At 35.4% G+C, this 60,751-nt stretch overlaps 1 protein-coding gene across 1 annotated transcript; it reads right to left on the reverse strand.

Annotated features, from left to right (window-relative positions):
• Positions 1-1,497: 1,497 nt before the first annotated feature.
• LOC148619330 (putative chitinase 10) lies at positions 1,498-51,825 on the reverse strand. The gene is made up of 27 exons (XM_088579094.1): positions 51,760-51,825; positions 50,591-50,755; positions 36,329-36,380; positions 35,667-35,858; positions 34,350-34,606; positions 33,441-33,565; positions 33,035-33,158; positions 28,553-28,735; positions 26,223-26,342; positions 25,523-25,838; positions 24,939-25,127; positions 24,121-24,377; positions 23,611-23,735; positions 22,890-23,013; positions 22,490-22,669; positions 22,206-22,325; positions 21,033-21,345; positions 11,627-11,806; positions 10,529-10,785; positions 9,699-9,823; positions 9,263-9,386; positions 8,139-8,321; positions 7,657-7,776; positions 6,506-6,935; positions 4,050-4,232; positions 2,132-2,282; positions 1,498-1,554 (listed from the first exon to the last, which is right to left on the reverse strand). The coding sequence occupies exons 2-26, from the start codon at positions 50,591-50,593 to the stop codon at positions 2,134-2,136; spliced, it is 4,431 nt and encodes a 1,476-aa protein (XP_088435220.1). The 5' UTR covers positions 50,594-50,755; positions 51,760-51,825; the 3' UTR covers positions 1,498-1,554; positions 2,132-2,133.
• Positions 51,826-60,751: the final 8,926 nt, after the last annotated feature.

Genomic DNA, 60,751 nt, shown 5'->3' on the forward strand with positions numbered 1-60,751 from the left:
TTCGTAAAATGATTCAAAAGAATCAATACTTTTATTAGCAAACATAAATGACTGGTTGCAATATCATATGAATTGTGTAGATATCAAATTCCATATCTTAGCTAGGCTTTTTCTTTTTGAAAATATCTTTATGTTAAATGATTTATATAGCAATATGATATTTTATAATAAAAATGTATAGTTGTATTTTGTGCTGAATGTTACTAACTCCTCAACTTATATTGTATTTATATAATTAACCACAAACAAGAAGCTCACATGAACATGAATCGCTCACCTGTTTAAATTTTGCCTTTCAAGGGCAATAAATTAAACAAGGAGTGGTCCAACAATTTTGACTCAAGAAAATTTTGGTAAGACTTATCATAAGGATCACTTCAGCAATTGAAAGGTTTTTCTATCTATTATAGTTTTCAAGATATTGGCTGAAAACTTAAAAAAACCGAGATTTTTCATCTTTCAAGGGCAATTTCTCTTACGGGTAGTCTTATGACAACGTTGATTTATTGGAGACTTTTGTAGGCCTTGTAATAAGGATCATTTCAGCAACTGATACAATTTGACAAAACCTAAGGGTTTTGGAGATATAATATGCGAAAAACTTCTGTCTGACCCCTATGTACTATTTCAAATAACGACTGCTATGTTTTTTGACGGATCAAAAATCTCCACATTAGTTCTATGCAGGATACCCCAAGGAACATTCATACTAAGTTTGGTTCCAATTGGTTAAGTAGTGTCAGAGGAGAAAATGTTTGAAAGAAGTAACAATAAAAATAGCAAAAAACGTCGAAAAAGGACTCCAACATAGATTAATACATGTAGATTAAAATGAAAATATCACCACAGATAGATATTATCATTCTGGACACTTTTACCCTTTCAGAATTTGACTAAAATTCAGGGTTTTTAAGATATATGCGAAAAACTACTTTCTGGTTCCTACGTTCCATTTTTAGTAACGGCGACAATGTTTTACGATGGATCATAAATTCCCCCAACAGTTCTATGCAGGGTACTCCAAGAAACATTCATACCAAGTTTGGTTTCAATTGCTCAGGTAGTGTCAGAGGAGAAGAGTTTTGAAAAATTAACGACGACGGCAGACGCCAAGTGATGAAAATAGCTTGGAGGGAGGTGTTGACCTTCGAGGAATAAACGTTTGGAAAGCTAGTGTGAAAAATTTAGAATAAAGGGATGCACATTAACATACAGTAGTCTTACTTTCTTCCAAAAACTAAATGTATATTTTTTAATTAATGTCTTGCTTTAAGCATATCCAATCCATCTTGAAATTGGAGTTTTTAATTTCCATTACAACTTCGTGTTTGTTTGCATTAATGTTTACTTTATTGTCAGGGATTTTTCAATAGAAGGATTGTATTGAGTATAGAATACTAGATTGTGTCTTTTTGTACAATTCAATCGTCAAAAAGTGTGTATGTGCACTTAACAACCGAAATTCAATAAGAAACAATACTACTTTCTCAATAGCTCTAAATATATATTTATTTTAAAATAATTCTTGAACTGTTCTGCATTTCTTTTGGTGACCTAAAAAATAAAAAATGGAGTTTAGCAACTTAATAAATTATATAAAATTAGCGTAGTAAAATTGATAAAATATTGAAAAGACATGGGTTAGAATAATAATGAATGAACATAATTATATTCAAGGAATTCACGTATCTGCATTAATTATTAAATCAATAAAACGATGTTATTCACAGTACAAACACTTCGGGTTTTAAAATCTTTTAACTAATCCGGAGTAAAACCTAGCAGTCTATTTAACTATTGTAATTCTACATTGTTATATTGTTTTTATGTTGTTTGATATTTCTGTCATAGTTTACTTTGCTTTGTCTGTGTATTTAGCCTCTACATACTTAAAAATTATTATAATTATTTTTGTAATTGGTATTTGCTTTATATTGTAGGCTAGGATTAAATTCGAAATAAAAAGCGGAGACAAATAGGACAAGCAATTGGCCAGTCATAGATCATTGACAAAGAAATGATGAAATATAAAAAGTCTCGACTGAACCACCTTTATCAATCCATATTAATTCATTCTAGTTCAAATAAATGAACGACTGCTCTCTAATGATATTGATGGCGTAACCGCTACCTTTAAGTCCAGATACAATTGTTGAAACTGCTATCAAATTTGGTTCCTACACGGCATTCATGCCTATAGGCTTTACCATTCCAGCACTGATAGTATACCCTATTATCACACTTGTCAGCACGAAATTCTCCATCCACACAATTGTCTGGTTCTTGAAGTAAATTGCATAGAACATTATACACGTATACCCTAACAACGAGGTAAATCATAATTTTAAACATTTGATTATCGTGTCATTATTTTGGTAGAATGGTGAAAGAATAGGGGTCAAATAAAATACATTAAAAGAAAATAAATGTAAAAAATACTTTTGTATATTTCTCTGTTTTGGTAGGCATTTCTACAGGCGATAAGTACAAATATTCCTTACAAAAACTCTCTTTGCGACTCAGTTTTATATGCATGAGAAGTTGGTTTCTACAATTAATAGTATGCAATATGTATTGCCTCTTCGATAATTTTCCACTGATTTTTTTCATATGTATTTTATCCATTTTTTTTTGTATGTTTATCACTGCATAGATCTTTTTAAGCATTATGATAAATATAAAAAAATGCGTAAGCACAATTTTGTTGTATAAAAAGTCATTTCCGTAGACCTTTGTCTATCAGTTTTGGCTAATATCTTTTAATCTTTAAGGAACGAAATGATCGCGGGGGTCTGGCCATGTCCGTCAAAATTCTTACCACAAGTAGCTTAAAAATTTTCACAAAGTCTTTTACAGTGACTTTCCTACAACCATGACACTCTTTTGTTACCAATCTGTTGAACAATGCAAAGGATTGACAAAGATATTGGGACATTTAAACTGACCAGTTGCTTTTGAAAGAGTTGATGAATACTCACATATTGATCTTTTCATAGCTAGCCCCTGGTTATTTAAATCTGAAGCAGCTACCTGGGCTATTCTATTTTTCATTGGTGAGGGGGGTTCAAATTTAATAAATTATATATATTTTTAATAATGTAAAAAAAAATATCATTGAAATCTGTAGAGAAACTCTGATCGTTTGTGTTTATAAAAATAGGTAAAATATCAGACAACGAAACCTTACACAAATTATCATCGATACTAGCTGATGGTGAAATTTAGGAATTATAGTTCTGAAATCTTTTAAGAAAGAAATAGCCAAACAAGTATTGTCAGCTATTACAGTATATGGTTTTCCACGTTCTATGATTTAAGAAACACTTATTTTATTGCGAAAGGTCGTCGATAAGGTGCTTTTTTGTAAAAATGGAAGTTTTAGTAAAAAATAAAATAGAATGTGTTGGCAGCACAGACCTTATGAAGCTTATTAGAACTATATATGTATATAGTGAACATAGCACAACCAACAAAGTCGTACCAGGTTTTCAGTGTAGAAGTGTTTTTAGTAAGAGCCTGGTCTCGATTTCACAAAAAGTCGTAAGTGTAAAGTTGATCATAAGTAATGACGTCATAAACTAAAACAGCATTGTGACGTCATGATTTACAATCAATTTCACTTACGACTTTTTGTGAAACCGACGCCTGAAGAGCTTGACCGTGGAGTATTTTTGGTTTGTATGATTGTTTTTTCCCTTATTATCATGATATAATAACTTTGTTACACTAACTATTATTATCATGACCTTGGCTCCCTTGATTACTTTTTCAATAATAGTTCTGTCGAAATTTTTTATAGGAGAGCTCGTGTTTTTCAATCTACAAAATATATAATTGATTCATATCGGTTTTACGGTACAATTCGGTGAAATTTCCAAGTTACAACGAATGTTTCATTAAAATTCCCAAAATGTAGCATTCACTTGTTATTTGTATGCCAAGAGCCTAAGTACGGAACTACCCGGCCATTTCCGCTGTGGAGTTCCGATTGCCTAAGCTCTCTGCAAAAGCTAATAAAAGTAGATTTTATGTATTTTAGGAAAGCTTACCACAATTGACCCTCTTTTCATTATTGTTGACGTTATAATCCCAATTACAGATGTCAAGATAAGAGTCCCAGATCAGAGGTGACTGACATTCCTTTTTATATGCTACACCATTCCAACACTGATAGAATACAGCAGGTTCACAAGAATCTCCGTAATATTCTCCATCAGGACAAACGTCGGGAGCTGTAAAAACAAGATTCTTGGTGAAATATTTTTACAAACTTTATCTTTTGAATTTTTTAAAAAGTCTCATTTAAGGAGGTAGACCTAGTGTTAGGGGCATAACTCTTGAAATCAGTGATATGTTTGTATCATATTCAATTTCACCAAATCCTTTCAAGCTCTCATTTGAACAGAATGAAATAAATCCAAGAGTAATCAAGGGAGCCAAGAGGTGGTTATGTTGCTACAAGACTGAACTACATTTAATCACTACAGAACATTTTTCTGTTGTCATCATGCACTCGTGGATCGTAACGGTGTATCCATCTGTACCAAGAAAACTGATTTGTTCAACGTGTCATAGTTTTCCTTTCCTCTATCTTTTACCCCGGACTTGACTCTTTATGAGCAACTCGGCGGGTGTTTCTAGAAAAGCAGAGGACGCTTACACTACCGGTGCACCTGGTCCATGCTCCCAGTTTTCATAACGTATGAGTTGTGATATGAAAACTTTATACACAGGTGCCGAAGGGATGTTGCCACAGCCGAAAGGAAAGTTGACAATTCGGAATGAAAAGTCATCACGTTTGTTGTATAGATTGGTCAGTAGTTTTCCTTTACCATCGACCTTTAAGTGTAAGTCAAGATATGAGGCTGACTTCACAGTGTCTGTAGAATCCTTTATTTCGGGTTCTTTAGGGTAGATGCGATGTGCCAAATTCCCGAACCTGGGTTTGTTTAACGACAATACGTCATTTATATACCAGAAACCGAGATCAAAGGATCTAGCTAAAGGATTTCCTTTTTTGGATCAGATCAGCTATAAAGTCAGCCTCATAAGAGTGAATGAATAGGCCAGCATCAGAGGAGGACAATTTGTTCCCATTGGAATGCCGACCGTTTATTGAAAAAACGCGTCAACCACACTTGATAAATATGTTGTCGATCAAAAACTTCAGCATTTTGAAAACATCTTATTCGGTATATTAGGAAGATAATTTGGAATTATTTTTCAAAAAGTATGAGGAATATATACCAAGAACTACAGATGTACTGTCTTTTTGGGAGTAACAATGATGTTTAATGTGTTAGAGTCAGGATTTTAACGAGTCTGGGGAATAGAAGTATAAAGAGTCGAAAAATCATAGGTTTTAATGCTGTTGTATTCTGATAATAATCTTGAATTGATGGTTTCCCAGATCTTTCGATTTTTTCAGGATCCGCATTTAATAAATACCACTATGGGAGTAACGAGTGTCGTGGTAGGACTGGAGACCCCCTTTGACAGCTGTGTGTATGGAAGTTTAAAGTTTTGAAAGGTTTGATGGTACATTTTGTAGATCCAGCTATGTAGCGTTGTTTGTATGGATTCTTGTGAAGTTTAAAAATCCAGTACATTGACGGTAGATCACAATAATCATCCCTGGTAGAGAGACCAAAAGAGGATAGCACAGATTTATGGTTTTCCACTTTCTCTTCTTTAAAGAGTGCACTGGTAGTATAAGTCTTATTATTGCTATTATTTTCTACGTCTTATAATAATTATTGGATTTAATACGTTTTGCTGACAAAAATAATGTTGTTTTTGGCTTTTTCTACTGGTTCGACAACATATTTGTAATGTATAGTAGATATTAGTTACTTTAATGCTTACGTAAGATTGATGTAAAATGCTGAAAACATACGTTCCGATGATTTGTAAGAGTTGTGTCCCTTACCTTAGATCAACCTCCTTAAAATAGGTTATTTCTTTATATAAAACTGCATAATAGCTCTTGCATTGCATTCTCTTAAATTAAGAAAACCACTTCATCGCATAGCCAAGCACAAAAAAATCCTACTGAACGATGAAAGCATTTTAATTTTAAATCTGTTTAGAGTGTTAACTAATCAAATATATTATTTTGGTTAAAGCATTTTTGAAAATTAGAAATTTTTAACCAAATGTCAATTTTACGGGGCCATTCCCTCACAAATACAAGTTCATGCTGTAAAATTATCATTAGTAAAAAAAAAGAAAGAAAAACTGTACAAGTGAAGCATATACAGTCCTTTAAAACAGATGTCCGCTTATGTTCGTTTTTTTTAAGGGAGTGGGTTTTTTTTTTTTTTTTTTTTTTTGGGGGGGGGCAACGTTTAATGTAGAGGTCTTGTTAAAATAAATACACATTGTTTCTAATTATCAGACTTAAGGACCAAACATATAACCTTTAAACATAGCCGGTAGGGCTAAACTTTAAAACTTGACATGACTTCGGACAATTACAAAATTACTTGAAACAATGGGTACTTACGACCACATTGCCCTGGAGATTTGGTTGTAGGCGCTTCTGTCGGCTTAGTTGTTGGGGCAGCGGTAGGTGCATCTGTCGACTTAGTTGTTGGGGCAGCGGTAGGTGCATCTGTCGACTTAGTTGTTGGGGCAGCGGTAGGTGCATCAGTCGGCATAGCAGTTGGGGCGGCGGTAGACGCTTCAGTCGACTTAGTAGATGGAGTAGCAGTAGATGTAGCCTGTGTCGGTTTGGTTGTTGGTGCTTGTGTTGGCTTGGTTGTAGTTTCTTGTGTAGGATGGGATGTTGGTATATCAGTGTTGTCATCAGGTAAAAGCCTCAGGAGTGTTGTCATCAATGGGTTTACTCCATTACCACAATTGTTAGTGAAGTCATCTAAATCCATCGCCCATACCATGGAACCACCCAAACCAATTTGTTTCACATAGTTAGCCTGTGAAAAGATTATATTAGTTTTTGAATTTTGTACATAAATGTATCATAGAAATCGTAAATATTAGTTGTAATGTTTTCAATCGCCATAACATTACTGTAATAAATGGTATTTTAAGTACTATGCTAAATAAAATTCAGACACGGCCAATGGTAAAGTTATTCATGGCGTAGAAAAACCCACCACACAAACAAGGCTCTTTGAGTCTACATATGCTATATTTTTACAAAACAACAATCCTTTCTGTATCCAGATCTTTACTTTTGAGAAAACCATACATTTATCTCCCACTAAATCAAGAACAGCAACTTTTTCAAGGTGTCAGTTTCAAGTATACTTTTTATCTCAAAAGCGCAACCACCAAGTGAAAAACTATGATTTATTATGTGAGCAGTAACTGTTTCTGAACAAGAAATACAACTGAATTTGATGGGTTTCTGACGTGCATGAATTACCTTCTGTCGGTTTGTATAAAGACTGCTATTTTTAAACAGTAATATTCCATTCATTTACTATAATCACCATCCAAGTAATTCTGAGCTCAATAAAAGGTGATACGTTTGTAATATGTGAACCACTGTAGGATTTTACATTTGAAATTCAACTGTTTTGCCGTGTTTGTCATTTACTACAAAACTGTCATTCAAATATGAATGAACATATAATACGAAAAGGCTAAAGATTTACTTTACATCTATCTAATACGTTAGTATTATCATACCTTAACTTCGATACTCTGGACGTCATCATACCCTACCCATTGATCACCTTTGTAGGCATAGGGTACTTTGTGTTCGTCATTCCATACCCGTGTCCATCCATTTTCTAGGTTTTTACAAATCTGTAATTATTATCGCCTTTTACTTCATTGAACATAAGAGTTTGGAAAGATACACAACAAGGTATCAAAAATCATACTTTAATGTCCCCTTTCCTACTTTTGAACTTGTTTTGTTATCCAGATTTCAGAATTACTGCCAACTAATGTACTTATGTTATTAAAACTATTTTTATCATGGTAATGAACCAATATTATGAAAATGCTCTTTTATACTGTATGTCTACAATGTTCTGGGATTAATATAAAATACTAAAGCACACAAGAACTCTGATTCATGCATTCTAAAACAACATGACATATCTTAATCATGAAAATTTGTTGTTGATACTTCGTGGGTATAAAATCTTGATTTTTTTACTCACCTCACTGTATGCAAGGAAGCCCTGTTCTCTCGTGCCAGCCCCAGCTACACCAGCGTCTTTGGCTACACTCCCAAGCTCAGGGGAAGATGAACCCATAGTAAACGACCGACCATATAGTCCCAGTCCCATCATCAATTTATCTTTTGGTGTTCCCCCATTCAACCATAACTGCACAGCATAGTTCTTTTAAAGAGATGTCATGGATATTTATATGTTTAATAAGCTAGTGCTATATACAGAAGTCCGTATTAAAAAAAAACAGCTTATGCAGTTATTATCTTATTTCTTTGATTGAATGTTGTTACTACCATCAGGATAATATTATTTTAAACATGATTAAACAAAGCAAAAACTGAACGAAATTCTACAAGGCTCTCCTGTGTGATATTTGTACAGTACAATAAAAATATTTCACATAACATTATTATTAAAAAAAATATCCTTACTAAACTAAAATTGTCATCACATTCCTGTTTGTTGAATTTGGCGTTGTTATGGTTTTGTAAGGTCAAATGGAAAGTGTGTTCTGTGCACATAGAATATTATAGAAGCCGGGTTCCATTTTGGATTTGCAATGTCCGTCGTATTTGGATTTGAGACCAGTAAGGCCAGTATGTTAAGCCTTATTATTTTATTATTTTAGAAGACTCGCCACTTTCTTAAAAATGCTTCTAAACATATAAATATTAAGGAAACGCACAATTAATTTGCATTCCGTTCCAATCTTTTAGTTTTTAGTGGAATCCGAGTTGCTCATTTACTTTAGTTCCTTTTGTACGTATCATTTTAGTAATTTTATGTTCTTTTATGTTGTGTTTGTCTGTTTCCCATGTCTGGTCTTTGTCTCTGGATTACATTATTTTGATTTCCACTAGAATCTTGGTTACTTGATTACTATTTTAAACTCAGAACTGAATTTAACTTATAGTATAAGCCAATTTTATTGTATAGATTGACATATGTACTTGTGCATGTCGTTATATTGTCCCAATGGTCACAATTACTTAAAGTGTAACAAAAGAAATTTAAAATTTTTAACGCAAACTTTATATTGTCTTGTTTTATAAAGATAATTTTTAGTAATTAATCTAGAGATTTTCTCTCATAATTTAATGACTAAGTACCTGGTTTAAAGTGGCTTGTTCCCCAGTTTCGTCACTACGTGCATAAAGTGGACTATTGTGCCCTAGAGTTTTCTCCCAGCTTCCATGTAAGTCATAGGACATTAAATTAATGAAGTCCAATTCCCTTCAGAAAAAAAGATAATAAGTAGAATTATTTCAATATCATTTGTATGTATACAACGAATCACGTTTTTAATTACTTCTTCGTAAATAATTATTTTCTCGTGAGGGTTAAAACATTTATTTGTGAACAATCCAGTTCATTTCAAAATCAAGAAATCGTCTTTTGATAAAACCAGACTGTGTTGATAGTGGAGAAAATATCACTAATAGGGCATATAAGGGCAGTGATATAGCCAAGCACTAAACTTTTATTTGAAACGAGGCTAATATCGAAAGCCACTATGGTATTTCATTCAAATAAGTATTGACTTACTGTGAAATAAGACCAATTTCATAAGCTGTGGTGACAGTTCCCTCCCCAGCAGCCACTGCAGCAGTCAGTAAAAGACGGTCTTGTCCTGACTGTTGTGCTTCATCTTCAAAAGCTCGTCTTAGAATCTATAGTAGTAAAATAACGATATTTTTTTTTAGGAATTAATGCTTTTAACCAGACATGAATTCCAGTAGATATAATAAAAAAAATAGAATATATGTATCTAGAAAATGGACAAGTTTACAAGACATTATTGGGGTGTGGACAATGAAAATCTAATATCGGCTGGTATGCACATATCGTAGATTTGACTACCTCAAATTGAGTTTACTTTTCAGATACATGTCAGAGTTTTCAATGTCACTATCGTATGTATCTTTTGAAATAACAATTTATAATAACTTCTGTACATGCGTAAGTTGTGGAATTGGTTCAATGGAATTTACGACTGTACCTAACGAGATTTGAGTTTGGGTTACCACTGCAGTCACACCGAAAATCAGAAGTATATTTCAGAGAAATGTGTACCGTTTTTTTTCAACAACAAAAGAAAAAGTAACCAAATGACATACATTGGAGGACGGACGGTAAGCGTTATGATGTTAGTCCGGTGAATGGACAGATGTGGAGGACTGATGATATTGCGTGAATGGGGAATTAATAGAAGCATACAAAATATATTAAAAGCTGAGCGACCGAGATAAAGCTGTATCCGTGTGATGCAATTTTGTATAATTATTATTATAATTTGTCATTTTCGAATATTCCCCCTAATATATTGAAAGATTGCAAAAAGGGAATGGTTATCGGTTTCTATCAGCACTACCTACCTTACATAGTTCTGTAAACCGTTGTTTGTCTTCAGGTGGACTCCCTCTATTGGCCGGGTACTCCCAATCAAGGTCGAGGCCATCAAAGTTGATCCTTCTCAGATACGTTATAACATTTTGTGCAAACATTTCAATATCAACTGCATTGTCCACTAGTTCCGTGAATGGCCCAGATCCATGTGTCCAACCACCAATAGCTAACAATATCTTCAATTTTGGATTGACCTTTTTCAAATTAGCAGTTTCTTCATATTTTCCTATTGTTATAAAAACAAACCCACATAACATAGTTCTCATTTGCTTTTGTTAATTTGTATGTATGCTTTTAGTTGCTTTATGTTCTTTGTTGTGTATGTCTGTTTTCTATGTCTGGTCTTTGTCCCTGGATTACATTCTTTTGATTACCGCTATAACCTTGGTTCCGTCGATTACTCCTTCTCTCAACGAACAATTACGAAGGTAAGTTTATACAACTGAAAAGTGGAGATCGTCTGCGTTTATTACGTGTTTTGTAATTTCTACTTTTAATCAAACGTCATGTATAAAAATAAACACAACAAAAACCAATCGACATTAAATTCTTTTTCAAATGATTCTATCAAGTTTCAGATGCAAAACTCGTGATTTTTTTCATTTTCAAAAGAAGTTTATTTATGTCTCCTAATATACATTTAAAAAATTCAGAAAATAGTCACGTTAAAGGTTTAAATGAACTTTCGTCGTTTTTTGTGTTATAAAAAGTCCTACATACACTCCAATCTGTACTTTCATCGTTTTTTTTGTGATATAAAAGTCCTACCTTCGCTCCAATCTGTATTTTCATCGTTTTGTGACATAAAAGTCCTACCTTCGATCCAATCTGTACTTTCATCGCTTTCGTGACATTAAAGTCCTACCTTCGCTCCAATCTGTACTTTCATCGTTTTTTTTTGTGATATAAAAGTCCTACCTTCGCTCCAATCTGTATTTTCATCGTTTTGTGACATAAAAGTCCTACCTTCGATCCAATCTGTACTTTCATCGCTTTCGTGACATTAAAGTCCTACCTTCGCTCCAATCTGTACTTTCATCGTTTTTTTTGTGATATAAAAGTCTTACCTTCGCTCCAATCTGTACTTTCATCGTTCCATTCATATGGTTCTATCTTATTACCGACAACCTTACCAAAGGAATACATGATATGAGTGCAAAGGAAAGGATCGATGTTGCTTGGAAAAAACTTGTATGGTTCTGGTCTGTATTGGGCCCAGTTTGTGTGGTAACATACTCTCTTGTAGGCTTGGCTGCTTCCTGTAATTTCAATGTAAAATCGCAGATTCTATTTTTCTTGCTTATCTTTTAGTCAAACGCTTCCGGAAATTTATGTTTTATATTTAATCTATTATTCGCTTCATTGTGTAAATAGATAGGTTCATGTTTAAATCATGTACTTCGATTTCGACGTGTTTGTTGTAATTTTTTTTAAAAATAAATATTGCACTGAATCGCAGAATAAACTGAACAATTAATCAATAATACATTGTGGAAATAATGTTGGGAAAAAATGAAATTGAAAATGGTAATTAATATAATTGCAGATAATACGTATCATAAAGACAAAATATTTTAAATAACAACTTATTTTAGAATAAGAGCACGGATTATCATAATTTATAGTGTAATTTCCTTTGAAAATACTTGATGACTCACCAGCTGAGAGTAGAATCAATAAAATCAAACAATCATTCCATAATACGAGCATCTGAAATAAATACCTACTTATTAGATAATATATCTTTACATGTAAATGTAACATGAAATATCGCAAATGTAAAAACTGGCTAAATGAAGAAAAGAAAAACAACTTCATAACTGATTTAAATGTAATTTGTTCAATTTGATTTTTTATTCAAAACATTTCACTAATTAGAGTTTATCACTATGACAACGCTATTGTTTTTTTTTCATGTTAAAGTAGCCAAGATATGAAATTATGAAACTTTGGTATAGCCAGAAGACACCGATGATATCTCAGTACAAGTACAAATATGTTTAGATTTACATTTTTTGTTAGTAATTAATAAATGTTCTGTACTGGAGAATTACCTTTAGTTTTAACCTTAAAAATGCATTTACAACAACATATGGCTAACTTTCTGATTTTCCGTTCACATTAAATCTTTTGATATAATGAAACGCACTGCTGCTTGGATATTGCAGAGCTTAGCCTTTCAGTTGCAGGAATCACATACGTACTTTCAGAGCCATTGTCTGAATGCATCAAACTCACGTGAAAACCTCAAATTTTCAAATTATTTTATATCTACTAAAATGTCTATATGACATATCAACATCAATATTAGATAAACAAAAAATTTAGGAACCCGTCGCCATAGAAATCAACAAGTAATATTTACCATATCTACTTAAAGGTAATTTTTGATGTTTTCAAGGGGCTCCTTATAATGGAAACCATTAATGCTTATATGAATTTATGTTTTGATATTTTGAAAGTTTGACAACCCCATTATAATAATACAGCCAGTTTATATATGTAGTTTATCCATATATTAGGGTGGTCAGGTATTAAAATGAAAGCTGCTTTTGTTTTCCACGTTTTCATACCAGGAACCAGGAGGCATCCTTTCAGTAAAACTATGCAATATTTGACATTTGTGTTTCCCAATTTTGTCTGATTTATTTGGTCCTTACAAAGAATAGCTCTTAAATCATAAAACAACGAAAAATTGAAAAAGCAAAAAAAATAAAAATAAATAAATAAATAAAAATAAAATAAAATAAAATAAAAACAAAACAAAACAAAAGAATATTATTTGCTTAATTTTGAATATAGTTTTGCAAACACTGGGTATAAAAAGTAGTTTCCCTTTAAAATATAAATATGTATACTAAAATTTTACTATAAAATCAAATGAAAAAAAAATAAAACTTACCATGGTTCTGGTGCGATCTGATCCGTTGGACCTTTAGATATTGTATAAAAATATTTATTGAAAGTCAGTCCTTAAATAAGAAGCAGAAGATGATATAATAAAAATATATATCGTATAGCATCTTTTAATCAAATTTAACAAGGTCCTGGTCGGCCTGGGGTGAATTGACTATTCTAACTAATTTGTTTAGCCATGTAAAAGTCTGGTCTATAGTATTTAAAATCATTTTAAAAGCCCACTTAACAGAGACTAACATTATGAAAATAAACACCTAGGATAAAATAACAAACTACACAGAAAAAACGACCAAAAATACTCCGAAGATGCTAGAAGGTACCTTAAGATTACGTAATACTTAGAATGTGGAATTTTCGTACTTTAATTAAGTACACGACATGAAATAATAGATACTTCTCATAATTCGATCAATTATAAGATTTGAAAGACTTGTTATTTTTATACGATATCCCCGTAAATGAATAAAAGACAGAACACAATAACAAGTGACTAGTCCTCATATTAATAGAATGAATGTATACGTACAACTATCTATACTAAACAAATCATATATTATTTACCAATATTTGCAGTATCACAAAATTCAAACGAATAAAACACTGAGATTCTATTCCTTTTAGTGCATATAGAAATCTAGATGCAAGATTTTGCTTCCTATATTTTGGTACATTTTTTTTTGTTTTGTTTTGAGTTTTTCTTCTTGTATAGGAATTAATACGGATTTTGATATTTTTCTGTGTATTTTGTTCTAATGTTGTTGATCGAAAGGTACACCTTGTTCCAAATTTTCAATATTTATATGTTCTTCGGGCAATACCAGTCTGCGTCCATACTTGTTATTTAACGAAAATATTGGACTTAATATTACGTGCAATTAACGATAATACAAAGTAAATGAGAGAATTCTAAAAGTTCATTTCTCTTCAACCTGCGGCCCGACAAAACAAGCCCCTGTGAACTAAACAGTTAGATGAAAAACCAAACGTTAAAATACGTATATCGATTAAATGCTCTAGAGAGCTTGTGTTTGTAGTTACATATGGACAGACTGCAGATTAAGCGTCTGTCTGTTCTTCTCTCGGTCTAACGGAATACAGCTAATGAGTAAATGATGATAATTGCAATTGTTGTTCCGTGTACAAACACCGTTAAAAATCTCTGATCATTGTCTTGAACTGTTTTAACGATGTTAATAGATATTAATTGGTATGACGAAGAGAGTGTACTACAAAAAAAAACTTGGGGTCACTACTGTTATTTTTTTTTTATTATTTTGTTTTGATTTGTTTTTTTCGTTGTGTGTGTGGGGGTGGGGGGGGGGTACATAAAGCTAGTGATTTAGCTTTCGCGTGCTGTTTAGTTGCACAATGATCAAGATCAATTTGAAGGGTACATTGATTCTGTGGTGTGGGTCGGACGTTCTCAGAGAGTAATCAAGGTTATAGCGGTAATCAAAAGAATGTAATCCAGGGACAAAGTCCAGACATGGAAAACAGACATACACAACAAAGATCATAAAGTAACTAAAACCATACATACAAAGTAACAAAAGTAAATGAGCAACTCGGACTGCACTAAAAACTGGGAGCATGGACCAGGTGCACCGGTAGGGTAAGCGTCCTCTGCCTTTCTAGAAACACCCGCTGAATTGCTCATAAAAAGTCAAGTCCAGGGTAGACAAACGAGGGAAGGAAAACTATGACCCGTTGAATAAATCAGTTTTCATGGTGCTGATGGATACACCATAACGATCGACGAGTTCATGATAACGACCAGTCCTCAGTCTCCTTTTCAATAGATTTTGCCCCTAACGGAGGCCGTAAGGCCGAATATTTGAACCCATAACCATTTAAAGTACTTCCACCGCGAAAGAGATCTGACAGATGAATTTTAAATGTATCAAATTGATTATTTTGTATAAATACACTGCCCTTTTTGCAGCTTAATTCAAATTAAATATTTTCCATAACTGATTGTCAAAGAAAAATTCAAATACATATATAGAAGTTGTAACTATATCTTATCAATGCCTTTGATATTCATGAATGGATTCCACGTGATTACGTTTATACCTAAAAATAGGTTGTCAAGATTACACATTGAGAAACAAAATAAAAACGATGAAACGAAACAAACAAACAAATGGAAACAAACATTAAATGGAATTTTGAATCATCAGTAGTGTGTGGATGTGTGTCTTTAGTAGTGGTGAAAGCGCTGGTATCTTTGTAAATAATTAATTTCTTCGCAAATACAAAAAAAATATTAGTTACATTCCTTAAATAGAACACCTGGTACAGCCGAAATGGTAGAGACTTCAAATTTGAGTTCAAGCCAGTTCTTTATGTGCTTTATGTACTTTCGTCTAGTTAACTACTTGAGTTTAATGTCAAATTGAACGTTTCAAAAATGTTTACGATACTGTAAGTCTGTAATGGTCTGCCCAAAATGGTGTGATAAGTATACCTCTCTACACTGTTTACGTGTTTAATATAATACTTGATGAATCAAAGCGATGGTGTTTTTTTATTATTAAAGCAGTTGGCAATTCACACACACAATAATCTTGTCATGGTTCCTATTTTTCATGTAGGAGAAGATAAGATACATATTTAAGTATGTTGTTTTGTGTAGAGTTGACAAAGGCAGATTAAGGTCCGGCGCGCTGGGCGTGTGACCTTCCATTTTATCGGAATTAATAAAAATAGTCACTGAAATATGACAGTGCGCGCCATCCTCTTTTCCAATTCATGTGTCCGCCCTTGGCTGTTGACTTCAATGTCATTCAAAATGATGTTCAATCATTAGGTGGCATCGGTTGCTCAAAATTGCCATGAAAGCTTTCTAGAAAAACCATGTTGGTGTAAATTTCTGCAACTATTTAACCAAGATTTAGCTCTGGAATGGTGTTAAGAGTGTTTGACTACGAACAAGGCCACCACATATTCGATTTTTCAGGCCCCTGGTTTGCTATTTTTGATTATAATGGTAATCACATAAACCATGAAACCATACGAGCTGGCATATTCGTTTCTTAATAAGTACTTTTACAGGCAATTGAAAAGTAAAATAAGTAAAGATAATCAAAGGAACCAAGGTTATAGCGATAATCAATAGAATGTAATCCAGGGACAAAGACCAGACATGGAAAACAGACACACACAACAAAGAACATAAAGTAACTAAAATCATACATACAAAGTAACAAAAGCAAAAGAGCAACTCGGACTCCACTAAACACTGGGAGCATGGACAAGGTGCACCGGTAAGGTAAGCGTCCTCTGTTCTTCTCTCATAAAAAGTCAAGTCCGGGGTAGACAAACGAGGAAAGGAAAATTATGACCCGTTGAATAAATCAGTTTTCATGGTGCAAATGGATACACCATAACGATCCACGAGTTCATGATGACAACTATAAAACTTCTGTAGTGATGACTTCAATCTTGTAGCAACATAACCCTGTTCCAGAAGCCTATTTGTTAGAGTTCTAGCGCGATACAAAAAGTCTGCGTAGTTTCGGCAAGCTGTGGCATAACGTACGAGTTGTGATATGAACACTCCATACGCAGGTACTGAAGGGATGATGCCACAGATGAAAGGAAAGTTGACAATTCTGAATGAAAAGTCTTCACGTTTGTCGTAAAGTTTAGTCAATAGTTTTCCTTTACCATCGATTTCTAAGTGTAGGTCAAGATATGAGGCTGACTTCACAGTGTCTGTAGTATCCTTTATCTCAAGTTAGTTCTTTGGTGTAGACAAATCAGATTCCTTTAAGCAATATATGCCTTTCATGTATACATTTCAAAGGTACATGGTACAGCACCACAATTGTAAGCACCGACGTAAGAAAAGCGAAAGGTTCATGTGCAAGACCAAGTAAAATTAATAATTTGAAAATTTAACCGATTTTGTTACCAATTGTAAAAAGAATCAATACTAAATAACCAATTTTTCAACTTTATGTGAAATGGAGTGATAGCAGATGCAGTAAGTCATTTCAGGTCTTAATTAGAAAAACATTTACGATTTCTGAATATCAAATTTTAACCGCTTCATTTTGAATATACCTTTACGAAATGTACTTAAAATGAACTATGTCTGAAATATTTTTGTCATAATATAAATATATAAATGTGTTGTCTGCTAATGATACAAAAAGCATCAAACTAATAGTTTTACTTATATACTTATAGAATAAATAATTCAAAAAGGAGTCTACAGATATTTACAATATAAGTTCCTGTATCTCTTTATCAGCCTAGTGAGATTGTAGTACTTCAAAGTGTTTTGACATTCGAGTGATATATCGCTGGCGTGGATTTCATAAAAAAGTCGTAAGTGTAAAGTTGATTGTAAGTAATAACGTCACAACCTAAAATAGCATTGTGAAATCGACGCCTGTGGACCTTTTCACAAAAAAATCGTAAGAGGAAAATTAGTCGTAAGTTATGACGTAACAATACTTTTATTTACTATGACGTCATAACTTACTACTAATTTAACACGTACGATTTTTTGTGAAAAGGACCACTGAAGCCTATGGTTTAAAAAGCTAGTGAAAAACAGAATGCACATCAACACATAATTGACTAAATTTCTTCCAAAAACTGTATTAGTATATTTTTTTTTATTTCTTTAATAACTGACTTCAATAAAACCCACACTACTTTTACAATAAGCACTGAAACATATATATATATATATATATATATACATCAAATTAGTTCTCAATATGTTCTGCATTTCTTTGATGACCTAAAACAAAAAATAAAAATGGATGAAATCAGTAAATAACGTAAAATTAGCATTCATAGATAGACAAAACATTGAAATTACATAGGACAGAATGATTATGATTGAATATATATGTAAGGAATTCATGTAATTACTTAATAGATAATCTCTAAAACATTGCAATTGACAGTGAAAATAATTCCGGATTTTAAATACACCTAGCTATCTATCTAACTCCTGTAATTTGGTATTTTTTTCTACGTATACTTTGCTATGTCTATACATTTTTCCTCTTCATACTTGAAAAAACATTGATGCTCTTGAATTTATTTCATTGTTTAATATCTAGTTTTTGGACAATAGCCATTTTGGTATCTATTTGAGGCTAGTGAAAATGAAATTAAAACCAGGTCATGCAATTTGTCATTCATATCACTGACAAAAACCAAATGAAAAAAATATAAAAAAAAGTCGTGACACAAATACGACCTAAATTACCGTTTTTTTATTATAGCGCAAAAGAAAGGATTGCTCCCTTATGAATATCGGCTTTACCTTTAAGTCCAGACACAATTGTTAATACTGCTATCAAATTTAGTACCGACAGCACATTCATGCCTGTAGGCTTTACCATTCCAGCATTGATAGTACACCCTAACATAACACTTGTCAGCATGAAATTCTCCATCCACACAATTGTCTGGTTCTGTAAGTAGAATACATACAACATTAACTATACCATATCTAGGAGGTAAATCAAAATTTGAAACAATTGTTTTTTTTTGTAGATTTTTTGTACTGTTCTTATATCACAAATATTGATTGGTGAATAAATAGTAAGCATAAAATAAAACACAGTCCAGCAAATCAAAGTTAAATACTGTTGTATATTTCTCAAGAAAAAAGTTCCTCACCTAAAGCCGTCTTTGTTAGATCTTTTTGGATCATAAAAAAATCTAACAAAATATGTATGCACTATTTTCAGTGACCTTGTTTTATCAGTTTTGTCTGATTGGTATTAATTTCTAGTGTTTTAGAATGAAGTTATGAAGAAAAGATCTGAGAATTTCCCTTCATATTTTGACAACAAATAGCTTCAATTAAAAAACACATTTTAAATGTTCGAAATTTTCAGTGACAAACTGACTTCGGAAATTTCCAAAGAAACATTTTTTCAACGATTAAACTTTCTTTGATTTAAGACAGGCATAATATGGTTAATAATGGTAGAAATTAAACTTTTTGCATTTAACACGGGAACGAATCATATTAATTACGTAATAGCTGTTATCCATGAGTCGTAACAAGTATCCAAGTATCTATTATAGAGAAAAGGATTTTAGTTCAAACTGGACTGTTATATTTTTTATTTACTTTTTGTTTGCTTTGTTTTGATGTGTTCAGTATTTTTATTCATTACTTAGATTCAATCATCTTTCATAGCACAGTTTGTATTTCATTAGAAATCATGTTTTAAACCCGATTGTCGGCCAAGTATACAATCGATTCGTGACGTTTTAAAATTAGATGACTGTATTGTGGTGGAAGATTTGGACGCGTCGGTCAGGGATGTGACGTAACAAATAGTGACAAATTTGACAACTAATTTTAGTCTCGTAAAAGGTAATGTCTACTTACACCTGCTTTTAAAACCTACTTTCTCAGATTTTTGGGTTGTAGAGATACCAGGCAAAAAATGCCGACTGACAAAGCTTTCTGCAAAATACGTAACAGAAAGCTTACAAGGTGGTGTAGATTTTAGGTATTTTAGGACATCTTACCACAATTTACTCTCTTTTCATTATCGTTGACAAGATGATCCCAGTTACAGATGTTTAGGTAAGAGTCCCATATTAGAGGTGACTGGCATTCCTTTTTATATGGCATTCCATTCCAACACTGATAGAATACAGCAGGGTCACAAGCGTCTCCGAAATATTTGTTACCAGGGCAATCGTCTGGAGCTTAATGAAAAATATTCATGGATGAATTATTTTACTTAACATTATGAAATTAAGCTTTTCCGAAAGCAAAAAATCTCATTAAAAATGGTTCTTTGCTGAATTAGTTATGTCTTCTTCTGATCAATTACAATTTGTAGAAACCGCTTATTGATATCGGAAACACTGCCCTTTAATAAAGACACACACATCAAGTACTTTGCTCTTTAAGTTCAGAAAACCACCACATTGTTCCGTGTTTTGCCAAGAGTAAAAATTCCTATCAAAAAGAGGATATCTTTCAAATCATATTTTGTATTACGCTTTTTCAGTGAAGTAATTATTTTGATTAAAGTATTAAGGAAAATCACACAAACTGATATAAGTGTAATCTCTAGACAGCCATCACTCTCACACGTTATACAGATCCCTCTTAGGCTAATGTAAAATTGATCAAGCGAAACAGTTATATTTGTAGTCCCTTTGAAATTTTCAAACTCGAGGGAACTATGGTGAAGAAATCATCAAAGAAAAAAATGAAGCATGGAATTGGTGCACTGGTAGGGTAAATGTCCAGAACATTTTTCTGTTTGTAATGGGTTCGTACCGCTTGTCTATATTTTATGTCTCTCTTGTTCAATTTACATTCTTGAACGTGTTTATACCCATATATTTCCCTCTTTGATATTCCCGAGTGTCATTGTCACATCGGTATTTGTACTTTTAATTTTTCCTGGGCGAACATTTAAAATCTACAGATCTACTGAAATGAAACGACATGATTTTAAATATGCTGGTAAGGCTAAATCTTAAAAAAAATGGACATGATTTTGGAGAAAAAAACTCAAATGACTTGGGTCCATTTCAACTTACGACCACATTTTCCAGAGGGTTTGGTTGTAGGCGCATCTGTTGGCCTAGCTGTTTGAGCGGTGGTAGTTGGCGCTTGTGTAGACTTAGCTGTTGTAGCAGCAGTTGATGGGGCCTGTGTCGGCTTTGTTGTCGTGGGAGCTTTCGTTGGTTTAGAGGTCGTTTTGGCAATAGTTGAAGGAGCAGTATTTCCATCTGACAGCATTGATTTTATCTTAGACAACAGTGGATTTTTACCATATCCACATGAGTCTTTGAAATCATCAAGAGTCATGGCCCAAACCATTGCACCACCTAATCCATGTGCTTTTATGTACTTAACCTGCAAGAAAAATGTGTTAAACCTCTTACTTAATTCATGAATGAATTCACTGTTTCTTCTAAAGAATGGCTGTTGCTCCGAACCCATACCTGTATTTTTTTCCATAATGAGGCCTGGTTATAGGAACTGATTTTCACCAAGTAAACCTGATACGCACAGTCAGAGGACCACAAGGGAAGACATAACCTTAATTTAAGGAATCGTAATTGCTAAAATATTTATCCCATCAACAATATCTTTTGCTCAACAGTGTGTCTAGATTGCCAAATCAGTGATAAACCATTTGGCAGTAAGTTTTTTTAAAGCTAAGCACTGGTGAGATGTTGTTGTTTACAAGTACAATCTTAGCGCTGCTTCAATGTTGTGTTGGTCACTACATAACTCAAACTCAATTATATGTTGTTTTTAATATCACAATTTCGAACCAAAAGATAATGCAATGTGATTAGATGTTGTACTCTCATGAATGAAATAGGATTCAACATATTCTTTTAGACCTTGTAATTGTAATTAGTTGAACGAATATTTTTCTCACAAGACTAAATTCATCACTTCAAAATATCATGAATTATATGGTGTGACATCATATGAGCAAGTCAGCGGATGTTTCCAGAAAAATCAGAGGATGCACATTCTACCGGTGTACCTAGTCCATATTTGTAGTTGTTAAAGGAGTCCGTGTTGCTTATTTATTCATTATTTTTAGTATGCATTCGTTTAAATAGTGTTACTGATTACGATTTTTCTATTATCTTGGCCAAGACTTTGTCCTTGGATAATGGATATCATGTTCCTCGTTCTAATCATGGTACCATTGCTTTGTTCTTTCATGCTAACCATATCTATTAGTATAGTATTACCTTAACACCAATGCTCTGAACATCATCATATCCAACCCACTGGTCGTCTTTGTAGGCGTAAGGAACTTTGTGTTCATCATTCCAAACTCTTGTCCATCCATTGGCAAGTTTTTTGCATACCTTCAAATAAAATATCAAATTGTTCTTTTCTAGTATAAGTAATCAATTATATGGAACAATTACCATATGTAACACCTGGGTAAACCTGCAGGTCAGTAATAATTTTTTTTTCACAAATTATGCTTAATACACACATAAATATGTTTAGAAAATGAACCACTTACCTCATAAAAAGACAAAAATCCTGCTTCTCCTGTATAATCTCCGGCAGTTCCAGCGCCACTTGAGACACTGCCCAAAGCATGTGAAGAACCCATCTTGAAAGATCTTCCATATAATGCTAACCCCATTATCAACTTTTCAGGTGGGACACCTCCTTTCAGCCATAATCGGACAGCGTAATCCTAATATAAGACATACAATTAATATGGAAGAAAATAAGAAAAATATAAGCATGCATATTATGAAACTAATTACCACACCTTTTTAAAGTATGAAGCATCAATTTACACGTCTGATTATGCCTAACGAACGACAAAAATGTTTTTGATATTTTTTATCAAAATTATTTGTCATTTATGGTAATTTGTATTTAATAATTTTAAATGAAAGTTCAAATCCTACCTGATTTAATGTTCTTTGTATGCCAATCTCATCATCCCTTGGATATAGAGGACTATTGTGTCCCAGAAATTGTTCCCAACTCCCATGAAGGTCATATGACATCAAGTTGATAAAGTCAAGCTCCCTGAAGACAGATTACAAAGGGCTGTATAAATGAAACGCTTTAATTTTTTCAGCGACCAACTTTTAGCGAAACATTTTGAGTCATAATTTATTACTAGATTTGATTTAAGACTGTAATGACATAAACGCTTCATTTTTTGACTGCATGCTTTTAGTTACAGGTTTTTTTCTGCAATAAATTGTCACAGCCACTTGGCAGGACTTTTGTTTTATTCGTGAGCCATATCGTTGGATTCTATTTCAAAAGGCGAGAACCATCTAATTCCTGTCTGACGATTGTTTGTATTTTAACACGATTATCATGGATTGATTTCAAAATTTTTGTCATTGTTTTTTTCTGTACGTATCACATCCACTTGATATTTTTACATTAACAATTTTTTTTTTAAATAAGTGTAACATATCATGGGATTTGTTTTTTGACTCGACGTACAATTCCTGTTTGAAAACTTCACATTTTGACCATATCTTGTTTGTGGGGTGGGGAGTATTTGTATCCTTTATCGAGTTTAGTTTCATAGTGTGTGCGGAAATGCGTTACTTCTCAGTTTAACGCGTTTATCTCAATTACGCGTAATTTTATCGCCATAATACTTACTGTGCAATGAGGTTAATTTCGTATGCACTTTTGACAGTAGTTTCCCCAGCTGCTACTGCGGCCGTCAGTAATAATCGACTTTTGTCTGCAGGTCGGGATTCATCTTCAAAGGCCCGTCTTAAAATCTAAAACGTGAACCAATTTACGTAAGTTTTAATGTGATTCTTGTTTATTTCACCGAACATTATTCAGAAAGAATCACGAGGAGCAAATATCAATCAGAAACGCGGATCTTTGAATATCATTCACGTGAGACATAATTTTGCTTTGATTAATTCTATAACACAAACTTTAAAGAACATAAGTTTCTAGCATGTGAATATTCATGTTTTTGTTATGTTTTATACATTTTTGGTTAATTTAATGCCTCTTGTAGCTGAATGTTTCGCTTACCTACAGCATATAATTCTGTAAATCATTGTAAAACAATATGTGTTTATAGTTTTCCTAATAACTGACTTGTTGAAAAAGTGATGCGTTGTCGGTTTCTCTCACACACTCCCTACCTACCTTACATAGTTCTGTAAACCGTTGTTTGTCTTCGGGGGGACTTCCTCTATTGGCGGGATATTCCCAATCAAGATCGAGACCATCAAAATCGATTCTTCTAAGATAGGTTATAGCATTTCGTGCAAATAGTTCAACATCAGCTGTATTGTCCACTAGTTCTGTAAATGGCCAAGAACCATGTGTCCAACCACCAATAGCTAGCAATACTTTCAAATCAGGATTGGTCTTTTTCAAATCAGCCAACCTCTCGTATAATCCTACAATGAGTGTTTACTTCTATTGAATGATACCTATTTTGTATAAACTGACTTTATAAATAACAAAAATTGAATTTCTTAATTGATTGTTACATGAAGTCTGCATATTATTTGATATCGTGGTAACTTGATTATGACGTTATTATCTGGTCGCAGTTACATTTGCGGTCCCTTTTAAATTGTTCTCAAACTCAAAGCAACCATGGTCATAACGAACAACATGTATTCCACAAAGAAATAAATTGAAGCATGAAATTGGTGCACTGGTAGGGTAGGGTAAATGTCCAGTGTTTTTTTCTAGAAACACCCACCAAGTTGCCAGTACCATATCCAATAAACTGATAAAAACAATAATGACAAATATCCATTTTCCACTTATGGTAGACCTCTTTTTCTGCCTTTCTCTTTTAAACTAAAACGGTTATATAATCTACATCATCGGAATGCAGAAACAAATCCGTTTTTTTTATTATATCTTTATGCAGTACCACAATGCCCAGAATTGATAAGATTTTCTCTTTTGTTTTCATACCGAATTTGTCGGTTTATTATATTACTTACCTGCACTCGAGTCTGTACTCTCATCGTTCCACTCATTAAAGCCTATTGTATTACCAACCACTTTACCAAATGAATAAATTACATGAGTGCAGAGGAAAGGGTCTATATCTTCTGGTAGAAACTTAAATGGATCTGGTCTGTACTGTGCCCAGTTTGTAAAGTAGCATACTCTCTTGTAATTCCCAGTTCCTGAAAGATACAAAAACAGGTTCCGTTTTAGGCGTAAAACATTAAAAAAAATTAAAGGAATATTTCGGAACGTATGACGATGTCTAAAATGACTATTAGTTTTCATTTTGAATATTCGAATTTAAGATATTATAATGAAAGATTGAAACAGAAGGGAGAAGACAATAGAATATTATATACATTGTTGTCGTACATCTTTACCCTGGTAAAATGCCCACAAAAAAAAAATCGGTCAGTGGTGAAATGAAGGGTATTTATAATATGATAAACATGATTCAAATTACTTTAATCAAAGTGTCTTACTGAATTAGCTAACTTGTATTCCCAAATAATTAATTAGAAAAAAAACTTTGTTCGACCCTTAATTGATAACCTCTCCGTAGTGTAATATTTACCAGGAGATTGCGTTGGCTGAGCTGTCGGGGACTGTGTCGGCTTGGTTGTCGGCGCCTGTGTTGACTTAGTTGTTGGTGCCTGTGTCGGTTGGGCTGTCGGTGCCTGTGTAGGTTGGGCTGTCGATGCCTGTGTCGGCTTAGCTGTAGTTCCTTGTGTCGGTTTGGTTGTTGGTGTAAGAGTGTTGTCATCCGGTAAAAGCCTCAGAAGGGTTGTCATCAATGGGCTTACTCCTTTACCACAAGTGTTAGCGAAGTCATCTAAATCCATCGCCCATATCATAGAACCACCCAAACCATTTTGTTTCACGTAGTTAGCCTTTCAAAAGATAGTATTCGTTTTATGGAAAGAATTTTGTGTATGAATTTACATATGTGATTTGTTATCCATTCCTGTGATATTACATTTCTGTAATAGGAAGGGCAACTTAATAATTGCTCTTGTAAACAGAAAAAAATGTTTTCTCCACTTGCATTGACAGTTGAGTGATGTGGCACACTTTAAAGTTATGTTAACGGCATAACCGTACTTGTACATTTTATATATCTTAACGATTGTAATATATGAACCACAGATGTTACGCTGGTAACTGGAATTTCTTTGCCATGTATGTCATTTACCAGACAATTGCCATTTTAATATGAATGAAAACTAAGTTAAAGTTTTAGTTTGCATCTATCTAATACGTTAGTACTATCATACCTTAACTTCGATACTCTGTACGTCATCATACCCTACCCATTGATCACCCTTGTAGGCATAGGGTACTTTGTGTTCGTCATTCCATACCCGTGTCCATCCATTTTCTAGGTTTTTACAAATCTATAAGTATTATTACACTTCAATATATCAATGCCAGAATTACTGCCAACTTTCATATATATATTTTGAATAATATTTTGATCGAAGTCATTCAAACAAATGTTCTTGCTATCTGACCCAAGTGTTCTGGTAGAAATGTAAAAATTCCTTACAAAATTGAAAACAGCATAGCATATTCTGAGTCTAGGTTGGTAATTAAGGTCTTTTCCTCTCGACCAGTGTTATTCTCCTGTGACAAAAGCCGTTTGGCCGAAAATTTGTGCCTCTTTTTTCGTATAAACACGTTTAATTTGTATTTTATTTATATTTATTTCCTTTTTATCAATTTAGATCGAAGATCAGAATTGATATAGCAGTCGCTAGAGCCTTTAGATTTGTAAAACCTGTTAGCATCAGCAATTATTTTACACTACCGCAGGGAAATAGTCCCATCGGCATACCCGATTAAGGTTCAAATGCAGATAGTTAGGTCTACTTTATAGGTATTTTTAATATATCGTATTTAATTTTATGCTGTTACCACCAATAAACAAACACAATAAACAACTTTTACTGCGAATTTAATTTGGTTTGTATTAACAACGATTCCATTATAAATAGTTGACCTCGAACCTCTTATCAGTACCTATTTATTTCTATGCATTTACTGCATTTTTTTTTCTATGCATTTATTTGCTTTTGTTACTTTGTATGTATGATTTTGGTTACTTTGTGTTCTTTGTTGTGTGTGTGTGTCTGTTTTCCATGTCTGGTCTTTGTCCCTGGATTACATTCTTTTGATTACCGCTATAACCTTGGTTCTCTTGATTACTCTCTCGAATAAACCAATCGTTCATTATATTATATTGAATATCAATATATATACTAGTTGCCTACAAATGGTTTATTCTAAGACGCATGATAAACCATTCGCAGTTTGGATTGAAATGAAAACCCTACGAGATTATAAAAAAAGTAATCGATCACAGCAATGAAAAAGAGGAATGCTGAGTACCAATTGGAAGAGCTGTCTTCAGATATATCATGCAGGGATTGGTGAATCTATTTATTTACAAAAAGGGGGCGATGGTTCCGGTCAAAAAACTTCTATGAAGAAATAGGTTGCAGGCAGGGACTACACTCCCTGTTCCAGGCTATATTTGCCGCTCATTATTTGCTAAATTTTAACAAAAGGGTAGCATAACCCGTCAAGCCATCCTAAAATGATCCTGATCTATCACCCACTGTATCGTGTATTTTTTCACATTTACTGCCTTGTGATATCAGAAGCCCGGAGATTAAAAATAAAAATGAAACTGGTTATAAACTATGGTAAAGAAATAATATTGATAATGCATTTCTCAGGACTTGTCTCAATCTGTGGTCTGGTGATATTGCTTTTTTGTAATTTGGCGATTTGGCTATTTGGCATTGTGTCATAATGATAGAGCTGTAGGTGCTTCATGTACCAGACATAATTGTTGAAATTTTATTCTAAGACTTTGTCGTTTATGTTAATGTGCGCACATTTTGAACAAAGTGCACATGCAGAAACTACCGCGCTTTTCATCACACATGTGTGTCTATGCGATAACTTGTAGGACTTGAGCTATATGACTTATCAACTGAGAAATGTAACTAGTTGATAGGGACATGTATCTAAGGACATGCTTTATTTCAATAACCGTGACTTAAGTTTGAATAATTTGACAGACAGTTTAGAATTGGAGATCCGACTTGAAAATCTAGAAACTGAGAAAGGCCAACTAGTAGTTTGTAGTTCAATTATGCCGTATGTTGGATAGTTTGTGTTAATTCATCTAGGTGTTCCAATTAAACAAACATCGAACCTGAATATTTCACAAATTGGCGCACTGCATGCCACGAATATTGTTGTGTGTTTATCAAATGCCCTTCGTAATCAGAATGGTGAATTAAAAATAGTTCAATACTAACCATTTACAACAATAACCTTGTGTTTTGATACATTTGAATTCGATCCATATACTTTCCGTTAATCCCTGCTTTTATCCCATATTTTTTTGTAATTTGACGGTCGATCACTTGAGGCGTAAAAATTCAAACAATCGATATAAATTGATTCAGTACATGAGTACTTTGACTTCCTTTTAAATGTAGTTATTTTTCACTTATTTTTTTTAATGAACTGTGAAAATTGTATGCTTGTGGGTATAACTTCTTGTTGTTCCAGGATTTTTAGTTTTACTTACCTCATTGTATGCAAGAAAGCCTTGTTCTCTCGTGCCAGCCCCAGCTACACCAGCCCCTTTGGCTGCACTTCCAAGCTCATGGGAAGCAGAACCCATTGTAAACGATCGACCATATAGCCCCATCCCCATCATCAATTTTTCTTTTGGTGTTCCCCCATTCAACCATAATTGCACAGCGTAGTCCTTTCAATAAGATATTATGGATAATTAATATGATTAAACCAGTTGAAAAATACGGAAGTCCATACACATAAACACAATGTAACCAGTTTACTATACTTGTTGCATACATGTATCTGTCATAAGTGCAAGATCTGATACCGTTGTCATGTTTATAAGAATGATTATTCTAGTGATTAAGTACATGTATACAACCCAAAACCACAAACAAATATAACGTTCATTTTTGGTTTTTGTTGATACGATTTTCCGAACATTTGAGTTTTCTCCCGTACTTTATTGATTAATTGAGTCTACCAGTCCAAGACCTCTACAGTGCCTCCTCGCGACAGCACACAGTAACTAGGGTCTAGTATCCTAGGCTAAACTGTAGAGGATCTCGGAGTATCAAGGACCCTAGAGATGCAGTGTGTAGGCCCATCGGCGTGTGGATACGCCCTAGCACTCATCAACCTTGATCCAGCTATGGGTTAAATAGCATCACACTACTGCCTTGTAGAAGGCTTTGGACAGTCAAAGGCTATGGGGGAAAACCCAGACAGAAAATCCGTAAAGATGGTACTCGTTAGCATGGTGATGCATCCATCTAAGGGAAGGATCCCTCTACAGAAAATCTACTGGTCCTCCAAGTTATGGGGGTTAAGCTTAGGGCTAACAACCCTAACTTGTAAAAAAGATATGTTACGGAAACAGCAACGAAGAAAAAATCTACAACTGTGGAGGAGAGCCCCCACCGCACCAACAGTGGAGCTTTAATGACTGTAGGTAGAAAAGGCCGAGAGGAGACTACCAACTAGACTAGGGAGGCCCTCAACATGGTAAAAACCAATACAAACATCGGGTGTTGGAACGTGAGAACGATGTATGCAACAGGCAAGCTCGCACAGATAACAGATGAGATGCAACGGTACAAACTACAAATTTTAGGTGTCAGTGAAAGTAGATGGACAGGATCTGGAAAGATAAAAACAACAACAGGCGAAACAGTACTATACTCAGTAAGAGAAGATGGGAAACATTAGGAGGGAGTAGCCATCATTCTAAAGAAAGGAGTAGACAGAACCCTGATGGAATGGAAACCAGTCAGCAACAGATTGATCTTGGTTAGACTGAGGGGTAAACAAGTTAATCTGACGCTACTTCAGTGCTATGCTCCAATAAATGATGCCAGCGATGAAGACAAAGATGCATTCTATGAGCAACTTCAACAAGAGTTAGATCAAACCCCACATCATGACATCAAAATAATCATGGGTGACCTGAATGCAAAAGTAGGCAATAACAACTCAAACTTTGAAAGAACTATAGGTACACATGGATGTGGTAGTATGAATGAAAATGGTGAAAGATTAACTGACTTCTGCAACATCAACAACTATGTCATTGGAGGCACACTATTCCCTCATAAGGATATCCACAAGTTAACGTGGTATTCACCAAACTTAAGAGACAGAAATGAAATTGACCACATCATGATAAATGGAATGTGGAGACGATCTTTGCTAGATGTAAGAGTCAAAAGAGAAGCTGATGTAGAAAGTGACCATCAACTTGTTACAGCAAATATCAGACTCTAGCTCAGAGCAGCTGGAAAGAAAGTTACAACCACTCGTTATGATACAGAAAAACTTAACATCTTGAAGGTAAAAAATGATTTTTCAATAACACTCAAGAATCGCTGTGAAGGTTAAATATCTTGGAAGATGTTGTGGATGATATTGATGAAAAATGGAACAAAATAACCGACATATATACAAAAACAAGCGAAGAGTGTTTAGGTTTGCGACAAAAGCAAACACATAAGGACTGGATAACACCCGAAACTTGGAAAACAATAAATAATAGAAGAGAGATTAAAGCCAAAAGAGATAAGACCAAATCACCTCGGCTAAAAGAAAGACTCCAACAAAAATACAGCTCAATACAAAAAGAAGTTAAGAAACTAGTTCGAACAGACAAACGGAATTTTATGGAAGAGCTTGCAAATAATGCAGAAGAAGCAGCACAGAAAGGAGAACAGAGTAAATTATACAAAATTACAAGAACTATATGTGGAAAGAATAGATCATCTCCAAATTTACCTGTCAAAGACAAACGGGGTAACATATTAACCTCAGAAAGCGCTCAAGAAAAAAAGGTGGACAGAACATTTTGAAGAGTTACTTAACAGGCCACCAACTTCTCAAGAACCGGAAATTAAAGATGCAGAAGTAGAGCTTGACATAGATATAGAACCACCAGAAATATCTGAAATCATAACAGCAATCAAAAGTCTGAAAAGTGGCAAAGCACCAGGTAGTGATAATCTCAATGCAGAACTCTTTAAAAACGATCCATACCTATCCGCAAAAATTCTCCATCCCATCTTCCAAGATATCTGGAATAAGACCAAAGTACCAGATGAGTGGAACAAAGGAACCATCATAAAATTACCAAAGAAAGTGTCATTAAATGATTGTAATAACTGGTGAGGTATTACTTTGATTTCTATCCCAAGTAAGATACTAGCCAAAGTTGTCATCAAAAGAATTGCAAGATCTCTAGATGAACTATTGAGAAAAGAACAAGCTGGATTTAGACCAGGTATAAGCTGTATCGACCAAATTTTCACGCTACGCAATATTATTGAGCAGAGCACTGAATGGCAGAGACAACTCTATATTAACTTTATAGATTTTGAAAAAGCTTTTGATAGCATACATAGAGAAAGTTTATGGAAAATAATTAGATCATACGGAATACCACAACAACTTATAGACGTCATCAAAGGTTTCTACACGAACTTCAGATGCAGAGTCGGAAACAACAGCGACATGTATTTCAATGTAAAAAGTGGAGTCCGTCAAGGCTGTGTTATGTCATCAACACTTTTCATCATAGCCATTGATTGGGTGATGCGACAAACAACGAAAGATACACCAAGAGGCATCAGATGGAATACCTTCTCCATCTTGGAAGATCTAGACTTTGCCGATGACATAGCTTTGCTTTCTCACACCCACCAACACATACTAGAAAAGACCAAGAAACTTCAGAATTTTGGAGGACAAATTGGGCTAAACATCAACAAAAAGAAAAGCGAGGTTATGATGTTGAATGTAAACACACCAACACCTATCAAACTGCACGAACAATGTCTACCTTTTAACAACAAATTCACATACCTCGGTAGTATAGTTACAACTGATGGAGGTGCGGAGAGCGACATCCACCTTAGACTCTCAAAAGCAAGAGGAGCATTTAATAGCTTGCAACCTGTCTGGAGATCAGGACAGTACACTATCCGCACCAAACTAAAATTGTATAACAGTTGCGTCTTGCCTATCCTGCTTTATGGGTCAGAGTGCTGGAGGATAACAGAGTTAGACCAACACAAACTCTCAACCTTTCACACCAGGAGTCTGAGGAGGATCCTAAGAATATTTTGGCCTCTTAAGATCAGTAATCAGGACCTCCTTAATAGATGCCAACAAGAAGACATGGCCACCATCATTATGAAACGAAGATGGAAGTGGTTAGGACATGTTCTGCGAAAAGACCCAAAAGACAACACAAAAACAGCCCTATTCTGGACACCTGAGGGAAAACGCAGGAGAGGACGCCCAAAGATCACCTGGAGACGCACCATTGAAGCAGAAGTCAAAGAACATAAGAAGACTTGGGGCACATTACAGAAACTTGCCAATGATAGACAAGAGTGGAGGAACTCCGTTGCTGTCCTACATGCCAGTGGCGTAAAGGGCAGTAAGTAAGTAAGTTATTGATTAATTGAATGATTGGTTGATTAGTTGGTGTTTAACGCCCAATCAGCAGTATTTCAGCTAAATCCCGGCGTTGAACATGAATTGGATGATGAAAAGGTGATAAAATGAAAAATGGGATGGGACACAAGGATTATAGGGTCGACATATTTCGATTGCCACTGGAAATAGGGAGAGGTGGTAAGGTCGGGCAATTGGCGGAGCGCAAAGGTTCCTAGTCCTATCGAATACCACAGCAAGGTTTTTTAACGTGCAAGGTACGCGGCATCTTTCCCAATACGTTACATCACTATGGTTTGCAGTCAGGTTTTCCGTATTATGGCCTGACGACCCCACCATGGAAGCATGCTAGGGGTATCCCATTCCACCATCTGGGACACACAACCCAGTTGCTCTGTAGGCAGAGCACCCTAACCACCTAACCACCGGTCAGAGTTCTGAACAATATTTAGTTGCCTTTTACGACTAGCTTAGCGCTGGTGATGGCCTATTTTTTGACACCAAGACCAACACGGGACGTAATTTAATGAAGATGACGTACCTGGTTTAAAGTGGCTTGTTCCCCAGTTTCGTCACTACGTGCATAAAGTGGACTGTTGTGCCCTAGAGTTTTCTCCCAGCTTCCATGTAAGTCATAGGACATTAAATTAATGAAGTCCAGTTCCCTTCAGAAAAATAATAAATATGATTATTCAATATCACTTGGGGAGTTTTTTAGCGCATCCAACTGTACCAAAATAGGCTTAAATATTTAATTAAGAACAATCCAGTTCCTTTCAGAATCTAGAAGCGCTAGAGTGCATCATTGACGGAGAAAAGATCACGAATAGGGCAAATATAAAAAAGTGTCGTGATAGTTTAAACAAAGAAAATATTGAATATTTCTGTGAATTGAGGCTAATCTCGTAAGCTACTGTGGCAGTTCATTCAAGGATGTTCTGACTTACTGTGAAATAAAACCAATTTCATAAGCTGTTGTGACAGTTCCTTCGCCGGCAGCCACTGCGGCAGTCAATAAAAGACGATCTTTTCCTGACTGTTTTGCTTCATTTTCAAAGGCTCGTCTTAGAGTCTATAATAATAAAATAACAACATGGTTGATGAATAAATCAATCTTACCAGACAAAGATACTGGGATTTTATGAATACATGTATTACAATTATACAACTGGGGGTATACTTGTATACAATGGACAAATTTACAAAAAAATCTAGAGATGTGGACAACGACACGTCCCTAATGCCGTATACGTAGATTTGGTGCTAATCGTATATTTGACTGTCTCAAATTCAGTTTACTGGCGACGTATCAAATCTTCAAATCTGAATGTAAGTGTAGAATGTATATTATACGATAACAGTTAAACATCTTTAAAAATAGTGTTTTGGCATGCATTAAACTGAGGAGTTATGCCGTGGAATTGGTACCCTGAAATATACGACTTAATTTAATGAAATACGACGATGAGTTAGTCCTGGAGCTATAGTCCCACTGTAAATCAAAAATATTTTTCAGATTTATATAAAAAGTAATTTCTTTCAAAATATAACTGAATGGCGGACATGTTTTATGTTGTCTGTCTGAATGTAGTACAATCAGACGCTGAAGGCATATGGTATAGCATTATATTGTCCTTCGGTTCCTTGGTACTGACGAGGAATTAAAGTCAGCAAACAAAAAAGGTAAAATAAAGCTAATCGATAGACAGTATTAAAGCTGTATGTATGTGCTATAGTTTAATGTTATTTTTTAATCAGTTACTTTACTATAAAATTACATTTTTAATATTTCTTCCAAATGCATTAAACGATTATAAAACAGTGTCTACTATCGGTTTCTCTTACTCCCAACCTACCTTACATAGTTCTGTAAACCGTTGTTTGTCTTCAGGTGGACTCCCTCTATTGGCCGGGTACTCCCAATCAAGGTCTAGGCCATCAAAGTTGATCCTTCTTAGAAACGTTATTACATTTTGTGAAAACAGTTCAATATCAACCGTATTGTCTACTAGTTCCGTAAATGGCCCAGAGCCATGTGTCCAACCACCAATAGCTAACAATATCTTCAATTTTGGATTGACCTTTTTCAAATTTGCAGTTTCTTCATATTTTCCTATTGTAAAAAATCAAACTTACATAACATTATACTTTCAACGAATCATTACGTTCAAATTTGAACGAGTGAAATATCCTCTGTGCATAGCAATAAACAAAAAATAACAATAATCTCGTGTTTTCAATCAAACATCCCGAATGCTATAAATATTGGTACACACATTATCACATCACATCACACCACGCAATAGACCCTTTTGTGCTAACGTTGGGGTAGTTGAAAATACACTTCCGAGAGGAAAATTTTTTAGTTCTACCCAAGCCCTACCTCGCGGCAGTGTATATTAAGCATGCTCACCAACTTACCACAAAAGGGTCTATCTTATGATATATCAAATGAACACCAGTGAACTTGTATGCCCGTGCTGTATTAGAATAATTACGATTTCAAGAGAAGATTTAATAAGTATATTGATTTGTTTATTACAAATGAAATATGATTTTACTGAACCATAAACAAACAAAACCAAAAAGATGTTCAATTCCCAACGAAATAATTTGATCAAGAAACTGTCGTATTATATAGCTTCAGTTTCAAAACTCGTATTTATATTTCATGTGATTTTTAATTCTAATGCAACAGTCGGTCGGTAGTCGAAATAACGTAGACTTTAATTGTAAATTCCAAGATTGACTGTCGCAATTTTTACGCTTGCGCAAAAGTTATTTTTGAAGATTTTAATGGTTATTTCGAGTTATATACTAGTCGGGCTGCATACTTGATAGTGGGAGCAAGCCCCTGTGATTATGTTAAAAAGTCTTACCTACGCTCTAATCTGTACTTTCATCGTTTTTGTGATACAAAAGTCATACCTACACTCCAATCTGTACTTTCATCGTATTTGTGTTATAAAAGTCTTACCTACGCTCCAATTTGTACTTTCATCGTTTTTGTTATATAAAAGTCATACCTACACTCCAATCTGTACTTTCATCGTATTTGTATTATAAAAGTCTTACCTACGCTCCAATTTGTACTTTCATCGTTTTTGTTATATAAAAGTCTTACCTACGATCCAATCTATACTTTCATCGTTCTTGTGACATAAAAGTCTTACCTACGCTCCAGTCTGTACTTTCATCGTTCCATTCATATGGTTCTATCTTATTACCGACAACCTTACCAAACGAATACATGATATGTGTGCAAAGGAAAGGATCAATGTTGCTTGGAAAAAACTTGTATGGTTCTGGTCTGTATTGAGCCCAGTTTGTATGGTAACATACTCTCTTGTAGGCTTGGCTGGTTCCTGTAAATTCAATGCAAAACCGGAGATTCTACTGTATTTTGCTCATATTTTTTGTCAAGCGTTTCTAAAAAATCAGATTACGTCGAAAATTTTGCTTTATGTTACTAGCATTTATTATTTCTTTAAATTCTATTTTTTTTTGCAGGAAAAAAGTTCTATTTCAAGTGCATTTGTTCAACTACTTCAATTGTCTCATTTCAATGTTAGCGTTTGCTAAACCACGGACAAAATGCATGATTTCAAATGAAGAGTAGACATAAACATAATTTTAGTTTTTAATCGAAAAAAAATACCACAGGTTACTAACTGAATATACTAAAATTCTAAAATTTAGAAATATTGTTGCTACATTATACTCAGCAATAATAACAGATAATATGTTTATATAAACACCATGACAAAATATGCGATAGCAGCATTTTTAATATATTTTAGACTTTATTTTCTTTGTAAAATATCTGATGACTTACCAGCTGAAAGCAGAACAAGTAAAAACAGACAACTATTCCATAATATGGTCATCTGAAAAAATAAAAAATAAACTTAACATACATGGCCGATAAAAGGGTAGATGATATACCTGTACATGTACAAATATGTAAGTTACAATGTTCTAATTAGTAATTAATTACTGTTCTATCCATAGGTAAGTTTCTATTATCTATTACTATATATGTTGTTACGCATTGTACATTTGTAGTGGTTTACGGATCCAGCCATTTAAGTACATCTACTCACCTTAAAATGATGAAAATGTCAAGTTGGGCCTTTCACAGCCGATTTTCTTATGTATGACTTATGTAGTCAAAGATAAAGATCTATCATAGGAGTATTATAATTATCTTAAATTTTTAGATTGTATTTATTACACCAAAAGGCTAACTGTTAGATTTCCCTCTCACTTTAAATCTTTTCATCTAATGAAACACAATAGTGTTTGGGTAAGACAGAGCATGATATAACCACCATAACCACCTACGAACTTAAGGGAACTACCATTTGATTTATAGGGGTAGGGGGTAGGATAAAATTTGAAATAAAAAGACAGGATTGAAATTTTCAAATAATAAAAGGAAGAACAGGCCATTATTGTCCTCATATTTTTTCTACTATTTTTTAGAATAAAAGGGAAGGTTAGAAAATTTTGATCCTAGCCCCATAAAAAAATCAAATAGTTACTCTCTTAAGAGTCCTTATAATGAAAGAAAACACGAAAACGTACATTTTGTACTATTGCAAATTTTTGAAAGTAGGAACTGGGTTTCAATTATTCTGTTTTATCCAAATGATAATCGTAAGTAGTTTCCATGTAAAAATATAATTATATACTAAAATTCGATTTACCTTTCTAGTGCGTTCTGATCCGTCGGACCTTAAAGTTCTTAAGGTCCGACGGATCTATTTGTAAAATCGATGCTAAAATTGTCACGATTGTGATCCCGGGGGAAGAAGACCATTCAAATTAATTTGTTTATATCCTTGTAAAAATCTTATCAATAATATTTTGAATCCAAACATTTGCTGTAACTTGAATTAAAAAAACCACTTAACAAAGATTGACATATATAAATAAACACCTCTGTTAAACTAACAAACTATGTAAAGAAACGACTAACAATACCCGGAAGGTGCTAGAAGGAACTGTTTGACCACGTAATACTTGATAGGTTTAATTTACGGGTGTGTACTTTAATTAAAGCCACGTCATTATATATAAGTTTAAGGTATATTTAGCCAACGGGTTCATGGTATTTTTTTCTAGTTGACCATCTCATAAAGAAATGTAGGACAGAACACAGTAACAAGTAAATAATATCAACACTTTAACAGTTTTCTCAAAACGATCTCTTGTTAATGACCCTCGAAGTAAAACTGAATTATTCCCAAACTGGAAACGGCCAATACAAGAAGAAAAAACTGAACGAATGACCCACCAACGGAGTGAAAAACTGAACGATTCCCGATTTTGTAATTACTCATCCACGAAGATTCACAAATAAGCAATAACGAACCCTAAACTAAAAGCTGAACGATTCCCGAGCAATCCTAGAAAATACTCACGACCCACACACGCAGTGAGTATTAAAAGGATTCCTAAACTAGTAATGAACCATCCAGAAGATCAGCCCAAGCTGTAAACGAATGAATCTCGAGTGTAGTTCTCTACCGGTATAGCCGATCAAGACAAGACCGAGACATTCTACCAGTATATAGCCGATCAAGGCAAGACCGAGCCATTCTACCAGTATAGCCGATCAAGACAGTACCGGGGCATTCTACTAGTACAGCCGATCAAGACAAGACCGAGACATTCTACCAGTATAGCCGATCAAGACAGTACCGAGCCATTCTACCAGTATAGCCGATCAAGACAAGACCGAGCCATTCTACCAGTATAGCCGATCAAGACAAGACCGAGCCATTCTACCAGTATAGCCGATCAAGACAAGACCGAGCCATTCTACCAGTATAGCCGATCAAGACAGTACCGGGGCATTCTACCAGTATAGCCGATCAAGACAAGACCGAGCCATTCTACCAGTATAGCCGATCAAGACAAGACCGAGCCATTCTACCAGTATAGCCGATCAAGACAGTACCGGGGCATTCTACCAGTATAGCCGATCAAGACAAGACCGAGCCATTCTACCAGTACAGCCGATCAAGACAAGACCGAGCCATTCTACCAGTACAGCCGATCAAGACAAGACCGAGCCATTCTACCAGTATAGCCGATCAAGACAGTACCGGGGCATTCTACCAGTATAGCCGATCAAGACAAGACCGAGCCATTCTACCAGTATAGCCGATCAAGACAGTACCGAGCCATTCTACCAGTATAGCCGATAAAGACAAGACCGAGCCATTCTACCAGTACAGCCGATAAAGACAGTACCGAGCCATTCTACCAGTATAGCCGATCAAGACAAGACCGAACCATTCTACCAGTACAGCCGATAAAGACAAGACCGAGCCATTCTACCAGTATAGCCGATAAAGACAAGACCGAGCCATTCTACCAGTATAGCCGATCAAGACAAGACCGAGCCATTCTACCAGTATAGCCGATCAAGACAAGACCGAGCCATTCTACCAGTACAGCCGATAAAGACAAGACCGAGCCATTCTACCAGTATAGCCGATCAAGACAGTACCGGGGCATTCTACCAGTATAGCCGATCAAGACAAGACCGAGCCATTCTACCAGTACAGCCGATAAAGACAAGACCGAGCCATTCTACCAGTATAGCCGATCAAGACAAGACCGAGCCATTCTACCAGTACAGCCGATAAAGACAGTACCGAGCCATTTTACCAGTATAGCCGATCAAGACAAGACCGAACCATTCTACCAGTATAGCCGATAAAGACAGTACCGAGCCATTCTACCAGTATAGCCGATCAAGACAAGACCGAGCCATTCTACCAGTATAGCCGATCAAGACAAGACCGAGCCATTCTACCAGTACAGCCGATAAAGACAGTACCGAGCCATTCTACCAGTATAGCCGATCAAGACAAGACCGAACCATTCTACCAGTATAGCCGATAAAGACAGTACCGAGCCATTCTACCAGTATAGCCGATCAAGACAAGACCGAGCCATTCTACCAGTATAGCCGATCAAGACAAGACCGAACCATTCTACCAGTATAGCCGATAAAGACAGTACCGAGCCATTCTACCAGTATAGCCGATCAAGACAAGACCGAGCCATTCTACCAGTATAGCCGATCAAGACAAGACCGAACCATTCTACCAGTATAGCCGATAAAGACAAGACCGAGCCATTCTACCAGTATAGCCGATCAAGACAAGACCGAGGCATTCTACCAGTATAGCCGATCAAGACAAGACCGAGCCATTCTACCAGTATAGCCGATCAAGACAGTACCGAGCCATTCTACCAGTATAGCCGATCAAGACAAGACCGAGCCATTCTACCAGTATAGCCGATCAAGACAAGACCGAGCCATTCTACCAGTATAGCCGATCAAGACAAGACCGAGGCATTCTACCAGTATAGCCGATCAAGACAAGACCGAGCCATTCTACCAGTATAGCCGATCAAGACAGTACCGAGCCATTCTACCAGTATAGCCGATCAAGACAAGACCGAGCCATTCTACCAGTATAGCCGATCAAGACAGTACCGAGCCATTCTACCAGTATAGCCGATAAAGACAAGACCGAGCCATTCTACCAGTATAGCCGATCAAGACAGTACCGAGCCATTCTACCAGTATAGCCGATCAAGACAAGACCGAGCCATTCTACCAGTATAGCCGATCAAGACAAGACCGAGCCATTCTACCAGTATAGCCGATCAAGACAAGACCGAGCCATTCTACCAGTATAGCCGATCAAGACAAGACCGAGCCATTCTACCAGTACAGCCGATCAAGACAATACCGAGCCATTCTACCAGTATAGCTGATCAAGACAAGACCGAGGCATTCTACCAGTATAGCCGATCAAGACAAGACCGAGCCATTCTACCAGTATAGCCGATCAAGACAAGACCGAGCCATTCTACCAGTACAGCCGATCAAGACAATACCGAGCCATTCTACCAGTATAGCCGATCAAGACAAGACCGAGCCATTCTACCAGTATAGCCGATCAAGACAAGACCGAACCATTCTACCAGTATAGCCGATCAAGACAATACCGAGCCATTCTACCAGTATAGCCGATCAAGACAAGACCGAGCCATTCTACCAGTATAGCCGATCAAGACAAGACCGAGCCATTCTACCAGTACAGCCGATCAAGACAAGACCGAGCCATTCTACCAGTACAGCCGATCAAGACAAGACCGAGCCATTCTACCAGTACAGCCGATCAAGACAAGACCGAACCATTCTACCAGTACAGCCGATCAAGACAGTACCGAGCCATTCTACCAGTATAGCCGATCAAGACAAGACCGAGCCATTCTACCAGTATAGCCGATCAAGACAAGACCGAGCCATTCTACCAGTATAGCCGATCAAGACAGTACCGAGCCATTCTACCAGTATAGCCGATCAAGACAAGACCGAACCATTCTACCAGTATAGCCGATCAAGACAAGACCGAGCCATTCTACCAGTATAGCCGATCAAGACAAGACCGAGCCATTCTACCAGTATAGCCGATCAAGACAAGACCGAGGCATTCTACCAGTATAGCCGATCAAGACAAGACCGAACCATTCTACCAGTATAGCCGATCAAGACAAGACCGAACCATTCTACCAGTATAGCCGATCAAGACAAGACCGAGCCATTCTACCAGTATAGCCGATCAAGACAAGACCGAGCCATTCTACCAGTATAGCTGATCAAGACAGTACCGAGCCATTCTACCAGTATAGCCGATAAAGACAAGACCGAGCCATTCTACCAGTATAGCCGATAAAGACAAGACCGAACCATTCTACCAGTATAGCCGATAAAGACAAGACCGAGCCATTCTACCAGTATAGCCGATAAAGACAGTACCGAGCCATTCTACCAGTACAGCCGATAAGGACAGTACCGAGCCATTCTACCAGTATAGCCGATCAAGACAAGACCGAACCATTCTACCAGTATAGCCGATAAAGACAAGACCGAGCCATTCTACCAGTATAGCCGATAAAGACAGTACCGAGCCATTCTACCAGTATAGCCGATCAAGACAAGACCGAGCCATTCTACCAGTATAGCCGATCAAGACAAGACCGAACCATTCTACCAGTATAGCCGATCAAGACAAGACCGAACCATTCTACCAGTATAGCCGATCAAGACAAGACCGAGCCATTCTACCAGTATAGCCGATCAAGACAAGACCGAGCCATTTTACCAGTATAGCCGATCAAGACAGTACCGAGCCATTCTACCAGTATAGCCGATAAAGACAAGACCGAGCCATTCTACCAGTACAGCCGATAAAGACAGTACCGGGGCATTCTACCAGTATAGCCGATCAAGACAAGACCGAGCCATTCTACCAGTATAGCCGATCAAGACAAGACCGAGCCATTCTACCAGTATAGCCGATCAAGACAAGACCGAGGCATTCTACCAGTATAGCCGATCAAGACAAGACCGAACCATTCTACCAGTATAGCCGATCAAGACAAGACCGAACCATTCTACCAGTATAGCCGATCAAGACAAGACCGAGCCATTCTACCAGTATAGCCGATCAAGACAAGACCGAACCATTCTACCAGTATAGCCGATCAAGACAAGACCGAGCCATTCTACCAGTATAGCCGATCAAGACAAGACCGAACCATTCTACCAGTATAGCCGATCAAGACAATACCGAGCCATTCTACCAGTATAGCCGATCAAGACAAGACCGAGCCATTCTACCAGTATAGCCGATAAAGACAAGACCGAGCCATTCTACCAGTACAGCCGATCAAGACAGTACCGAGCCATTCTACCAGTATAGCCGATAAAGACAAGACCGAGCCATTCTAATTATTTTTCCTATCAAAATCCTGCTGTTGTTTGTGTAAATAGGTAAAGAAAATTGTTTGAGTCAGTAAAATTACTTGACAATTCTATACAAAATCTCCTTTGCCCGACTTTTTCTTCTTCTATCGATCACAAATACATAAGAAAGTGAGGATAAGTTCTGATTTACAATGCGACGCTTAACCAAATGTACAAATAAAACTATCTGTAACAAAAATGAGCAATTATTGACGGATTAAAAAAAAAAAGAGAGAGACAATTTTAAACGGTCACAGCAGGATCAAGCTAAATACAAAACAGCTAATATAAAACAGCTAAATACAATACAATAAAACGAGAGACCTAAAATTCCAATTAAATGCTCAAGTCGTAACTTTACTCAACGAATGTACATGCACAAGAATGTCTTAAGTATACAGAATTTCAGTAACGCCCCAAAAATATCGACGAAAAGTCAAGCCAGCAAAAGCATAATAAGATAAAAAATGAACTCTTCCATCGGTTCCGTTATCGACTCCCTATGAGGCATCAACTTTGGTTTGGACCTTCTGGGGCATTCTGTGGTCCCGGACCAGTTCCCGTTTAGGACCTACTCTCAAAATCATAGAAAATAGTTACGCTTTGTCTAATGCAATGGCAAACATTTAAAAATTTTAATTAACTGGAATAATACAATAGGTCTCACTTAACACTTCCAACGTTCCCATTAGATGATAAAAAAGTCAAAGTATCGCTGTGAATCAAGGCTTTCAATATTATGATAGCAATAGTGCGATATTAATAGAAGTTTTCACAAAATTTACTTGAATAAATAATACTGAAAATCCACAGTATACTCTAATCAGTGGCGGATTAGGGGGGTGCAGAGGGCTTGTCAGTTTCATGTGCAAAATTGACAAAAAATGGCAAATAATGTCCTAGCACCCCTTTTTCTGGCACCCCTCCTCTTCAAAGAGTCTGAACCCGCCCTGTTAATGTAGTAAATTACAAATTATGGTTTTAATCTACACATTTGACTACTTTTGATCAACATACACACAGAGTATACACTTACAATGCATACAGTGCAACTTAGGCCAGTATTTATTAAAAGACTCCACTACATTATTACTTATATATATAATATTTACTGATTTAAAATGAAGTCGTAAAACTGAGTATGGATGGCTAGGGCGGGCTATGACACACCAAACAGTTTGGACACATTTACTGTCTTACCAACACAACTAACTTCAACTAACCTCAATCACCATGTATCTTCTCCCTAGTAACCAAAAATGCCAGACCACTTTATGGTCATTGGCAGTTAAAATTTACAGTGAAAACAAGTCTTTAATTACCAATAGTTGAAAGCTGATGACTTCTTAGAATGATATGTTCTTACACTGAGTTCAATTCAGTAAATAGAGCCGACGTATCTATTCGGGACTGTCACTCAAATTGTGTTATCTATGTATAAGAATATGCAATAACGGTCACAAGAAGATGTTTACAACTCTGTCTATGTTCATTATTTTGACCAGATGGCATACAACACTTTGCTTGAATTACAGCTTACAAAATTATATTTGTTATTACATGTATATGACTAAATTCATAGATAGCCCCGTGCAGGTCCGGGTGTGAAAAGAATAGGCCTGCAGTAGCGCTAGGCCTGTCGTAAAAGGTGACTAAATAGTGCTCAGAAACCTAGCGGGGGGCTAGGCGCTCTGCCCACAAAGCAACTGGGATGTGTGGAATTGGGTACCCCTGGTGTGTTACATGCTGGTACGAGACCACAATCACCTGCCCTTAGCTTTTCGTTGTTTTCGAAAATAGTTCCTATAATAATAGGGGATTTTTCAAAAATTTTTTAGAAAGACCTCCTTTCAGAATTTCTCATCCTGTTTGTGCTCAAATGGAAGAGGAATAATGAAATTATTTCAGTAGATGTGTTGAAATAAGAAATTTGACATTTAGGTTGTGATTTGGTGAGGTAAAAAAAGGTCAAGTTTGTGACATCCGGAAGCCATTTTGGATCATTTTTTAGGGTATTTGTTTATGCATATAAACTGAAAAAATAATGGTTAATTTTTTATATTTTTTATGTATAAGTTGTTGGAAGGTTCATATTGACATCCCTGAAAATCTTAATTGAATTGTGCCGGTGGAATGTTTTTAAATTATAGGAAGGCTACAAAGAAGATAGTGGGAAAATTAATTGTGGTATCGTGCCTGCTGGGGTTGTTAGGCTATAATACGGAAAACCTGACAGCAAACCATAGTGGTGCACCGTGTTGGGAAAGATGCCACGTTCATTGCACGTTAAAGAACCCTGCTGTGGTATTCGATAGGAGTAGGAACCTTTGCGCTCCGCCACAGGAGGCGAAATTGCCCGACCCTACCCATCCCTCCCTTTTATCTTGTGGCAATCCAAAGTTTTCGACCGTATTATCCTTGTGTCCCATCCCTTTTTTCTCTTCATCATCATCATTTCATGTTCATTTTATCACTCCTTTCATGTTCATCGCCTGAATATAGCTGAAATATTGTTGCTCGGTGTTAAACCCCAACAATCAATCAATCAACCAATTCATAGATATTCACATTTACTGACAAAGATTCGTTGTACAGGACTCTGACCATTCACAGGGAATATTTTGTCAAAACAATTTTTAGTAAATATCACCCGTAAATTTGACAGTTCTAAAATTGTTGGGAATTTCTCAGACCTTAGAACTGTCAAATTTGCGATGCAAATTATTGGTCGTTCCCTCCGCGGGACTCGCCCTAGACCATTCGGCCAGCTAGGCTATAGATGTCACAGCGGTACGAGTTCGAGTCCCGCGGAGGGAACTACCAAAAATTTGCATCGCAAATTTGACAGTTCTAACATCGTTGGGAATTTTTCAGACCTTTCTACACGTTTACATATATTTATTTAATATGTTGATATGAATCTCTGTAATAGAGAACATAAAGACATGAATGAATGAACAATTATAATTACTTACAATCCCAAATAAAGTATGGTGATAAATAGTTAAAACACTTTAGATCACACCAGAGGCCTCGAATTACATCAATATATTGAGCCTAAATAATGTCACGTTTTACTTGTACCTAAATGGTCAAATTTCGAGTATAAGAAATTTTAGATAAAGCAGTGAAATCATAATGTTTTGAATGCCGCCGACATTACTTTTGAAAAACAGATGGAAAAAGTTGCAAAACTTGGTTAAATCACGTGGCAGTGACAGTACACAACCATTTTGAGTTAAAAAAAACACACACACACGCACGACATATCTTGATACTATATATATTTATACATATATTTTAAAACATATTATTGATATTACTGAAAGACTTGAACTAGGTGAATATTATGCACATGTATCGCATGATGTCAGATATTTCTTGTTTTGTTCCTTGTCCGTCTTGAATCCCCCCTTTATTTATCTCTGACATTGACAATGATTCTGACTAGATGGTTGATTTAAGTTAAAGAGTAATCAAGGGAACCAAGGTTATAGCGGTAATCAAAAGAATGTAATCCAGGGACAAAGACCAGACATGGAAAACAGACATACACAACAAAGAACATAAAGTAACTAAAATCATACATACAAAGCAACAAAAGTAAATGAGCAACTCGGACACCACTAAGAACTGGGAGTATGGACCAGGTGCACCGGTAGGTTAAGCGTCCTCTACTATGTAACTTCTATGTAACTAAATGTAACATCTAGTAAAAACGAACAGTGAACTTGGATTGTTTATTGCTACTTAATCACTTATGGTCCATAGTCCAACAGAATACGCGTGAAAAAAGTTTTAAGTTCGAGTCTGACTAGTGAATTATTGTTACAGAGTAATGAAGGGAACCAAAATTATAGCGGAAATCAAAAGAATGTAATCCATGGACAAATACCAGACATGGAAAACAGACGAACACAACAAAGAACATAAAATAACCAAAATAATACGTACAAAGCAACAATAGTAAGAATGAGCAACTCTGACTGCACTAAAAACTGGGAGCATGGACCAGATGCACCGGTAGAGTAAGCTTCCTCTGCTTTTCTAGAAACAACTACTGAGCTGCTAATAAAAAGTCAAGTCCGGGGTAGACGAGAGAGGAAAAGAAAACCATTACACGTTGAACAAATCGGTTCTAATGGTTAAGATGGACACACCGTAACGATCCACGAGATCATGATGACGACCATAAAACTTCTGTAGTGATGACTTCAATCTTGTAGCAACATAACCCTGTTCAAGAGAACTAACTGTAAGAAATCTAGCGCGATACAAACAGTATGTGTAGTTACGGCAAGCTCTTGCATAACGTATGAGTTGTGACATGAAAACTCAATGTGCATGTGCTGAAGGTATATTGCCACAGATGAAAGGAAAGTTGACAACACGGAATGAAAAGTCACCACGGTTGTCGTATAGGTTAGTCGATAGTTTTCCTTTACCATTGATCTCTAAGATAGGGTCAAGATATGAGGCTGACTTTGCAGTGTCTGTAGTATCCTTTATCTCAAGTTCTTTGGGGTAGATGCGATATATAAAATACTCGAAACTAAGATTGGTTAACGATAATTCGCCATCTATATAGCCGAAACTGAGATCAGAGGATCTGGCTAAACGATGTTCATTCCTTTGGATTAGATCAGCTATAAAGTCAGCTTGAGTGAAGAAATTGGTCAGCAGGTAGAGGAGCACAATTTGTTTCCATTAGAATGTCGACTGTTTGTTGAAAAATGCATCCACCACACTGGACAAATATGTTGTCAATTCCAGTGTTTTGAAATCAGGTTAAAATTTACCTTTAAAGACATTTTGGAAATTACCCTCAATTTGTGATTAGACGTTTTGGTAATGAAAGGTTTAATTAGGTAAAAATTACCTTTAGACATTCTCGGGTTAGATATTTTTGGCTACAACCGTGGTAAGACTGGAGACCATCTTTTACAGCTGTGAGTTTAGAAGTTAAAAGTTTTGAAAGCGGTTTGGTGTTCCATTTTGTAGATCCATCTATGTAGTGTTGTTTGTATGTATTCTTGCGTAGTTTAGGAATCCAATAAATATATTTTAGATCACAATCATCGTCTTTGGTAGACAGACCGAAAGAGGATAGTCCAGCTTTGTGGTTTTCCACTACCTCTTCTTTGGAGAGTGTGGTAGCAGTATATGTCTTATTACTGCCATTTTTTTACGACTACCTCTGATAATAAACATTTAATGTAATGTGTTTTGCAGAAAAAAAACAAAGTTGTTCTGGGCTTTGTCTGCTGGCACGACAATACGACAAATATGTTTTTGCTACATCAGGGTCTTTGAAAACTGATGTAGCATTGACCTACTTAAAACTTTCATACTTTTCAAAATCAAAGACCTGACAGCCTTTACCCACTCTGACAGTGAATCAATGTCTTCTTGTTCTCGTTTTATCAATTTTCTTACATAATTATACACGGCATCCGTAAGAATTTTAAAGTTATAATTCCAATTTTTGGAGCATGGTAAAATTTTCCCATTACAAAATCAATTCTTTGTTTCATAACCGTTTTGACCATTTTCAAAGGTCAATTCGTGTTTCTTTTTAATTTCGAGTTAAATCACCTATGTCCCGAGATTTCAAAACGCCAAAAGCCAGGGATCATTACTATAACTATTATTTGTGCATTAGAAATCGGGCGTGGATCGTGAGATTTTTTTATGGATGGCCAGAAAATAGGGTTTCAGGCTATTATTTGCTCATTTGCCCAAATTTTCTAATGATATAGGCAGTTCAAACTCTCAGAACCCTCTTGAACCGCCTCTGAGAAAATGACGTAAGAAATAAAGATCATTTGTAAAAACAACAATATTATCCAGCAAGTTACTAAACTTGTACAACGGTGGATATTTTACGTAGAGACCTGAATAGGTTTATTTTAACTTAACTATAGGTACCAATAAGGATATATGCCTGTTGTCCTATGATATTTGTCTTCATCAAGCCCTCTGTATAAAAAAGTCTCCGGCATCTTAAGTTGTATGGGGATATTTCGATATTATTGATATTGGTATACGTACAAAATATGACTTTTCCGGCTAAAATTCGAGAATTTTAGATGCCAAGTTAGACAAACATACTGTGGTCAGCGTTTTTATTTGCTAAAAAAGTAAAAGCAATTGAAACGAATGAAAAAAAACGAGTAAAGAAACAAAGGATTACAAAAATCAACATACAGAGCCCTGGTTTTTAAAAATGTTTTAGGATGATTTTAGAACATGGTTAAGTCATAAGATATGTTTTCGATTGATTCGTTCTAAGATCGGACTAAATCTTAAGACGTCAATCAATATGTCTTAGGATGGTCACAAAAGTAAAAACGAGAAAGGTGTAACCTGTAAGAGGCAGAAGTTGAACATATTGATATGTTTAAAAATGATAATGCCTTTTACAGTTTTACATCAACTAAGATTTTCTTTTTTTCATAATGTAACAAAACTTTAAGTTGCGAGCTATAAACATATAATGTTGTTCTAGATACGAAATTGAAAAAGATCCTCGCTTTGTATTACCCTTGGTATTAAAAGTTAACTTCCTGTCAGAATGAATGCTTCTCAGGTCAAAGGTTAAATTCGTTTACAATGATGAGGACTTCGTCCTTTTGAAAATCTAATGGAGGCAAAATCTTCAACATCACACAAATACAAATGTGGCTACTATTTATTTGAACTACAAAGAAGAGCAATTTCCACAGCTACTCGGACGTAAAGTTTTGATTTTCAATAAAAACTCATGTTCATATTTAGGAAAAACTCGTATAAATGTTTGGCAGTCTTATTTTTTAAGCATTGCCCCTAACTTGTTCTTGATATAACAATATCATGCGCGTCTTTATTCACATGTAAACAAGCAAATGATAGAAAGATATAGATATGCATACGTGGCGTAAAAAAAACCTCTAAGCAATTACTAACAAACAATATTGGTACGTCTTTTTTTCCTTTTTTAGCTCATCTGGCCGAAGCCATGTGAGCTATTGCCATCACTTGGCGTCCATCGTCGTCGTCGTCCGTCGTCGTCCGTCGTCGTCGTTAATAATTTTTCAAAACTCTTCTCCTCTGACACTACTTAACCAATTGGAACAAAACTTTGTATGAATGTTCCTTGGGGTATCCTACATAGAACCAATGTGGGGATTTTTGATCCGTCGAAAAATATGGCCGCCGTTACTAAAAATTGAACATAGGGGTCAGACAGTATTTTTTTTTTACAGTTTTTAGCCAATATCTTGAAAATTATAATAGATATCGCTGAAATGATCCTTATAATAGTCCTACCAAAGTCTTCTTGAGTCAAAATTGTTGTACAGTTCGTTGTTAATTTATTGCCCTTGAAATACAAACTTTTTAACCAGGTGAGCGATTCAGGCTCCTGGGAGCCTCTTGTTTTTCTTCATTTCAATTTATATATTTTATTTCACATTTATGGGGAAAATATCGTAAATAATTTACTTTTACCTTACATATCAAATGATAATTCATCCTTTTTATTATCCCATGAAATTGAAGTTGAGGGATTTTTCAGTTTTGTAATTGTATTTCGTCTTTTAAAATAATTGATATAAATGTTTGTCATTTTCCGGCATTAATGAAATTTATCCCCCCCCCCATTTTCAAGTGTTAAACTATAGGTGATTTCAAAAGCATTTTCTTTTCTTTGCTAGAAAAGGGACGGAGCGTCAACGACGTCCTTCGTACATAGATCCTCTGTCGAAACATGAATGGTTATTTGATACAAATATTTATTTCAGTTGTATGCACTTGGCTGATATCACCTCTAGTGAATTTCATAAAGCACCATTAGCTCAACTCTAACCTACCTCGTTTACAACTGGTATTTAAGTTAAGTTTCATCTAGTGATTTTAGAGCACATGTAAAACCTCGAGATTATACCAGATAAGCTTAAAGTGATAGAACCAGTTTTTATTAGAATTACAAAAAAATAAAGGCTAGCAATACAACTCAGTATTTTACTTTGGCAAATGCTTTTAATTTTGAATTTTTGAATTTCAATTGAAATAGATTTATAATTGAAAGTATTTTATTGGCATGCACGACAAAAGAAGTTTAAATATGCAATTCGATATATTTAAACAAAAACTATACGCTGTTAGATGCTTTAATTAATTTTTTTTTAAGTTTCATGAAGCTAAATCGTTTTACAAGTCAAATTTGTTAAAGTATGAATTATTTGTTGATTATATTTTAGCTTTTGTAACACTTACCATGTATTGTTTGTGGTTAGAAGTACGATGTCCGTTTCACGTATTTATAGAATATAAAGGTCCGGAATATATCACCATCCCACCTCTAAAAATGGCAATATGCGTGGTAGATCAAAACGTTTGTCATCATTTTAAAATGTTGTCGGTTCGTGATTAAAACGTTGTCTATTCATGATTATGAAAATAAATAAGTAAACAAATATCTAATATGTTAGAAAAGAAGGGCACAGCTTGTACTTATACATGAATTATATTGGAATATTCAAGATAAACGTACACTTCTCTCTTCTCAGGTTTACTATAAGTGAAGTTAGAACTTATTGGAAAGAGGCCTTTTTTATGAAATTCTTGAGCTTTATCAAACGAATGCCAACTTGATGGACACAAAAGCTACAAAACAGGTGATAGATGTTGAAAGTTTGTCGTAAAGTATTTGGGGATACGGAACTACTTATCTCTTAAATTTAAACCTATTATTAATAAAGGACATTTGTCTGAGTTAAGTACTTCATGATCAGCCACCATTATGAACTTATCGACCGATAATATGTAATTACCATTATGGACTTATCGACCGGTAAAATGTAAGATGTATCACCGTTATGAAATTATCGACCGATAATATGTAATTACCATTATGGACTTATCGACCGGTAAAATGTAAGATGTATCACCATTATGAACTTATCGACCGATAAAAAGTAAGAAATGTCACCATTATGAACTTATCGACAGGTAAGATGTAATCACCATTATGAACTTATCGACAGGTATGATGTAATTACCATTATGAACTTATTGACAGAAAAGATGTAATCACCATATGCACGAATTGACCGATAAAATGTATGAAATTATCGACCGGTAAGATTTAGCCATCTCCACTCTGATTATTGACTAGTTTTAAAGTCAAATAAAAAGTCAAGTCAAGTTTTCCAACAAGACTACGCAGATAAGGTAGTTAGGTAAGTCAGGTAGGAGGACTTACTTTCCATTGGAAAAAAGTTAGTCGGCACAAAAAGCATGTAATTTCATCAAATTAGAAATTATGCAAAATGAAATGTACGAAAATACAAATACCAATCTTTTATAGAATATTTTCATGCATTAAATGAAATATCGTCTACAATTCTTTCATATACTAGTAGATATCATAATATGAGATAAACCTTCTTGTGTTGGTTAGATCAATGTTGGGTGATAAATCTGTGTTAAGTTGGTATGATGTACCATCACCGTCATTTTAAAATTATAAACCATCCTAGTATTGTAAAGATAATAACCTTTGGTCACAAAATAAGTATATTTCCTGTTGACTTCATGTTTTCAACATCATATTGTATACTGTGCTTCAGGTCCTTCCATGGTAAATATTAAGAACAAAATAAATGGGAACTTTTGTAAGTTTAATTAAAGAAAAAACATTAACATCAACATCAAGACAACAAACCAAGCGGAACGATAATATAATAAACAAATATGAGAGTTACTCTTGAAGTCGATAACTTTTTTTCATCTCAGAATCAAAGATCGTATAGTTGCATAGCTAAATTTAGATTTGGACTTATACCAGTAGCCGTTGAAACCGGTCGTAATAATAAACCAACAATTGTGTTAATCAAACCAAAGACTGTGTCCATTCAGTCATTTCTAGGTTGAAGGCGATATACAATTATTATTACATGACCTAATAACAACTTCATTGATAAAGCGTTTTCTTTATAGTTCATTAACATTTTAATCAACAAGATAATTCAACCATCTCTATGAAAGTTCGTATTCCTGAAAAAAAAAATGTTATCCAACGAACAGTCCTGTCCTAAGAAAATGCTATCGTAGGGAAAGAGAGGAATACCTGATACGCAGACTAGGTACTGCAATACCTAAGGGGCGTAATGACAACATCAAAAATATAGGAAACTTTTCAAGCTAATATATTGATTGATTGTTGGGGTTTAACGCCCGAGCAGCATTATTTCAGCTATATTCAGGTGATCAAGCAAATATAACAATAACATATGTGATGAATTTATTTGACAAAATTCCAAGAAGGATAAGGAGTCCTGGCCATCGCCACTATACTTCACCTAAGATGCATGATGTCTCAATAGGTGGTGTTCTTCCTTTCATACAAAAACCTCTTGGACTTCATCACATTCGAACTAAATTCTATTCTATCTCTCACTTTACTACACTCCCTTTACAAAACAATTCTTGAAACTCCTGTCTCCAGATCTACCTCACTCTTTAAACCAGTTTGTTCTAAAGGACAAGATGAAGAAAAACTACCATTTCTTCCACTACCATTTAAATATCAATTAATTGCGTCCTTACCCTTTGTTGACAATGTACCAACATCCTCCATCACAAAAACGTCACGAATAATTCCCCCGTATTTCGAAGACTAATCAATACCGATTATTCATATTCCTTTATAAAGGTCCCACAGTGCCGTGAACCACGCTCCATAAATCGGAATTATAACTTCAAAATTCTTATGGATGCCGTGAAGGACTATGCAAGAAAATGGATAAAACGAAAACAAAAAGACACTGACTCATTGTTAGAGTGAGTAAAGGCTATGAGGTCTTTGATTTTGAAACGTATGAAAGTTTTAAGTAGGTCAATGAGTATCAGTGCTACATCAGTTTTCAAAGACCCCGATGCAGCAAAACATTGTCTATTATACATGGCAAATACGTTGTCGTACCAGCAGACAAAGCCAAAAACAACATTGATTTTGTCTGCAAGGCGCATTACATCCAATGTTTATTATCAGAAGTAGACATAGACAATAATGGTAGTAATAAGACATATACTGCTACCACACTCCCCAAAGAAGAGAAAGTGAAAAACTGTAAATCAGTGCTATACTCTTATGGTCTCTCTACCAAAGACGATGAATGCGATATACCGTCTATGTGATGGATTCACAAACAACACAGGAATCCATACAAATAACGCTACATAGTTAGATCTGCAAATTGTACCACCAAACCTCTTTCAAAACTTTTAACTTCTATATTCACAGCTGTCGAAGAGGGACGCCAGTCCTACCACGACACTTGCTACTGCCGTAGTGGTATAAATTCAATGTGGATCCTCAAAAATTCGAAAGCTTCTGGAAAACCTCAATTCTAGATTATTTCCAGTGTACAATAGCATTAAAACCTATGATTTTTCTACTCTTCCTACAAATGTACTTGTATTCTCCATACTCAGTTAAAATCCCGTCTCAACAACATTATACATCGTTGTTACTAAAAAAAAGACGATACAGATATGTAATACTTGGAAGATGCCTCATACTTTGTAAAAAAGGATTCCAAATCATCTTCCAAATGTACCGAAGAACGATTTATGCTCCTCTATTCGTTGACCTATTCCTTCACTCTTATGAGGCTGACTGTATAGCTTATCTAATCCAAAGGAAGGAAAATTGTTTAGCATGATCCTTTGATCTTAGTTTCCGTATATTGGTGACATAATTATTATAACTAAACAATCTTATATTCGGTTGATTTTATACATTGTATCTACCCCAAAGAACTTGAGATAAAAGATAACAGACACTGTGAAGTCAGCCCCATATCTTGACATACGCCTAGACAACTATATGAAAAACTCGATTACTTTTCATTTCGTATTGTCAATTTTTCTTTCAGCTGTGGAAACATCTTTTCAGCACTTTCGTATGGAATTTTCATAGCACAACTCATACGTTATGTCAGAGCTTGCCGTAACTACGCAGGCTTTTTAACCACCCTAAAAATCCAGTTTGGCTTCTGGAATAGGGTTATGCTGCTTCTAGATTGAAGTCACCATTACAGAAGTTTTATGGTCGTCATCAAGAGAACTCGTGGATCGTTACGGTACATCCATCACCATGAGAACCGATTTGTTCAACGTGGCATAATTTTCTTTTCATCTTTCGTTTACCCCGTTCTTGACTTTTTATGAGCAGCTCAGTGGGTGTTTCTAGAAAATCTCAATTTTGAGTGGTACCGATTAGAAATTAAATTATAATGATGCTTTTTAATTTTTGACTAAGTTATGCTTTTAAAACCCTCTTTGTGATAAATAACGCTTGTTCATAAAACCCTTCGCTGTTCATGAAGCGTAAATTGCCTCAAAAATATTTTTTATTATTCCAGAGTGAATCAATGTGGTAAGAAAATATCTACCATTCACCCTTTTTAAATTACTTTTCATTATGAACTTTATAATTTTATTTATTTTAAATTAATCTTTTTTTTTCTGACATTATTTACTTTTTTGGTCACAAGCTTATTGTGTTTTGAATGGTAAAAGTGTCTCATAGATCACAGTTGGCCGCGTATGGCATTGGTTTTATTATAACTATAATTCTGTTGTAATTATACATAGACTCTACTTGCTGTAAGCCTGATATGTAACAATGTGAAAAACATATTGTTGGTGGCAGTTTTCTTTCTCCTAAATGGACTTGAAATGGATAATATCAAAGCTAATTTACTATTTAAATATAATTCTGTTTGGACTACAATAATAAACAGAAAATACTACACAAATATTTTTTACCATAGCACAAATACATGTATTCTAATTTGGGTTTTGACTTGAAAAATGTGTCGTGTATCAGGTGCACCTGGTCCATGCTCCCAGTTTTTAGTGGAGTCCGAGTTGTTCATTTTCTTTTGTTACTTTGTATGTAATATTTCAGTTACTTTATGTTCTTCGTTGTGTATGTCTGTTTTCCATGTCTAATCTTTGTCCCTGGATTACATTCTTTTGATTACCGCTATAATCTTGGTTCCCTTGATTACCCTTTATCCATTTTCGATGGGGACATACATCGCATTTAACTAAAAAAGTGTAACCACCATTTCCTCGACACAATTAGAAAGGAAAGACATAGGGCTGTTTTATGACATATATATGCCAATTTACTTTGTTGTGTCGATAGTTAAAGTTTGAAGAATCAAAAGCAAACAATGGATGGTTGCATTAAAAGCGGCAAAAATACAAGAATAGCCTCAGTTTGTTTTTGGTGACAAATTGATTCGTAAATAGGAGTTATAAGGGTACTTTCAAATAAAATTGGAGCTTATGAGTAAGGGTTTTGTACTGGGTTATCTCAGTACAGTTGCTACAATGTAATGGTATGATAGAAACATTTGCATGTACTAAGAACTCACCAAAGAGCTCGATATTCCTCTACGATTCACATTATTTCTTTCGATTTTAATCAAAGCTCCGGGTAAAAAAAGTAAAAAAACGAAAAAATAGTTTCCGTAATAAGGATCATGACCGGACTTTTCCGAATTTAGCAATGCCCCGCAGTTTGCAATACGTGTAGAACATTTAAGCAATGCTTCTAGTTTTTGCGGTTCATAAAACGTAAACTGCCCCAAAGTTGTGGTTATTTCGCACAATTTGGCCAAAAACTATACGCAATCCTTATTTAATGACAGTCCAAATATTAATGATTGATTCATAATCAAAACGCAATAATGGGGGAATTATTTGAATCTCGGAATGTGAACCAATCGACGTTAACGACGTCATAGTATCAAACCAGGTAATAGAAAATAAACCTGGTTTGTTACAAATCAAATTAAATTTTCAATATTATAATCAATATCACAACAAAAGGAACAACACTGTGACAAAAAAAACCTATGTAAACAGTGAGCAAGCTTTTTTTAGAAAGCTAGAATTGGACCAATGTTGGTAAGCTTACCATCGGTCCACTGCTCCCCATATGTCTGAAAATTCATGCATGTTCTTTGATAAGATGTAGAGGTAAGAGATCATTATTGACGTTGATTTGTTCGGCTTAATTTCTTGACAGGGCAGTACTGTATTGAAGTATTAAACTATTGACTTCACTAAACTAATTTCCTATGACAATTTAAACGATTGACTTTCAACTGTATCAAAGTTTTGATGTTTTGATAACATTCTAACAATACACCGACTTTGAATAAGCTTGAACAGTCAAATAATTATCTATGATATCTTTGTACTTACAAATAATTCTATATCAGATTACAAAACAAAACATTCTAAATCAGGAATTTATCAAACGGCGTGTCTTTATATCCACCCACTATATTGTAAATTTAAGAGGCATTTTCACCAGCTTTATCAAGTCATCAAAATCTAATCATCGCACAGCAGTTACAGTGCACTTGTAGTTAGTTCAAACGTAAAATAGTAGATAGGAAAAATCAGTATATTAAAAGCCCAACTTCGTAATTTATCAATTTCAAAATTTTGTTTTGTATATTATATTTGAGTAAATATTATACAACGTTTATCGTACTGATGTGCTCACATGTAAGATTTGCTTTTCATTATTGTTTTGTATGCTCTATTCATTTGTTGATTATTTTAGAACTAAGCTGACAAACAGTATATAATGTTCTATTGAATTATATTGAAATTGCATTGATACATGCAGAAAATTTGTCTAAAAGGCAACATGTGTTAGAAATGTATATGCCTTTGTTAAATGCACTATAAAATTACTTAGGCACAGACCATTTTCATTCTGAGGGGAGGGGCGCTGGGATTTTCAATGTTGCTACTCTCTTTGCCTCTGCCCATTAAGTTGCCACGCTCTCACTTCGGCCTCTATGGTTCGTCTCCATGTGGTTGTTGGTCTACCCCTTCTTCTTTTGACTTGCGGATTCCAGTCTAGAGAGTGTTTGGTGATGTTGCTGTCTGTGCGTCTTAAAGTGTGGCCTGCCCATCTTCATTTAAATCTCTTGATGGTATCAGTAATGAGTAATTGGTTGGTACGTACCCATAGCCCTGTGTTGGTAATTTTATCAGGCCATCTGACTTGTATAATCTGTCTGAGGCATTTGTTTACGGAGACCTGTAGGTCATTTTCGGTTTTGTTCGTCTGTTTCCATGTCTCCGATCCATACAAAAGAACTGACTTGACATTTGTCTCGTATATTCTGGGTTTTGTTTTGAGGCTGATGTTTATGCTCCTCCAGATTAGTCTTAGAGTTACAAAAGCTTGTCTGGCTTTTCCAAGTCTCGCCTTTATGTCTTCACCGACGCCCCATTCTTTGAAACGACACTGCCAAGGTAGGTGAATTTTGCTAACGTCTTCAATGGAATTACCATTGAGCATGGGTGCTGTGTTCTGTGTGTTTACTCTGAGTGACTTGGTTTTTTGGTGTTTCTCTCTAGACCAGTTGATTCGGCTGTTTCGTACAAGGCCGATGTCTTCAGTTGTATGTGGTGGAACTAGTGGGATAGAAGGCTCGCATCATCTGTAAAGTCAATGTCTTCTAGCTTTGTAGTGAGTGACCATTGGATTCCTCTAGGTGGTAACATCGATGTTTTCATCATCCAGTCTATGACTACTGAAAAGATAAGGGGTGACAGGAGACAACCTTGGCATACTCTTGCATGTACATTGAAGGATAGTGAGAGTGTGGAATTGTAGATGACTTCGCATTTGGTGTTCTAGTAGAGTCCTTGGATAATCTTCACTATTTTGGCTTAGATTCCATAGTGTCTTAGTACCTCCAAAAGTGTACTTCTGTCAACTGTGTCGAAAGCATTCTTGATGTCCACGAAATTGATGTAGAGGGGTGATTGCCATTCTATGGATTGCTCGATGATTGCCCATAACGTGGCATTTTGGTCAGTCCATGATCGACCGCATCGGAATCCTGCTTGCTCATCACGGAGGTTTGTATCTATGGCTGCCTTGATTCTTTCCAGAATGACTCTTGCTAGGACTGTACTTGAGAGTTAGAGTAGCTGAATTCCTCTCAAATTTTGGCAGTTGCTTAGGTCGCCCTTCTTTCGAAGCTTAATGATGTAACCTAAACTCCACTCCTCAGGGATTTCCACTGTTTCCCAGATGTTGTCAAACAGCTTATTGAAGATGCTGTAAGTGAGCTCTGGGTTGATCTTCAAGAACTCAGGTGAAATTTGGTCCGGTCATGGGGTTTTTTCCGGTCCTGATTCTCCGTAGGGCTTTTATGATTTCATTCTTCGTGATTGGACCAGTATCAACATCAAGGTCTTCTCCAGGAGGTAGATCAGGAGCATCTGGTATCTACTCTCCATTTAAAAGTTCGGAAAAATGTTTTTCCATCTCTCAAGTTGTCGATCTAGGTTTGTTACGACATTGCCATCTTTGTCTTTCACTGGTTTGGATGTGATGGTCTTTCTACCTGCCAGTTGACATGTGATGTTGTACACAGTCTTGGTGTCATTTCTGGCCATTGCATCCTCTGCTTTTGAAGAGAGCTCGTTGATGTAGGTTCTTTTATCCTGTCTGGTCTTCCTCTTTACTTCTTTCCTGATTCTTATGTGTTCCCTCTTCTACCATTCTTTCTACAATCTTGTCTTGGCCTGGTCAAGTTGTGTCTTATAGACCTACGCTTCTCAGTTGTCTCGATTGTATCGTCAGATAACCATATCTTATATTCTTTCTTTGAGAATCAATGTTCTTCTTGGTATGTGCATAGTGTGATATGTGGATTTTACTCTCTCCCATTGGAGCTGGCTATCTTGACCTTAAAGTTAGCCACCACTATCATTGGATGCTATATCAGCACCTCGATAAGCTCTAACTCTGTCATGCTCTTTCTCCATCTCCTGACGACTGCAATGTGGTCTATATGGTTTCTAGTTCTCATGTCTGGAGATGTTGTTTTGTGTATATCCTTGAGAGGGAATGTTGTACCTTCTATGACCAGATGGTTGTGGTAGCAAACATTTGCAAAGGGTCTCCATTTTCGTTGACGACACCAATCCATCCTTTCCCATGACGAGTTCTTTTCCGGTGTTTTCTTTTCCTACTTTGGCATTCCTGTCACCCATTACAATCAAGATGTCCGGTGGTGTTGTTCTATCTAGGGTATCTTGGAGCTGGTTGTTAAACTCCTCTTTGTTTTCTTCCTCTGCTAAGTTGGTAGGAGCGTAGCATTGAATGAAAGTTACTTTTAGTATTTTGGACATAAATCTTGCCACGATAATTCTTTCACTCACAAGATTCCATTCGATGATTTGAAATTCTTGTTGAGTAAGATTCCTACTCCATGTTGATGGTTATCATTCTCGTTTGGTGGTCCAGAGTACAGTAGAATTTGCACTGAAGATAGTATGACCGCTATAGATGATGTCCATCTACTTTCATTCCAAAATATCAAGGTTTTAGCGCTCCATTTTTCTTGCAGCCTGGGCAACATTTCCGGTTTCATGTAATGTCCGCACGTTCCAGCTCGCAATCCTTGAGGCGCTCTTAAGGGAGAAAAAAATCCTCGGCGGATGCAAAATTATAGTTAAGTAAAGTCGAATGTATTTTGTAATATATATACACATATCACAAGTATATTTCACGAATGTTGCATTGGCTTCCGATCATATAGTGAAAATACTAATTAGTTTCGTAATTCAATGTATTATGTAAAAGATGCATATTTAAAGAACGGTATATACAGGTAATGATTTTATCTTCAACAGATAAAAGAGCTATGGAGTAATAATCTTATCAAGATTGTCCATCTTAATGACTGTTTATCACCTTATCAACGAGATGTAAGGCAAAGAAACTTGCGAACTGATTCTGATTATCGGCAAGCATTGACAAGATTAAAGTTATTTTCCAACTCTTTTTTCCCGTCCGCGATTAGACTTCGGAACAATTTGGAATCAAATATGCGTAATCTTCCAACCATTTCTAGATTCAAAAAAGCAAACCGATTTGAAATATATAATAAATCTCCTACTTATCATTTCACAGGTTGTAGATTATATAATATTCTACACACGAAACCTAGACATAGGTGTAGTGCCCTGAATGCAGATCTATTCCGTGTTAATTTTGTGAATGATCCGAGTTGTGTCTACGGCTGGGTGGTTGAAGATGCCATACATTACCTTTTGGAATGCCCATTATATTTTGAGACACGAGAACAATTGAAAAATAATACTGCCTTTTTGGAAATGAAACCTTATCCGATGATTTAAACAAAGATATTTTTAAATCAGTTCAATTATTCATAAAACAATCAAAGCATTTTGACATAGGATGATCACAGCAAGCAATTTTAACTTCATCCTGTTAATATTTCCCATATTTTCACTCTTTTATACTCTTTTTTATAGTTCAGATAACTATTGCCACATATATTGAAATGACAA

This window comes from Perna viridis, chromosome 4 (assembly GCF_037379345.1).
Source record: "Perna viridis isolate PV_CMFRI_1.1 ecotype Kerala chromosome 4, ASM3737934v1, whole genome shotgun sequence".
Classification (NCBI taxonomy): Eukaryota; Metazoa; Mollusca; class Bivalvia; order Mytilida; family Mytilidae; genus Perna; species Perna viridis.

What these genes read in the sequence shown, in the direction of transcription:
- LOC148619330 (XM_088579094.1), bottom strand. An exon ending in GAAATTAACCTCATTGCACA is followed by an intron (nt 23,014 to 23,610) that starts GTAAGTATTATG and finishes ATCTGTCTTCAG; the next exon opens with GGAGCTTGACTTTATCAACT. An exon ending in AAGTACAGATTGGAGCGAAG is followed by an intron (nt 10,786 to 11,626) that starts GTAAGACTTTTA and finishes TTATAACAATAG; the next exon opens with GAAAATATGAAGAAACTGCT.